This window comes from Diospyros lotus, chromosome 2, assembly GCF_014633365.1.
Source record: "Diospyros lotus cultivar Yz01 chromosome 2, ASM1463336v1, whole genome shotgun sequence".
Taxonomy (NCBI): Eukaryota; Viridiplantae; Streptophyta; class Magnoliopsida; order Ericales; family Ebenaceae; genus Diospyros; species Diospyros lotus.
Window position 1 is genome coordinate 27484442 of NC_068339.1, and position 72089 is coordinate 27556530.

Consider the following 72089-nt stretch of genomic DNA (forward strand, 5'->3'; position numbering starts at 1 on the left):
GTGATCAAATGTTAGCGTTCAATTCTAATTCTGAAATTAAAACTAAATCGCTATGGGGTAAGTAGTGTAATTTAAAAATTTTGAACATTACCCCGATCCCGACGATTTGATCAACATCAAAAGTAAATCATTTACATACAAATAAAATAAATCTAACATTTAGATTTTTGAGTCATTTACGGATCCAAACCACCCAAGTGTCCGACCTCTAACTTGTGATACGTGGCACACGTCCATTGGCGAGGAGAGCAAAATATGAATGTTACCTCCTTCTCCTTTTTTGCGACTTGTGTAAAGATGAAAAGAACCTCCCGTTTCAAATCGATGCAAAATAGAAACGGGAGAGTGTATAGTAATTTTTCAACTCTTGAAAAACCACTTAACCATTAATTAATTTTGTGTAACCCATAAAGAGATATTTATGGAGAATTTCTAGAGTTTCTTAAACCCTAATGGATATAGGCTGGCCCATTTATCCTAGTCCAATTAGGAACTTAATTAAAATAGATTTATTCTAGTCGAACTAGAAACTTAATTAAGTGGTCCAAATCCAATTATATATTTAAATAAAATATTTGGTCCAAATCTAATTCAAACCCAAATATAATATTTAATTTAATATTTGGCCCAAATCTAATTTAGCTCAAATATAATATTTAATATTTAGCCCAAATACTTTATTTAGTCTAAATATTAATTTAAGCCCAAATATATTTTATTTTCTATTTGTCACTCCAACAAATAAAAAATTATTAAATTAGAAACTATTTTCTAATTTAATCAATTGTCATTTTAGGAAATTCTTTCCTTTATGACGATTCCTCGTCATATCAACGTCATTACGTCTATTTGTTTTTTTTTCGTGAGAACCTACGACGACACAACTTTTTTGTCGAAGTGTCCCACTATAACATCTTAGATTTTCAAACTCAAATATGATGTAATACCTAAGGTTATTAAGTTCTAATACTTGAGGAAATAGGTCATTTCAAGGGATTATAGAAACCTTGAGGCAAAGGTTCAGTTTCTGAACTAGTGGCAAAATCGTAAATACTAAAGTTCGGGTAAAAGTGTAATTTACCTAAAATCTTGGGGTGCTAAGTGTAATTTATCTATTTTTCAAGGACTAAAAAGTGCAATTAAAAATGATCCGGGGACCAAATTGCAAGGGCCTAAATGCAAATTACCCAAAAAGTTTGGGCCAATGTGTAGTTCTTGAAACCTTAAAAATATCTCTTCAAGATATCATGGATTTCAAATTCAAATCAAATGGAATTTTGGATTCCAAACTCTATTAAATTTAATTAAAAAGACGAGTGGTGCATTTGAGTTGGATGCACATGGGAGAAATGATGAAGCCTTATCTTCAATGACACATGGCAATCAACCATTGGACACTTGGAAGATAAGATAAGGTCACATGATGGCTCATAATGACCCTTTGAGGTGGCATTGCATGATTGGCTAAGGAAAAAGCTTACTTAGCTTCCAAATTTACAAAAGTCTCCAAACCTTATCCCTAAGGACATGTGGCAAGCATTCATTGGCCACTTGGAGATATGATTTAAAGTGTAATGATGAGAAATGTGAAAATTGTAATTAACCGTGTGGGATGTAGTTGTAATGATGAAAAATGTAGAAAATGTAATTTACCATGTGGGATGTAATTATGGAGAATCTTGAAAATCTAATTAAACATGTGGAGGCACAAATCCCTAGGGACATATGGCATATTTTAATTGGATGCTCATGGATGGAATGATGATGCGACACGTGGTGCGATTTGATTCGTCGAAGTTTCGTATAAATAAGGGCTTTGGGGTTTTTCATTTTGAGCACCAAGTAAGGAAGAAAGGGAAGGGAGTTTGAGGGAGGAAATGCTGTTGAAAAGAAGGGAGAAAGTCGAGGGAGAATAAACCTTGATAGAATTTTCGGGTCTTTCTAGAAGTTTGTGCCAAGAAATAAGAAAATCTGCGAGAAAACCCATTCCGTTCGTTGTAAACCGTGCTTCCTAAGGTAACCGATCAAGGTAAGTGATTCTTGCATGTTTTGTGACACTTTGAGCATTTGTTGCTTTACTTGTGTGTGGATGATGGATTGCATATCATGCCTTCGTGGCTTACATGTCATATTTTCCCTTGGCTATGCATATTTCTTCTGCTTTGTTATATATCATATTTGTGTTGATGACTGTGACTAATTGTTGGGTCATCATGGAAGAAATCGTGCTCTTACGGTAAGCCAAGGGTGACTATGATGACCGCGGGAGTGATTGTAACATCTTGGCATTGCTACCACAGGGGTGGATTTCATAATGACATTATTGCATTTGCACTCATGTATTCTCATTTTCTGAGTCACTCACTTAGATGTTATTATCTAACTCGGGTTTTCATACCCTTGGGACATTCAACGTCCCGGGTTTCTCAGAAATGCCAGGTGTTCCAGGTTCTAGTTCGAGCAAGGGCAAAAGGGTGTTGCTCGGCTAGCTTTGGGCTTTGCAGCTAGCTTGGGGTTTTATTTCATTATGTAATTCAAGTGATGTATTGTAATAGCAGCTAGGATGATCGAGCTTGTATTAAATGTGTTGGTGTCCTACAGTTGTACTAAGGGTTGTGTGGGTGTAATATCTCAATTGGTGCACTTCAAATGTTGTATGGGAAAGTTGTCATGATGAGGGTTTATTCGCTAGCTTGGGCATGTGCTGTAATTATAAGTACAAGTAGTGAGTTGTGTCTTTTGGGTTTATTGAAAGCTGTATGCGTTTCCTGTTCATATAAAGGAATCTAGTGGAAACCTCTTTACTTAGCTTTGGTTAACCTTTCAGATTCGATCTAACGCTTCCATTGGTAAGGGTTTCCATAACGTCCATAGGTGATATCTGCTTATATTCCATGTTGTTGTGTATTTGAAAAAGTGGGGCGTTACACCCACTTAACCATACATCTGATTTTCTAGTTTAAGTTAAGGACCGTGCCTATTGCGTATGACTCATTAGACTTCCGAATATGTTGACAATGTGTCAGTATGAACACATAAGACAAGATTGATCTCTAGTAAGGCATTATGTTTACCCAATTGTTGGTCCCTTAGGGTATGGCCACTCAAAAGGGGGTGAATTGAGTGATTAAAATTTTTCTTAATTTTAATAAATATTCTTGATTAATGATTTTATTGAAAAATATATATTTGATAAATATAATAAATTATATTTGAGATTAATAATAAATGTAAGCAATAAGATATAATAAAAATAAATACAATGAAGCACAAGATAATTTATAGTGGTTCGGTGTCTTTATATACACCTAACTAGTCCACTCTTCCAATGTTTAACCACATTTGGGGTTCCACTAAAATAATTTCACCAAGGTTTCCACACTATCTCACATTGGAAATTAGATATACACTTAAATTACAATGGGTTCTAGGCAACTACTACACCAAGATTTTCTTCCTAACTTACCTTGGAAACCACATTCACCTAGATTTTAATGATTCTAGGAAACCTATACAATTCATGATGGTAATTTAAATGTTACAAATAATTTATCCACATTTGGACACAAATAGGCAATTAAGAACAAATTATACAAGGTAATAATATTTAAATAAATAAATAAATTTATAACCTCAAATGGAGAAGTTCGGATTTGTCACAAAAGACTTGAAAAACTTTTCTCCTCTTACCTTGTGACTCTTCGGTGGATGTGCAATAATGCTTTGAGAGCCTCAGATTGCTTGAATGTTTTGCTTGAGAGCGTTTGAGACCTTTTGGGTGCTTTGGATATGTAATGGAAGCACTTGAATGCTCAAAAAATGATTTTGGGGGGATATTTATAAGCATTTTAGCCACTAAAAAAATGGTTAATATAAAGTTTGAAATTCAAAAAATGTTTAGACTTTCTCAAACAATAATAAAACATGCCTCACTTTTAATTCAAAATAAATTTTCTTTTTGCATGAAAAATTAAGATTTGAAAATTCAAATATAAGCTTTTGAGACATAAATGATTAAAACAATAAAACATGTCTAAAAACAATCTCTTTTAATTTAAAATAAATTTATTTTTTGTATGAATAAAAGAAAACATGTCTAAAAATAATTCTCCTTTAATTCAAAATTTGAAAATTCAAATATAAACTTTTTGAGACATAAATGATTAAAATAAGAAAACATGTCTAAAAACAATTCTCTTTTAATTCAAAATAAATTTACTTTTTGCATGAAAAATCAAGATTTGAAAATTCAAATATAAGATTTTGAGATATAAATGATTAAAACAATAAAATATGTCAAAAACAATCTCCTTTAATTTAAAATAAATTTATTTTTTGTATAAGTAAAAGAAAACATGTTTAAAAATAATTCTCCTTTAATTCAAAATTTGAAAATTCAAATATAAGCCTTTTGAAACATAAATGATTAAAACAAAAAAATATGTCTAAAAATAATTCTCTTTTAATTCAAAATAAATTTACTTTTTGCATGAGTAAGAGAAAATATTTATATAATAAAAATATTTTTGTTAATCATCAAAACTTAATTAATATGAGCAAGTTGGCTCAACATCAATTATTCAGAAGGATTCATAATTCGTAAACAAGCTTTCACGAGCATGGTTACCGTGTAATTCGTTTCTCTCGTTAACGTATCTTATATGATCTCAAGTTTGATGATGTGTTGCTTGATTACGATCACATGATTTTTCTTCGGTCATTTGGATATATTCACTTAATAGAAAGTGAGTTAATAACTCCCTATTGATCTCTTTTACCATGACTATAGATTTAAAGTGAATATCCACCGAAGACACCTTGGATACATCATCCTCTATCAAGGGGTAGACGAGTCCCATCTTGGTTATCCATCCATCTCCATAAGTCTCACGATATGCCCAATGATCGCCCATGTGTAGCCTTTGTCTAAGCCCATCGAAACAATGTCAAAACATATCGGTCTTCTTATAAGATGACCGTGACAACCTTAAGTCTAAGGATTAGTTACACCCATCTCGTATGAGAATTTCATTAACATATAACTAAAATGGATTCTCATAGCTAGTCATGTCTAGTGACACGTTCTCCAACATTGATCACCTATGTACTTGTCTAGACATCCCTATGTCTATGGGTGTGAGACCCTCATTGGTATCACATAGCAAAAATATAGCACATACAAGTCTTATTGTAATTGTCAATGTCTATTCTTGACATTGCTACGACTTGGGACATTTAGAGCACCTTGTTAAAGCGTGTACATTAACAAGGTGTTAAAGAGGTTTAGCATGAAAGATTCTAAGAGGGAAATCTTCTCATGTCATATGGAATACATCTCTCCAAGGCTATGTGTCCAAATACACAAGATGAGAGAGATAGAGTGAGTTGAGCACCGTATGCCTCAGCTATTGGTTTGATCATGTATGTCATGCTATGTACAAGGCTTTATGTCGCATATGCTTTGAGCATATGTAGTAGATATCAGGCTACTTTAGGTGTGAAACATTGGATTACTGTGAAAAGCATCCTTAAGTACTTGACAATGACTATATGGAGAAAGAGAGCTTATCGTGAAGGGGTTCACAGATGCTAGTTTCCAGTCCAACCATGATGATTTTAAGTCACAATTGGGATTTATATTCTGCCTAAATGGCTGGGCCATGAGTTGGAAGAGTTCCAACAAGAGATAGTAGCAAATTCAACAACTGAAGTCGAATACATAGCAGCCTCCGAAGTAGCTAAGAAGATTGTATGGATCCGAAACTTCATTAATGAACTTGGAGTGGTGTCCAGTATTGTTGATCCAATAATAGTTATTGGGACAACAATGGAGCCATCGCAGAATCGAAGGAACCACAGTCTCATCAATTGACCAAAGTTGTATTGCAGCATCACCATCTGATAATGGAGATTGTCAATCGAGATGACATATATAGAGAAAGTGTTGTCAGATGACAATGTCGCAGATCCCTTGACTAAAGCTCTGTTCTAAAAGAAACATGAAAGTCATGTTTGATCATCAGGTATAAGATACATGAGTGATTGGCTTTAGTGCAAGCGGGAGATTATTAGTGTAGGTGCTCTAGATCTAATCAAATTGAACATGTTATACACTGACAATTGCAATCTCTTAAATCTATCTCTATAGATCCTTATTTCCAGAATATAAGCTGCTTCTCCCAAATCCTTTATGGAGAAAATTTTCTAAAAGCCATCTTTTAATTTCAACCTCCTAAATCTATCTCTATAGATCCTTATTCCCAAAATATAGGTTGCTTCTCCCAAATCCTTCATGGAGAAAATTTTCTAAAAGTTATCTTTTAATTGATTGCAAGATAGGGAACATCATTCCCTATGAGCAATACATCATTTATATATAGGATTAAAAAGACCACCATGCTCCCACTAATCTTTTTGTAAACACAAGGATCATATTTGTTTTGTGAAAAATCAAACTCTTTGATTGTTTTATCAAAACATTGATTCCAACTCTAGGATACTTGCTTTAGACCATAAATGGCTCTTTGTAACTTACAAATCTTATTTGTATGTTCTTGGATGACAAAACCATTCGTTTGTGTCATATACACATTCTCAACTAGGTTTCCATTAAGGAAAGTTGTTTTAACATCCATTTACCAAATCTTATAATCATGATATGCAGTTATTGTAAGTAAAATCCGAATGGATTTTATCATTACCATAGGCGAGAAGGTTTCGTCATAGCCAACTAATTATCTTTGACTAAAACCTTTGGCCACGAGCCTGGCTTTGTACATCTATACATTGCCTTCCATATCAGTCTTCTTTTTGAAGACCCACTTACACTCAATAGGTCTAATACCCTCGGGTGGATCCACCAAAGTTCATACTTGATTAGTGTACATGGAATCCATTTTCGATTTCATGGTATCAAGCCATTTCCTAGATTCAATGTCTGACATTACTTCTTCATAGGTATTTGGTTCGTCATTCTTAACCAAAAGCACATCTCCATGTGTCGAGATGAGAAATCCATATCTCTAAGGCTCATGATGAACTCTTATTGACCTATGAAGTCTTTGTGTGGAAGATTGGGGAATTGACACAGCATTTTGTGTGTGATCTTCCTTGGGTTCCTGGAGGGGAGTATTTGTTTGTGGTTTGCCTCGAATTTCGTCAAGCTTAACATTCCTCCCACTAGCCACAACATCTGATAATTCCTTCTCAAGGAATATCACATGCTTGGCAACAAAAAACATTTTGTTCATGTGGGTGATAAAAGTAATATCCATTTGTTTCTTTTGAATATCCCACAAACAGACATCTCGTCGATTTGAGTTCTAGCTTATTATTGTCAACACGTTTGACATAAGTTTCACAACCTCAAATCTTAAGGAAAGATAAATTTGGCTTCTTTCTTTTCTATATCTCATATAGAGTCTGAGTAACTAACTTACTTGGAATCGTGTTCAAAACAAAGATTGCGATGAGGAGTGCGAAATCCTTAAAATGAAGTGGGGAGTTCAGTATGATTCATCATGGATCGGACCATATCCAACAAGGTCCTATTCATCTTTTTCAGGCACACCATTCATCTTCGGTGTTCCAGGTGGAGTCCATTGTGAAAGAATTTCATTCTGTTTCAGGTGATCTAGAAACTTACTGTTTAAGTATTCACCACCTTGATCCGATTGAAGTACTTTGATATTTTTCCCAGTTTGTTTCTCTATTTCAAATCTGAATTCCTTGAACTTTTCAAAAGTCTCAGATTTGTGTCTCATGAGATACACATAATCAAATTGTGATCTATCATCAGTAGACATATCCACCTTTAGCTTGTGTGGACATGGGCCCACACACGTTAGTGCGCACAAGGCCTAACACTTTTGTGACCCTATCTCATTTTCCTTTAAAATGAGACTTAATCATCTTATCAAGTAAACAAGATTCACAAGTATCATATGATTCATAATCAAACGTGTTAACATATCCATTGGATATGCGAGTCTCATTTATATGGCCAATGCGAGAATGCCATAAATAAGTGCTATTTAAATCACCTGATTTAAGTCACTTAATATTTATGCTATTGACAAAAGTATCAACATTAAGGACATACAAACCGTTACTTACTGTTGCTTTACCATAAAACAATTCATTTTATAAAATGAACAACTATTATTATTAAATAAAAGAATATCCATCCTTGTCTAAACGAGAAATATAAATTATATACCTAGTCAAACTAGGATTGTAATAACAGTTACGTAAATCCAATACAAGCCCTGTTGGTAATGTCAATAAATAGGTCTTTACATCTAATGGAACAACTCTTGATCCATTTCCCAAGTGTAGGTACACTACTCCTATTATTAATCTCTTCGTACTCCTAAGCCTCTGAACAGAAGTGAAAATATGAATATTAGATCCAATATTTAATACCCATGTGGATTGATTAGAAGTAGATAGATTAACTCTAATAACATAAATACCTGAAGTGCCCTGAGTAGAACTCTTCTTACTCTACACCTCTATAAGGTATTCCTTACAATTTTGTTTCTAATGACCCAACTTATTACAGTGGAAACAAATTACATCCTCCTGGCCCTTTCAAGGTTTGGTCTTTTAGACTCTTTCAGATGGCGCTGTAGAAGAACTTTTCTTCCTTTTAGCTTTCTTACTCTTGGGCTTGCCCCTATGCACCTTGGGCTCTTCAACTAAGAGAACACTTCTCTTGGCCTTTTGTCAATTTCGGGCTTGACCTCCCTTAGCATGGACAACAACTCTCCAAGAGTCTCTTCCATAACCGTCAAGGAGGGACTGTAGCACTAAATCTAGGGTAAGTTTTTGCATCCATACCCAAGTTCAGCTCTACCAACCTGTTGATAAAACTTATCATCCACATGACATGCTTCTCAACAGAGAATCCTTGAGCCTAGCTATGATCTCATAGGCGCCATAACTCTTATGCTGCCACCTATGCTCCAGGATCATGGCAGCCAAGGTGATACACCAAGTGATGATCATATCACCCTTGTGCATTGTCCAAACCTCATGTGCTACTATTTTCTCAATTGGTGGCTTCGCAAGAAGAGATCTCTTTATCGCATAGAGAATCTTATCATACGTGAGGACTATCCTCAAGATGATCTTGATATTTTACTCTTGGATAATAAAATAGTGGTTTTGATAATGACTATATGAAAATCAATCTCTAAATCTTTATGAGTAAATCTTTATGGATAAGTTTATTTTTAATCAATTTACATGAATGTGAAAAACAATCTTTAAATCTCCTTGAAGCAAAGTTAAGAAAATTTATATAAAAGAAATGTTGAAGTGTGGTTGAGTGTGTTTAGATTCAAAATAAATATGTTTTTGATAATCTCAACTTACTTTCAAAAGAATCAAAATGAGGATTTGTTAAGTTTTCATTTTTTTCAAAATGGATAGTCGACTATGTGGTTCATTCTGTTGACTATGCCTGAAAATAGTCAACTATGTTGTTAAGGATAATCGATTATGCATAAGAATAGTCGACTATGCTGATTTGATCTGTCGACTATTTAAGTCTTCTGTCGACTATTTTTCACCCTATCGACTATCATGTAAGGATAGTCGACTATGACTTTTCATCTGTCGACTATTTTTGTTCATAAAATTCAAAATCCTCTTCATATTTTTGCATCTGTCGACTATGTTTACGTGTCTGTCGACTATAAAAAATTTGTGTTATAAGATAGTCAATTATGCATTTTTGTCTGTCGACTATGTTTTGTTTTATTTATAAAAATAGTCAACTATGCATTTTCTTCTGTCGACTATATCTTTTGTAGAAAGCGTCCAATGGCTAGTTTTTCAATCTCTAACGGTCACAAACAGCTAGTTTCCTCTTCAATCTTTATGGATGCCTATATATACAACTCATGGATGATCAAGAAGAGACTAATGGATGGGAACGAGTTGATCTAAAAAGTTCAAATCATTTTTACTCTAGCTTATAATATTTGCGTTTTCACTGTTGTATTTTCTCTCCAAGGCTTCGTTGTTCTATCATTATAAATTTTTTATTAAGCCTTGTTTTCATTGTGAGAGAACTTGTAACTAAGAGTGTTAAGCTCTTAGTTTCTTTCTTTCATTTGTATCTTTGTTATTTTCCTAGCTTGTGTAGCTAGAGGGCTCATTTGAGTGGGAGGTTGTAATTCCTAGTCTTGGACTAGAGGATCTACTCGGGTTGAGTAGGGGGTTGATAGTGGATGGTTTGAAAAATCCTCAGTAAGGAGCTAAGGTAGTGGATTAGGCTTGAGTTAAGCCGAACCACTATAAATCTTTGTGTTCTGTCTTGCTTATGTTTTTGATTTGTTTATCATTGCTAGCATTTCATTATCCTCAGTTGCATTGAATTTTTATTTTCAATCAAAAGGATTTCAAAGTTCTAAATCAAGTTTTTAAAATAACCAATTCACCCCCCTTTTGGTGTGTGCCATTTCTAATAGATCTCCCAGTCATAGAAATTAGTCCAATTGAAGATATTATTGCCCTCGAGTATTGATCTTATTGATGTGTTTCCAGACATTCCGGATCAACAACCGAATATAGAGATATTATTATAATCATATTGAATCACGAAATCATATATTGCAAGAAGTAACATTTTATAATTGCTCCCACTATTTTTTACAAGTTTGTTATCCTCAAGACATAACTCGAGAAATCCCATTGGAAGATTTCCTAGTGGGTTAGGATCCCATCTCCCCTCACATAACCTTGAGTGACTCAACAAATTATGCTAGGTTCGATTAGGTAGGTACTTGCTACCAATTGCATCTCCATGCAACTCCTAGATACATTGAGTTGACAACTCCTTGTCATGCACATCTTATGTGACTCCCAACCTTTGCCTCTATACTCAGTAAACCTTGAGTGACTCAACAAACCCACATTTCTAGTTAAGTCGGACCCATCATTCAAAGACATTTCATGGCCCATGAAACACAAGTATCATAGGTGACACATGACCTTGAGTGACTCAACAAATTATGCTAGGTTCGATTAGGTAGGTACTTGCTACCAATTGCATCTCCATGCAACTCCTAGATACATTGAGTTGACAACTCCTTGTCATGCACATCTTATGTGACTCCCAACCTTTGCCTCTATACTCAGTAAACCTTGAGTGACTCAACAAACCCACATTTCTAGTTAAGTCGGACCCATCATTCAAAGACATTTCATGGCCCATGAAACACAAGTATCATAGGTGACACATGACCTTGAGTGACTCAACAAATTAAGTGCCAGCTAGAAACCTAATGCCTCATAATGATGGAAGGCAAGTTGGTTTAATATTCATGAGGGATTTATTATTTATTTATTTATTAAGGTCTCATTACATGCAATTAATCAAATTAATCATGCATAATAAATGATTCAAACCGGTGTATGGTATGGATAACCACGGCTAGCCCCTTTGAGACATAGAAGGGAAGCTAGTGGGTCACACCTAGGTGAAGAATCATAATCTGCTTCTCAAGCACATTCTTAAAGCCTTCGTTGGTCTTCGAATCTTGTCTTGAATTTGGATTCATCTCTTGCTCTTCATACAAACTACAACTATTACTATTCTATTCTATTCTACATACATTACATAGAATCAGAAATCTCGAGTTACATTCGGGGGGAGAAAGATGAGAAGAGAATGTACATTAGAATATAAGAGTGGCAAGACACGCAGGGTCTATTTCAAAAATCAAATTTACAAGCATTTATTCCCAACATAAAATAAATGATCAACTTGATCCATACCATACACTAATGCAATCAATTTCATTGATTCATTCATATTATGTTAATTAATTGTTGCATCAATCTTATTGAAACATTTTCAATAATTTGAAATTTGTATAATTTTTTAAAAAACAAAACTGTTTCAATTGTATTTGGGCTTGGGCTTTATCCATTACTCCAATTAACAAAGCTCAACAGGCCTTGGATCAACCAATGCATGTCAAACATGCACTAGAAGCACAATAATAAATAAAACACCCAATTGACGGCCCCAACTTGTTCAAATCACGACCCATAGGTGTCATACACTAATGGGTCAAATTGAAAAAGCCCAAAAATTGACAAATAATTTGGTTAGTCCTCACCCGAGGACACAAAACGCACTGGGCCATCGAAGGGTCAGCTCAGGTCCTCGACTTGGGCCCCTGAGAAGGGCCAAAACACAGCTCGAGGCAGCGGGAGGGGCTACAAGTGTAACGCCTCACTTTTTCAAATACATAACAACGTGAAATAGAAGCAAACATCACCTAGGGCGTTATGGAAACCCTTACCAACGGAAGCATTTGGATCGAATCTGAAAGCTTAACGAAAGCTAAATGAAGGGGTTTCCACTAGATTCCTTTATATGAACAGGAAACGCATATAGCTTTCAATAAACCCAAAAGGCACAACTCATTACTTGTAGTTATAACTACAACACATGCCCAACCTAGCGAATAAACCCTCATCATGGCAACTTCCCTATACAACATTTGAAGTGCACCAATTGAGATATTACACCCACACAACCCTTAGTACAACTGTAGGACACCCACACATTTACAAGCTCGATCATCCTAGCTGCTATTACAATACATCACTTGAATTACATAATGAAATAAAACCCTAAGCTAGCTGCAAAGCCCAAATCTAGCCGAGCATCACCCTCTTGCTCTTGCTCGAACTAGAACCTGGAACACCTGGCACTTCTGAGAAACCTGGGACGTTGAATGTCCTAGGGGTATGAAACACTCAAGTTAGATAATAACATCTAAGTGAGTGACTTAGAAAATGAGAGTACATGCGTGCAAATGCAATAATGCTATTATGAAATCCACCCCTATGGTAGCAATGCCAAGGTGTTGCAATCACCCCCGCAGTCATCATAGTCAACCCTGGCTCATCTTAAGAGCACGAGTTCTTCCAGATAGCCCAACAACTAGCCACAGTCACCAACACAAACACGATATATGACAAAGCAGAAGGAATATGCATAGCCAAGTGAAAACATGACATGTAAGCCATGAAGGCATGATATGCAATCCATCATCCACACACAAGTAAAGCTACAAATGCTCAAAGTGTCACAAAACATAAAGGAATCACTCACCTTGATCGGTTACCTTAGGAAGCACGGTTTACAACGAGCAGAATGGGTTTTTTCGCATATTTACTTACTGCTTGGCATGAACTTCGGGAAAGACCTGAAAATTCTGTCAAGTCTTATTCTCCCTCGACTTTCTCCCTTCTTTTCGACAGCATTTCCTCCTTCAAACTCCATTCCTTTTCCTCCTTACTTGGTGCCCAAAATGAATAACCCTAAAGCCCTTATTTATAGGAAACTTCAACGAACCAAATCACGCCACGTGTCGAATCATCATTCCATCCATGAGCTTCCAATTAAAATATGCCATGTGTCCCTAGGGATTTGTGCCTCCACATGTTTAATTAGATTTTCAAGATTCCCCATCATTACATCCCACATGGTAAATTACATTTTCTACATTTTTCATCATTACAACTACATCCCACACGGTTAATTGCATTTTCCACATTTCTCATCATTACACTTCAAATCCTATCTCCAAGTAGCCAATGAATGCTTGCCACATGTCCTTAGGGATAAGGTTTGGAGACTTTTGCAAACTTGGAAGCTAAGTAAGCTTTTCCTTAGCCAATCATGCAATGCCACCTCAAAGGGTCATTATGAGCCATCATGTGACCTTATCTTATCTTCCAAGTGGCCAATGGTTGATTGACATGTGTCATTGAAGATAAGACTTCATCATTTCTCCCATGTGCATCCAACCCAAATGCACCACTCGTCTTTAATTGAATTTAATAGAGTTTGGAATGCAAAGCTCCATTGGATTTGAATTTGAAATCCATGATACCTTGAAAAGATATTTTTAAGGTTTCAAGAACTACATCTTGGCCCAAATTTTTCGGATAATTTGCACTTAGATCCTTGCAACTTGGTCCCCGGGCCATTTTTAATTGCACTTTTTGGTCCCTAAAAAATGGATAAATTACACTTAGCACCCCAAGATTTTAGATAAATTACACTTTTACCCGAACTTCAGTATTTACGATTTTGCCACTAGTTCAGAAAATGAACCTTTGCCTCAAGGCTTCTATAATCCCATGAAAAAATCTATTTCCTCAAGTATTTGAACCTAATAACCTCAGATATTACATCATATTTGAGTTTGAAAAATCTGGGATGTTACAGCAAGGTTGTTGGCCGCAAGGCCCATGGGGGCGCACATGGCGCACTTGGGCTGGGCCTAGGGCGCAGACGGCGAGTTACATGAGCGACATGGGGCATGTAGGCCGTTGGGGCACACTAGCAGGTCGCAGGTCACTGCCTGGGCCCCGCCGCGCCATGGGCATGGGTGGGCTTGCCTGTGCACGCACTATTGCGCCAGGCCAGGCCCTGCACATGCGTGAGTCGCCCCTGGTTGTGCACTGCTCTTGCAGGCCCCACGTGGCTGCGAATTTTGACCTTCTGGTGCATCCGTATGCACCCTGAATCCCAGTTTCGTGTCACATGACCTTTTTTCCCTTCAATAAGAAACATTTTTCAATACAAAAATACAAACGCAACAATATTTATTAATTTCACAAATATTAACATAATCGAATTCGCACGTAAGGAATTGAAAAAATTTGACAATGGCTCTGATACCACTAAAAGTAAAGCTAGATTGTTACGGGGCAAGCAACGTAATTCAAAAATTTTGAACATTACTCTGATACCGGCGAAAGTAAATCATTCACATACAAATAAAATAAATCTAACTTTTAGATTTTCGACTCATTTGTGGATCCAAGCCATCCAAGTGTCTGACCTCTAACTCGTGATACACGACACGTGTCCATTGGTGAGGAGAGCAGAATAGGAGTGCTAGCTCTTTCTCCTTTTTCGCAGCTTGTGTATGTATGTAAAGAACCTCCTGTTTCAAATCGATGCGGAATAGAAACATGAGAGAGTGTATAGCAATTTTTCAACTCTTGAAAAACTACATAACTATTAATTAATTTTGGCCAACCCATAAAGGGATATTTATAGGGACATTATTAAGACACTTGAAGTTTAATAGATAAAGTGACACTCTATATTGATATTGTATATATTTATATTAATATGATATATAATATAAAATATCATCACAAACGTTAAATTTATGTTTCTAAATAATAATTTTGTAAAAAAAATAGTACACGACTAAGTCTCAATACCATTTTTTACATTTTTTAAAAAATTTTGTAAACTATTTAAGTCTCGATATTGCATGATTAAGGTTGACTCCAACAAGGTCATTTTCTAGTCACCAAGCCAAAAATTAGAGAGCCAAGGTGAGAAAATCAACTTTAAGAAGGCTTGTCATACCTATTTTCTCTTATCAAAATTTTGATAAAATTGAAAAGGCTCGCCAATGTTGGCTAGCAAAATCCACTCATCCCTCCTCTTCATCTCTCTCCTTCCCCCCTTCCCACCAATGGCCATTAACACTAGATGAGTAGCAACAATAGTGGTGTAGGCAAAATTGGAGTTGACGGAGTTGCAGGCATGGTGGATGAGCTGTAGACACTAGATCTAGAGACGACAGTGACAAACAACAACAATAGAGGTGGCAACAAGTAGAACCAGCAATGATGACTGTGAGCAATAACGGTGGCGGCATCGTCATATTCTTTAGTGTCTTCATAGTTTAATGGCTTTGTGATTTTGTATTTATTTTTGTATTGGGGGATTGATATTGTGTATTGGTTTATTTGATTATTGATTTGTGTATTTGATTATTAATTTTGTAAATGCGTGTATTTGATTATTTTGCGTATTTAATTATTGATTATATGTACGTGTGTATCTGATTATTTTGTATATTTGATTATTGATTATGTATATATGTGTATTTGATTATTTTGTGTATTTTAAATAATTTTATTAAATAATTATTTTTAAAAATTATTAGTAAATTAAATTTAAAATATATTAAATATTATTAATATTTAATATGGTAATATTTATTATTAAATTGTAAAATAAATAATAAATTTTTATAGTAGTAAAATTTATATGTAAGGTAAAATAAATAGAATTAAAATTTATTAATAAATAAATAAAATATGGAGTCCAATAGAAAAGAGAATATGGAGTGTTCTTGAAGCATACATAATTTTTAAGATAAAATTAAAATAAGAAATAAATTATTTATAATATAATAAGTGATATGATTGTGATCCTTATTAAAGTTAGTCTAAAGATGAAATTAAACCTCAGAGCCAGAGAGCTCATTGGTGTAAAATTGAAGTTTCAGAACTTATTATATTTTACAGTGACATTATTTGCATTAAGTTCTTTTATTTGGTTTGAAATTTTAATTTTATTATATGTAGATTTTTTTTCCAAATTTTCATTGAGAAATCATTTTGCCGGGTGGGTTAAAATGGATGAAACAGGGAAAGGACAAGAGGTGGAAGACACAGGAAGAAATGGAAAAACGGGTCGGGCCTAACCCAGCCCATTTGATTGAAGTTTGAACACTTCTAAATTCCCGATGGCCCGAATAGGGAATATACGATTGGATATGACTCAAACCGATTGGGCAATCCGCCGGCAACCCGAACTGTTTTCCACGTCACCATCGCCGTAGATATTTTGGACCTGCACAAGGAGGGAAGGACATCCGGTACAAAAGCTCCACCAAACTCATTCATGGACATGGTGAAGACTGAACTGAAGAGAACTCACCAACAAAGGGAGAGCTTTGAATAGATCGAAATCATTGATGGGGTCGATTGCGAAGAAGGGATTGCAACACTACTTGTTCCAGCTCCAGCGCCATCCCCTCAGAACTAAGGTTTCTTCTTTATTTCATCAACTGGGTGCCGTTCCATTTACATTGTCTTGTTTGATTGGTTTGCTTGTTTGCCAATTGGGGTTTTTATTTGTACTTGGGCCAGGCGATTACAGCTGGGGTGTTGTCGGCGATCAGTGATATTATTGCTCAGAAGCTCTCCGGCATACAGAAACTTCAGATCCGACGCCTTCTTCTCAAAGTGGTAAACAAGCAAAAGGACATACAATATTTGTTTGATATTGTCTGCTTGTTCAAATTGTAATATGATCTTTGCTAAGAGCCCTATTCTGTTAGGGTTTGGAAAATTTGAAGTCTTATCATTTTCCTTCTCAGGTTTCTTTGTCTAGATTCATGGAAAGCATACAAGATATATGCATGTTAATAGTGTCTATCATATGTGATGGGATTTTCTTGTCACTTGCACTTAGGGCACATTATAAGAACCATTTAATATCTCCTATTAAATTGCTTTTTGTTCGTGAGATGACGTGGCAACCGGTGATTTGCTCACGGGGGCAGATGTATATGGGATGTTTTAGGCAAATTAAGGGGTTCTTTAGTTGTATAGAATGATTTCCAGTTTTCATTTTCTATAGAAAATTTGGAAAAAGGGGTTCAAATGTTAGAAATATAGAAACTGATTTTCAATTTCAAAAATTAGAATATTCAAAAAAAGCGAGTTGTTTAATTTATTTTTTATGTAACTTGTGTTAAAGAATGAGATGAAGATGATTTGTGGAAAATTTTTGAAAGACTGAATTTTCCAAATCTGCAAATTAATAAGAAAAACTTAGAAAATTCATTTTAGTAGTTTTCCAAGTTTAGTTCAATTTTGAATACTGTGTTTTTACAAATCTCCACTTTTCATTTGGAAAATTTTTAAATTTAAATACGTTTTCTAGTTTTCCATTTTTCGTGGAGTAATTTTCTGGAAAAATTGGGCAATTTTCCGCAACTGAAAAACCCCTAATGTTCCCAGCTACATTTGCCTCCGATGAGCCATTCACCACTTGCCATGTCATTACACGAGCAAAAAAGCAATTTAATAGGAGATATTAAGATGCACCAGGGGAGGGCCGTGGAAGAAAATTTAGATTTTTATGTTCAAGGCGATGGCAATGCCGAGGCTGATGAAATGGCAGTTACAATTATTTATCAGATTTTTAAAGTTTTGATAACTTTGTTGTTTATCAAAATTGTGAACATTGAGATTGGCAAACAAACTGCAACTATGTGATCAGCCCATGCCTTGTAGGAAGGGTCTTAAATTTTTCTGATCCTTACTTCTACAATTAATGGTAACCTTGCTTTGAGTGGCACTACAATATTAATCTTTGAAATTACCAATCCCTCCATGCTAAATTAGTTTAAAATCACTTACTTTTTAGGTGATGTGATGATGCTTTTTTTCTCAAAGTGTTGCCTCTTTTAACTTCTAGTACTGCTAATCTTTATTACAGTGCTTGAAAATGCAATTTATTGGAAATGGATCTTTTGTTTTAAAATTTTTTGCTATCTTTGAGGTGATTACCGTTTCTACAAATCGTATAAAATGTTCAAATGACTTTCAATATGGAAATTCCTCTTTCAATGATGTGAAACAAAATTCAATATGCAATTTTGAAGGAAATTTGTATAGTATACTGATATCTTCGTCATTATTTTATGATAAATCCTAGTTTTGATTGCCTCCATGCACTTAATTAGGTGTGTTTTACTGGTTTCCTCTTTTTAGTACTGATATGGCATTCTATCATCAAGCGAATCTGAGTCAATGTAGGCTTACAAATGGTCATTTGTTGAATCTGAGGTTGCATAAGTTTGTCTCCATGATTCATCAATACTAACAAGGATGAATGCAGGTTTTTGGATTTGCATATCTTGGACCATTTGGGCATTTTCTACACATATTGCTGGATAAACTCTTCAAAGGAAAGAAGGATTCCAAAACAGTAGCTAAGAAGGTATACCTTGCTCTTGGCTTGCATGCTGAAGGCAGCTGTTATTAAGTTTGGGATTTAAAAATTGCTGGGTGTCCCTAGTGCACAAGGCTCTCTACTGGCGTCTTATCCTTACTTCGCAAAGAGGCTGTTTCCACAACTCAAACCTTAACCTTAATATTGTTACTGGGGCTCCCCCTCTAGTTTTTCTTGAATTTTAGTACACTAGGATAAATCAACCTTGCTGGTGTCACTTGAGCTGTTATATTTCAGGTGGTGCTGGAACAATTGACTTCTTCTCCATGGAACAACTTGCTTTTCATGATTTACTATGGATTGGTTGTCGAGGGTACGTTTTACATCAGAACTTGAAATGCTTAGGTTTATGTTTAGTTATTCTTTTCTAAAAGATAAGTATGAGAGTGATTGAAAGTTCATTACTTCCCTTGGGAACACTGCCTGGCTATCTCTGATCAAGGATGAACTTTTTATACACAATTTGCAACTGATTTTCAGCATTCGAAGGCCAAACTATGTGCAAGGAAATAAGAATACTAAATTGTTCCTTATGAACCCTTAGCCTTGTCTTTGGATATGTTATGCATCCAACATTCTGCAAAGAATATTTGATAGTTCATAGTTCAACATTCTCCACTTCAGGGAGGTAGCCAGCTTGAAAGAAAAAGAAAAGAAAGAAATTAAATTAATTTCAAGTCAAATCTCATCTGAATATAACTTTGTAAAATGCACAGAAAGGCCATGGATCCATGTGAAGTCTAAGGTCAAAGTGGATTATCCGAAAGTGCAGTATACGGCTTGGACGGTATTTCATTTTTCTCATCTGTTATGAAATAGCCATCTTATACTGATATGTGAATGCTATCTATAATCAACTTAATTACCATCTTCTGCTACAAAATAATATATGCATTTCATGAACTATCACTATGACAAACATACAGTTCTGGCCGGTCGTGGGATGGGTGAACCACCAATACATACCGCTGCAGTTCCGCGTCATCTTCCACAGCATTGTTGCATGTTGTTGGTATGTACTTTTATCTCCCATTTTTTGGGTTCCCCTTTAAACATTGATGTGTTTCTCTTTTTTAGTTCCATTGCTATCATTTTCAAGTGAAATGGCGCTTCAATCTCTTTTATCCTTCTATCTTCTAGGGGAATATTTTTGAATCTAAGAGCAAGGTCCATCACCAAAAGTTAAGCGATCTAAAGGATTTTATCAATTAGACTCTGCCTCATATCGGAGATTAGTGTTTTATGGTTATCAGCCTATTCTATGTAACTCTCATCTGGTTGAAAACTGTTGCCTTCCCTTTCTCTTGGATTTATTAGCAATTTTTTGCTTATCTGGATTGTTAACTCCATGTATGTTGTATCTACCATGTACAACCAAAAAAAAAATGAAAGTACACAAGTTTCTGTTATATTATTTTAGTCGTTCCATTTGTCACGACTCAATCTCTCATCAATTTTGTATTAGGGAAGTTTTTTGTACATTAATTGGTCTTATTGAACTCAAAAATCAACTTCAACTTACAGTTCCGGATCAAGTTCATTATCTTTCAAGTTCTTTAAGATTGGATCATACGCCACACACACAAATCAAGAGAAAGAGGACACAAAATTTAACGTGATTCAGTCTCAAAAACTTCCCGTTCAATCAATGATAACGTAGATTTTGAGTGGAAAAATTATGAACTATCTCAATCTTCACAATTCTAAATAACTAGTTGGTTAATCACTACTAGATGACTTGGGTTATTGAGTTGTGGCGCACACACTCTCAATATGTTGATCTCTACTAGAGGTTGCACCTATTATTTATAGGCATCTACCTTGGTCAGATTGGATGTTCTACCTCTATAATCTCTATTCAACGTTGAATTGGACTTTATGAGATGAGTTCACCCCTATTTCTATATGGTTTAAATTTGAAGGGTTGCCAAATACATGTGATATCAAAGTTGATGTAGAGTCGCTAAGTCATGAGAATGCACTTTGAGAATTCGGTTGACTTAGAACAGAAATTTGATTAGAGCAAGATGGCTGGGAAGGTAGTTTAGGATCTAGTTTTGTTATAGAATGCAAGAATTCAGAAGTCAATACATTGCCGGCAGAACTAATGTGATAACATGTGCAAGTATATAATAATATGCCATCTTTGTTCTCCGATCCATGAGAGGGCACACAACTCACCAAGCATCTACCCCTTCCAGTAGAGTTTGGTTGTATAAATTGTGGCTTGTCAACGAAGACTTCTTGCCCAAAACTGCTTTGGTGGCCTGTCGATTTCTAGTTGATTCTGAGCAGTGGACAAGGCAAAAGAACACTGTCAAGCAGAAGAGACAATGACCCAGTTTGGTTATATAGCTCAGTAGCATGCCATAAAGGTCAGCTGGGACTTGAATATTATTTAGTGGGGTGCATCTTCTCAACGATAACAATGATAACAATTATAATCGAAAAAGTTAAGGTTTGAGTCGCAAAAATAATCTCTTTGTAGAAGAAGGAAGAGACGATTGTGTAGTCATTAAATGGGGGGGGGGGGGGGGGGGGGGGGGGGGGTTGTGAATTATGCTTCACTCAACAAATTGTAAATTTAAAAACTTGCTGAAAACAAATTGTAAATTTAGAAACTTGCTGAAAATAGGAACTCACAATTTACAGAGGGTTTGGCCCCACTACTTATCTCCACTACCTTAATTGTTCACTAAGAATTTTAACCAACTTACTAAATAATTTTTGAATGCGATCAGCTAAAACCCCTTAATTATACAGTTTTTTAAGGATCAATCGAAATTACTATCTTTTCTTGGATCAAGCAAAACCAACAACACCGTACTATAAGCTAAGGTTTGTAACAAGAAGAGAAGGTATCAATAAGGCTCAAAAGAATGGGGCATCTCTCAATTTACAGAGGGTCAAGAATAGGAACTCAACATAGTCTCTCTGCCTTTTACAATACAAATGATGTATATTATGATGACTCTTTGAACTCTTTTGAGGATGGCTTGGAGAATGATCAAGTTGTAGCTTATATGAATGTCTATATAATTCTTGTTCACTTCTTCCCCTTTTATAGCTTCCTGTCTTGAATGTTCTTCTGTGCTTGTCCAATGGTCAAAAAAATAAACTTATTTTCTACAGAGACATTCTTATTCCAATGATTACAAATTCATCATAAATTCAATCTTCATTCTATTTTTATCAAATAATCTTCGGACTGCATTTAATGCACCAATCATTATCCAAAAAAGGAATTCTGCGAGCATTAAATAAATGCTCAAACAACGGCTAGTAACGACTATAATTTCAAATTGTAGCATATAGATTCTCAAATGAAAAAATAAGGATAGTCGGTTCGATTAGCACATACTCGAGTTAATATTTGATATAATTGATTAAATATAAACTTTACTTGATTGCAAGAATCACATAGTTAATTATTATTTGGAATATAGAGAATCACTGTTTAATTGAATTCACTCTATTAAGTTATACTACATACTTGATTGCATAAATAACACTATTCGAATACCAAATAACTTACGATTAATTAGCAAATATGCTTTAGAAAGACCATACTTGATTGCATAAATAACACTATTCGAATACCAAATAACTTACGATTAATTAGCAAATATGCTTTAGAAAGACCACTTGATTGAGTATTTTTGGTATTCAATTGGTGATGTTATCATTTTAGTTTTACATACCTGATAGTTGATTTGAATGATAAGATATAAATACTTGCTCTTTTTTTTTCAAAGTATTCGACTATGATATATTAAGTTTATTCAACTAAGGATAATTATATTCGATTGATAATAAATTCTAGTCTATTGTTGTTAAGGTACTAAGACTTACATGATGCAACTTATTTATTACTAGATTGGAAGAATATTTTAATTGATTTAAGATGTAAGCACAAATGCTTGATATTTTAGCACATTATCTCTACTCCATTTGTTAAACAACTCACTCAATTGATGTCTTAGATACTTGAAAACAATATAAACACTCGATTTGATATATACATTTGATATTAACAAGTTAATGCTCGATTGAGTCTTACCAAATTTGTTTAGATACTCGATTACAGTAAATTCAAATATTTGACTACTCGATTGTGAGCCATAGGTACTTGATTATTAATTAAAATTTTGCATAAGTATTATATCATCAGCATCATAATCAAAACATCGTTAATATATTAATCCAACAAGTTCTTCTAAAGAAACCCATTATCGATGATGGGAGTCTACAAGTTCTGGTCTAGAGATTGAGTCACCGCAGTCTAGTTGGAAGATGCATAATTTTAGTTTCTGATCTAGTCCTGGCAGCAAACCAGAAATCAAAATTTTAATAGAAAAAAACTTCCCTTTAGCTCCTTATGCACACAACTAGCAACTCAATTCTTTAATTATTTTCTTCTGTTTTTTGTCTCTCTTTTTTCTCTTCCGCAAATTACTACTGTTGGCCTACCTCGTGTGTGCTCACCGTCGACCTGTGCTAGCATCAGCAGCAAGTTCCTCATGCCACTATTGTCATCCATCGAACCATCATCGCTGTCGGTTGTGCCCTACACAACCGTGTCGTTCACGGCTTACTTGCTCTACTATACTCTTATCTTCGTTGCCTACCAACCATCTCGCCGGGCTTGTGTTGCTATAGGCCATCGTTATTGTGGGGCTTGCGCCTTAACTAAGCTTTGGACGAAAACTACAAGGTTGGACTGATTTGGACCAAGCTAGTCTAGTCTTCAGTCCGTGTTTTTGTAGATTTTTAAGTCCCAGTTTAGTCCCATCAAAACTAGTTGTACATCCCTAGTCGATGAGGCACAATGGGTTCTCTAGAAGTGGAATAACCCATTGACCAGTTAGAAGAACTCATTGGTGGTGATGGGCTCTCTAGATCTGTTGACCATAAATTTTTTAATTATTTTATTTTTTTGTATATTAAACGGAGAGATCTATAGAGAGGTATTTTGAGAATTTCAATAAATATTAGTCATTGTTTAACAGTAGCTATACAATTTAAAAAGTCAAGAAAGGGACGTATCGTTTTAAAAACTACAAGGATAATTTGTGCATTTTTATTAAATTTTTGGGAAGACGTGAAATTTATCCTAAATATTTAGATGGAAATGGGCTTAATGTCCGTAAGTCAACTTCGTGCTATTGAGCTGCCAGTGCCGGGCTAGCGTACAGCAGCGTCGTCGAGCATATGAAGCTTCATGCTAGTGTTTGTCTCGCCGTACCACCACCATTAGATCCACAAAAGCCGGCAGCAGGCAGCAGGCAGCCGGCGGGCTGGACACTTGTCGGGTTACTTAATAACTTAATTGTTATCTGTGGCATACCTCCTTCTCCTTCTCCTCCTCCTCCACATTATATATTATCACATCTCCTTCTAATTTTTTCGCATTTTAAGGTACCAAATACTTCTATATACGGTAACAGTTTTTAACATTAATTTTGTAAACATAATGAATGGCATTAGTTGGTTTGAGTTAGTATCGCCAAAAGAGGAGGGAAGAAAGAATGATGGCTTCTCCCACCCACCACAATCATTCCATGTAATGTAATCATATTGTACTGCCTCACTCTTCCTTTTCAGTCATTTTAAGAATTTTCTTCTTATTTTTATTAGTCTTCAAAAATATAATATTTCATCCCAATTGACATTTTACCTTCTTTAGTATTAGTTTACGCGTGATTTGTGAGAAATTAATCAATTAATTAATTATGGGTGTCAGTCCACCCTCCACTCTCCACTGTTCCTCTGTACTTGCAATCAAGGCCCGGCCTTGTAAGTAATAATTGAACAAACCTAACTAACTACCCCAACTAACAGTCTATCTGCTTCCAACGCCTTGCTGCCCCACTGCACTGCCTCCAATTCAAACACTCAAATGAGAGAGAAAAAGATAAAAAGGCTTGGGGTTTTATTTTATGTTATTGGCTAAGGATAAATTTGTCTGAAATAAATTATATTACATTCTCATGATCACTTACTAAAGTAACTTTTTCAAGTCTTATGGTGGGAAATTGATTCCCGCAGAAATACTAAACGTCCAATTCACTTTTTCTTAATTAAATTTTAAAGAATTTTCGAGTCATACTCTTAACTGCCAAACACAACCTTATAATAATATGTAACATATTATCGTTTGTATTTAATTTAAATTATCACGGCAATTGACGGTTTTGACGGGGGACGGCCAGAAGTGTTATGGACTTCTATGAAATTTCAGAAAGTACAGGGACTCAAGCGGAGTTAAAACACAGTTGAAGGACCTTGCTATGAAAATGTACAAAATGTCGTCTTTCGAAGTATAGAGGGGCAGCGGGCAGGCAACCTCGTTCCTCCTCTTCATTCCTCAATCTCAGCTCTCTCTCTCTCTCTCTCCCTCCCCCTTCAACACGGCAAATCAGTGCTGTCCAAATCCACAGTCAAAGCAAAGCCATTGATCTGAGTCGCCCACCGGTTCACCGCCATGATTCAACTTCTCTTTACACTGATATTCGCCGAGATGGCGTTGATCGTGATCTTCGTGTTCAAGACTCCACTGAGGAAGCTGGTGATCATGGGCCTGGATCGGGTGAAGCGCGGTCGTGGCCCAATCATCGTCAAGACCGTGTCCGGGACGTTGTTCGTCGTTATGATGTCGAGCGTGTACTCTATAGTGAAGATCCAGAAGCGGTGGATCGAGGATGGAGATCTTAATCCCACGGATCAGGTTCTCATGTCCAGGCTCCTCCTCGAGGCCTCCCTTATGGGTATTCGAATACAAACTCTTCAACTTTTCTCGCATTTATATTCAGTGTCTTGTTTGAGGCTAATTCTCTGAGTGTATTTTGTTTTCATAATTGGAATGTTGATTCGTTAACTTTTTTATTACTCAATGTTGTTTTCGTTTTCTTACTTGCTCTGGATGCTGTTGCAGATGGATTCATAAATTTTTGTAAAATTTTTCATCAGTTTGGGTGCAGATTTTAGATTTCAGTAATGTAAACCCTAGATGAAGTGAATACGTTTTAGCAGCCTGAGAATCCTTAATTGATTAGGAGTAACTTTTTTTTACTTATTAAATCTCATCCAGGAAGGATATTATTGATTGGGAGAAGGTCTGATTTGAATTGAGTTGGGTTATTTTAAGTAAATTGCTAGTTGAAAACATATTTTCTGGGCTAACTAGTTAAAATTAAGGTGTCAACTGAAGAGGTTGTGTTGCAGTCATAACTTCTATCTATGTGGCTGTAGTTGTAATGCCAAGAAATTGCTTTCTAGTTACAGACATTTTTGTTCAGGAGGCGCAAATGTGAAGGATTTTGGAATGGAGAAAAAGAGAGAGAACCTTGATGAATATTGTTGAAGCCATGAATGCCAAAACATTTGCTCCAATTTCTAGTGCTTTAGTAACTGCTGAGAGAGAAAGATGCTTAATTGATGTGTCAAATATCTGTTTATGATGCCACTGTTTGGGCATTTAATCTAGTTTTCATCATGTCTGCAATTCTACTTCAATGTTTGCAATATTTCAGTTTTCATTAATGTACAAGGTTGTATCTTTCTTTGAACAGCTTTTTATCTTAGAATTGGAAATTCTGAATTGCATTACTTTGAGCAACTTCTTGGTGAAACCTCTTAATTCCATTTCTGGATTCAGATAGGCATAACTAGGTGGGCTCTTTATTTTCAACCAATGTCATTGTGAGTGAATCCCTTATGTACATTACTTTCTCATAAGGATAGAGATGTTGTCTCTAACAGTAAAGTGTCATTGGGAGTGTGATGTTGGTCTGCTAGCTTGTTGAAGTCCTTATATCAATATGCATTCAGTGATATGCAAGCATTGAACTAATTCTTAAAATGGCCTCACAAAAAAGTCCGAGTTTAAGAATCTATCTATATAGCATGAAGCTTTAATTTTTACTGAGGACAACTGGAAAAGAATAATGTGAGTTATAAACCAGTCCATGGTTTGCAATTTTCCCAAATGGTGTTTATTTGAGTATCAGATCATGTAGAATACATGCAAAGGAGCCTATGATCTTTGAGGGATAGTCTATTTCCTAGGGATGTGGGACTAAACTAAGCTAGCAGACATGGTTCGGCCCATCAAGCACAACAGTTACTACTGCTGTTGTAATATACATTCCACCACTGATCTTCCTTCTTTTGAAGTTGCCATATCCAGGTTGGTTTTGGCATAATTTTATGATATCAATCAACTTAAAATTAATTTCTTTATTTATCTCCAGTTATCATTCCTTCCCTCCTCCTTTCTCTAATTATAGGATTTAACTAGCCAGTCATAATTTTAATTGTTTGTGAAAAGGTAAAGTTCTATTAGTAAATGTGAATTCTCTTCTATCTAATATCCAGATAGAATTACCATCACAGTAGCAATTTGTTCTAGCTTGTTCTACCACACTGATAGTTGGATAACTGAGTGCAGGATTCTCCCTGTTTCTTGCACTAATGATCGACAGACTTCATCACTACATCAGAGAACTGCGTATACGGAGGAAGAGCATGGAGGCCGTAAAGAAACAAAACCACCTCTTTGAAGATGGAAAAATTGGAAATGCAAACGAAATAAAAGGCTTGGAGGATGAGATGGCTGCATTAAGGGCAAAGGTTACCCAGCTGGAATCAGAACTTGAGGCAAAGACAAAAGAGGCAAACAATGGTGAAGCCAATGCACTCGCCCTGAAAAAGCAATCTGAAGGGTTTCTCCTTGAATATGATCGCTTGCTTGAGGAAAACCAAAACCTTCGAAGCCAGTTGCAGTCACTAGATCGCAGAGTATCACATTCAGAAAGCAAGAAGTCCATGTAAGGGACCATCACCTTGCACAGACATATACAGAATTTTCTTCTTTATTAGTAACTTTAATTTGAGTATGGTGTTGATTATGGCTCGTTTAACAATGCACCATTTTGAGTTTGTGGAGAAAGAATACATTAGGATGGAAAAATGAGGTAAAGTTTGTTGCCATGTGTTGACTGTTTTGAGAGACAAGTGATGGAAGTAACAGAGAAGAATCCTTTACCAGCATTAGCATTGGCTCCTCACTTAATGATGGCTCCTCTCTTACTGATTAATGATGTGTTGAGAGCAGCAAGGGAACGTCAGTAGTGGTAATTTTGAAAATGACTTGCTTTGAGATTATGTTCACTATCTCGTTAATGTTTCCTTGTTTCTTTTGAGATTATGTTTGCATATTTGTTTCTTTTAGGTGATTTCTTGTTCTGTGTTTGATGTATGTATACATTGTGCTTTCGGTCCCTACTGTGGACTGAGAGCCCAGAGGCTAAATGTGATGAGCGACTCCAACAGAAAACTGTTCCAATTTGAACGAGCAGACTCTTTTTTGTAGGGGTGCGTTTGATAGGGGTGAAAAATAAGAATAAAATTCATTTTCTATCTAAATTTTAGGAAATTTCATCAAATAATTTTTTTTTCATGAAATTCGAATTTCATCTTAATCAAAAAGTGAAGATTTTTTTTGAAATCAAGGAATTGAAATTCTTTGGTGGGGTGAGAATTGAAATTTCATGGAATTGAAATTTTCCTTCACTTTCTACCCTCTAATTAAATACACTCTAATAGTTTTATGCTAATTATTGGTTATCTAATAACGCAAACTTCGAACCCTATGGTCAGCATGTATCCGCGGTTAAGAGTTGAAAGAACAGAGTATAAGAAAAAGGAACCCAAAAAGCCCTCTAAAGAGTACCTCAAGTGATGCTAAAGTGAATAAAACTTGAGTCGAATTAAGGTTCAAACTATGAGAGCACCAAGTGAGGCTATTTTTAAGAGTTACGACAGTCATTTTTTAAGGTGAAGTCTTCTCCGGTCTATATGCGCAGATTAGTGTTGTGCACAAATCTGAAAAAAACAACTCAGGTAAGGTCTAGAATTCGCCTGCACTATCAAAAAAAATAAAGCATGGATAAATACCAAGTGTCAAAAGAGGAAAAATTAGCCTGTTCCAAAAGTGAAAAAATATAATGGATGTAAATGCAAGATAAGTTGTACGGGAAAGCTCGTCTTTTAAGCTGTGCAATGAACTTGTATTTGTTGCAACAAACACATATATCTCTTACAATAATAGATATTTTCACAAAGAGAGAGCCACCTCACAACCAGAGAGTAACATTCACTACGTCTCAAATAGAAAACAACTCAATTTGCTCATAATAGAGCAAGCAAGCACTAAGAAGATTCACTTTGATTGCCATATGAGTTGTAAAGGAGCAAACTGGAATATTTACACAAACAAGCACTGTGAAAGGCCAATTCACATTTCACCACCATTTGAACACACCACTATGTCTGTAGACGTAACTCAAAGCCCAGTAACACTTGGAAAGGCGGGAAAGAAGGAGCAACACGGATGAGCTCCGCCTATGCCGCATCAGCAAATCCAACTCTCAGATTCCCATAATCAAATACTGTGTGGTAGCGACCCATGAAGATATCTCCCAGGATCCTGCATGATACAATTGGGAGATATTTTGTAATGGAATGGAAGTGAGTGGACTGAAAAAAAGAGGAACGGAATGTGAAATATTTTTTCTTCTCGATTGAGAGAGCAGGAGATGAAAAGTACTGGAAAATGTTTCTCCTTATTTGGGAGCATAATGGAAATGGATTGAGTGGAAGGATATTAAACAGCAAACGACCATTATACCCTTTTAGTGAAAAGATGGAGTGTTATGCAGTCAATCGTGAATTTGAACTTTTTTAAAAGCAACTAAGCTTAATGTTGTCAAAAATATAGTTAAGTTTCCATCCATTTTCTCCCAACTCAAGGGAGATAAAAAGGTAAGTCTTTGAATAAAAATCAATGAAACGCGTTTCAATTAATTCCTATTTCATTCCATTATTATCTTCTCTCTCAAACGAGGAGAACTCTCTTTTTATCTATTTCCATTCTATCCCCTACTCGATGCACATTTTGAAGAGAGAAGGGGAAACACAGTAAGGCACTCGTGAAGTTGGAACAGATTGGAAATGAAAATACCAGAGGGGGCCACGAGGAGGAGGAACATCCAAAGCAGTAAAGCCACTAATGCATTGTGCTGCAGCACCTTCGCCCTCCTTGAGTATGTACTGATCAAACCCCCACGGGAGGGAAAATCATTTATCAACTTTTACTTCCCCAAGGTAATACAAGTGAAATATGGGAATACCAGCTGCAGGTGAAGTTGCAAACTTCCCACTTACCTCATTTGGTGACAGATGGAAAACTTTCCCGCCAATAGTGAAGGAAACACAAGGCATGGAAGAAATGCTTCCACAATCAACAGCTGATTCTCCCATGGGACTAGGAAGTCGATCGCAAAGCTACAAGGATATCGGACAGAGTCAATAACAGAAGGAACCTAATCAACACAAATGGAGTATACTAGTTATTGCACCTCATTAACATATTGCAATATTCGTTCTTCTGTCTGGTTCTGCTTAAGCTGGTTTCCCATCCATACAACTGCCATTTCACAAGCAGAGCACATGGCATCATGTAGACCAGCTGGCCCACCACCATTCTTCTCATCCACTACAGTTTCAATGCCCATGCTGTATATAAAGTATTGGTGGATTAGGGAGTTCGAAACGAGGGCAAAAACCAATGCACTGACCACAGCAGTTGCATAACAATAACACTTCTCCCGGGTAAAGTGATTGTTAGAATACCAAATGCATAAAGATCTTTCAAAAATCAGCCTAGAGCAGTTAATAAATTTACAGTTAAGATATAGCAGCTTCAGCCTTAAGCCTTACCTGACACTGCGAGTTCCATCGAAGCTGCACAACCCAATTTGAGAGCATATCTTTTTTGGTTGTGCCTGTTAAAAGTGGTTCAGTGACAGAAGTCAGGTTCATTGTTAACCATTACTGAACTCATTTTTAGGATGGAAGAACAGATAACGCGTAAAATAACAACATGCATCTCCACTAATAGATAAACATGATAGCAACTAGCAATACCTCTGCCAAAAGCAAGTCCATGATTGATTGTCCATACTGCTTAACTACCGCCTTGCATTCCTGGCTAACAACTCCAGAGGCTCCAATGGCATGATTTATCATGGTGATCAAAGGCTGTAAATGAGAGAAAGAGATAGATCAAAGCAGGCTGTTAGAGAAGCATATTGACAGCAGTCTTCAACCCATGCAGTCAAGCTTGTCATCTTTCATTATAAGAGTATGCCAGCTAAAATAGTATGTGAAACTATTACGGTCCTTAAGCATGTCAGTTCCATGGGGTTCTGGGTCATCCGCCGAAAACCCCATAATGGAACTAGAGAAGCACGAAAAGGATGTTCCAGCTCCAGCAGGCTTTTACATATACCATACCTGATTGAAGATGATTTAGATGTTTAACTCCTTAGAAACCAAAGAAATCTCCTATACAATTAAACAGTGTCCTAATTTTCACATAACTGATATAAGTGGATAGCAAACAAAGTAAAACAGCACACCAGGCACCTCAAAATATATGAGATAAATCTATAAATAATATCAAACAAAGTAAGGAGGTAGCAAAAACTACCAAAAATATGGAATGTTGAAAATGCACCATCTGAAGGAAAGCAAAAACCTATCTTACAAGAATCTTTGAAGGGAAAAAGACACTCCAAATATTAAGATTTGAGGAACCTATACCGTTGGACCAGCTATTAGAGAAGTTCCAGAATCAGCAATGGCAGAACAACCAGCACTGCAGTAACCTGTTTTTGTGAGGAAGGCAGGGAGAAGAAAATGTTCAACCACATGTCAGCACCAAGCACATAATCACCACAAAATTATACGTGAGATTCCTTGTCATTTGGCCCATTTTGGGTCAAGAAGACTAGTATTAAGCACCAAGACTGAGCATACCAGTTGGTTCACCCCCAATGAGAACGTCACCCATATTGAACTATCAACAAGATAAACAACAGAATAAAGAGATGAAGTAAGGAAACTGAATATGATAAAGCCTAAAAACAAGGTGGACATGCGTAAAAAGTATAAAGATATAAATGACCAACCTCCCAATAACCTTTCTGTGTCACGGGGACATATGTGTGCTTGCCCTTGTAGTGATTTGGATCAAACCCGCCAAAAACAATTTCACCCCCTTCATCTTCTTCTGCATTCCGATTAAGCCAAAATGAAAAGACTGGATTCTTGACAACACCTTGTTTGACCATGTTGTACCTGTAAAATAAGGAACAGCCAATCTCAAATGGAAATTGAAAACTTCTAGCAATTGCCAGAAGCAGATTAGTGACTGGAGCGAAATGTAATTCCATGCTTATATCACATAGAGTAGAAATAAAGACATAAGAGAAAGAGGTAGCATTGTGAAAGACAATTTTCTTTGTTTAGTTCAACAGGTTTGACCAATACAAAACACACACCATACTGGGACAGCATTTTCAACTGAGATTTCACGGAATCCGAGTCCAAGAATACCATCAAACTTTGCAACCAAAAATGAGATACTGGGCTCCTTGGTTGCCTCGATGAATTCCTGCCAACAAGAAATATTGAGTACAAACTACAAAGGGATCCAAATAAATTAACATGCCAGATAGTAGGGGTGCTAAAAGTTACCTGATTCTTGACAATTAGGTCACCAACTTTGACATTGTCTTCACTGAAGAATCCAGATATTGCCCCAGAGCCATATTGAATTTCAGCAGATTTCCCTGCATGGAAGATGAATATAGAAATTTCTCAAAAAGTCTTCATATATGATTGATCATTTGCAAGGTATGCAGGTATTAGAAGGCCACTAGCCTTATTGAAAATAACCACCCAATGAGACATGTAATGAACTACATCCAGGGTACATGATTAATCTTCTTTATGATAAGTAAACTAAAGCCTAAGAATTTCTAACAAGCCACTTACTTCAACCCCAAGAGGATGTCAACTATCCAGTAATAATTCCACATTCAACTCTCTCTTCATATTCCCTAAATATTCAACAAACTGTGACTGTCATATCTAACAAAAGATGTGCACAAAACCAAGCTTCACAAACACGTTAAAGGCTGCCTAAGTTCTATGTTTTGGTATCTACAATATATGGTGGACAAGGATGCAGAAAGATAATTCTAGCCGGAGAGAACCATAACACTACAGGACTACCTGTTGATTCTCTAAGAACGGGCTTGAAGACCTTGAGGGATAATAAACCTATTGGGGCTTAATGGATTTTGCTTGCAGATATTTCTTAAGTATAGGGGAAATTCTTTCAAGAAAACATTTCTGGCAGTCTCTAAAAATTGGCTGAAAGGCTAGAGGAACACTTAATATTGAGGTTTGGCGGATATCACTTGCACATATATTATGGTGGAAATTCTTTAAAATAATATTTTAGTGGATAATAGTAAACCAAAACAAAAAAGATGATTAAACTTAATTATAACACTAGCAAAAAAGATGTTTAAACTTAATTATAAAACTAGCTTTTCAGAGTTCAGTATGCACCTATGGGATTAGGAGGAACATTAGGTTACAGCTTACAAATGACAAACCACTCTAGGTAAGCACTTAATAAGACTTCAAAAATTTAGAAAAAGAAACATAACCAGTACTAACAATCTGAACTACTGAATTGAATGGGGCAAAAGAACAAAAACAAAGCAGAAACATAAGCATACAGGTTGACATAACTTTCCATAAATAGGGAGATTACACACCATTCTCCCTGTAGGTACTCGACTGGCTTGACTTGTATTTTGCATGGAAAAAGCATGGAACCTGCAAAATTGCATGTCATGCTAATTAATGGCTCCAAAATGTTCCATCTATAAGGCTACATAAAATATATATAAAGAAAGATATGTAGTACAATACCGAGAAATAACATTTTGATGATGGCACCCACAAATTAGAGCTTCCAGTGTCGAAAATCACCGTGAATATTTGTGGGGGAGTACCAATACCAATCTCACCAAAGTACTGAGCATCCATGTAATTCTTCAGTGCTACAATATCTGTATCCGCAGCTCCTAGACTGCCGCGGAGATTATACTTCTTAATTGAAGCTTTCAAGGTCTCCTCCTCCCTTGACTCATGCTGAGCAGCAAGCCGGCTGTTCTTATTGAACTTAATCTTTTTCAATCCAATTCTAACCAATCCATCACTGGATGCACAAAATGCCACAGGGAAAAGCAGGGACCATACAAACAGGAATGCCAAAACAGCTCTGAATTTGGTTCCCATATTGACCTGAAAAGTCAAATTCAATTTCAAATATAATGGAACAACTGAATGTATCATACTCATCCAACCAACCAAACATTAAAAGGAAAACGGGACATCGAACCCCAGGTTACCCAAACCAATGGTTATGCATCAGAAACTGAGTGATATAAAAGCAAATAAGCCAAGTAAAGTGCATAACAATAAAGGCAAACAACCAGACCATTAATACTCAGAAGCCTGTGAGCTTTTTGCTCAGTTTACCAGAAATCTTACTTTCGCTTTCTGATGTCAATATCTTATAGTCACTGTTGGTTTAATCATAAACTTCAATTAACTTCCGATGTTCCCAGGGGGAAGTTAGCAAACTAAGACAAGAAAAAAAGGAAAAGGAAATAGATGAAAGTATTAGTCCAAAAAATTCAAGAAGCAAAATCCAAACTCAAATTTGAGCCAGGATCCTCCGATGCATGTCGAGAATAAGTAAACAACAACATAAATATACTGCTACCAGAATCAGAAACGAAATCCATAGCGGCGGAGCCTCGAAATAAATAAATAACAGACGAATAAATAAACATGAACACAACACCGAATTCGAAAAAGTCTTGCAGATAAATTGACATATGCATTTCTAAGAAGAACCGAGCAATGTAACAGCGATTAGTGCGTGAATGAAGAGAAAATAGTTTGGTTTGAACACACAAGATGCATAAATCGAAAGGAAACAGAAAGCAGTGCAATTGTGACGCATTGCTCAAACGCATTGATTTCTCACCATCGCGAGCATGAGTTCAGAGAACAAACGAGAAGAAAATTCAATGAACAAAAACAAACAAGAATACGAACGTAAACATACACATTTGATTTGAAGTTGAAGTCATGAGAGAGAATACCTTCTTCATTCATTCAAGGCCCACCATCACATTAGCAGGCTCAGCTACCGTTCCTCAGGTTGAAACCTACTCGACTCTATTTAAGGAAACCAGCCTTTGATTCTCACCGTCCGATCCTCTGCCAACTCTGTGTTCGACAGCCGATTTCACATAAACGAAACGGAGGTCTCTGAGTTAACGCCGTGTTTAGAAACGGACCAAAAAAAAAAAAGAAAAAAGAAATAGGAAGTGGTTAGTTGTGAAGACCTTTCGGTGTTTAGTCGTGAAGATCTTAATACAAATAACTTTATTTTTGTCACTTTTTTGTTGTTGTTTTTGGCAACAAGGGTGCTTAAAGCTTTCAGCCTCTTCCTCTCCCAAGTTAGAAGATCTTGTGGATATTTTTGTCGTATTTTTATATTTTTTTGTGTGGACATTTGAACTGTTTATATTTTTGTCATTATTTTCATTATTTGAAGTTTTATTTTTATATAAACTCACATTATTTTTTTTTTCTATATCAAAATATAAAAGTTAAATTGAGTAAAAAATATAGATATATAGGTATAATCAAAATAATGAAAAATTTAAATTGTCATATAAAAAAAAGATCAAAGTACAAAATTTAAATTGAATAAAAAATATAAGTCAAGAAATATAATTAAAATAATAAAAAATTCAAATGATCACATAAAATAAAACTAAAAATATAAGAGCAAAAATATGAGTTTGTCCCTTTTGGTGGCCCATTGTCCTACCAAGCAAAGATAAACCTATTTGTGAAGGGTTTGTTGGGTGTGACTTCAGAAAGAATTTACACTTAAATTTTTTAAGAAGCAAACCTATGAAAAATTTGCAAATAATTTGGTACAAAACATGAAAAGGTGCTTATTAATCAACTTCGGCTTCTTGACAACTCAAAAACTCTTTTTAAAGTGTTATTAGAAACCTAAAGAATAATTTGAGCTTTTCACTCAAGAAGCTACATATAATTTTATAACCAAACACTAAAACTTTTTTTTTTTTTTTTTTTTGGGGGGGGGGGGGGGGGGTGTGTGTGCTTGGCTTATCCTTTTTTCATTTTTCTTTTTTTTTTTATAGCTTTTAAGTTATTTAGATTGTGTTCTCTTTGCATTTTTTATTTTTAATTTTGATTAATTTTTTATTTTGATAGTCTAATTTCAGAAAATTGAAAACGTATTCTTTTTGTCATTTTAATTTTTTTTTAAACAAAAAATTAGAAAATGCATTTATTTTAGAATTTTGAAAAAAAATATTTTATGATATTTTATTCAATGAATTTAATTATTAAATGATAAAATTAACTATTTTTAATAAAATTTTACTATTAAAATAAAATAATAAATTTGATTAATAAATTACTGAGAGTGATAATTTATATTAAATATTATTATATATAATATGTGTAATATACTTAATAATATACTATATGTTATCCTATATTGTTAATTATAATATAGATATACTATATTTTTAATTTTAAATAAATATATAATTTTATTTTTAAAATTTAAGAATAATTTTTTCTTCTTTTTTTCCTTCTTTTCCTTTTTCCTTTTTCTTTTTTAGAGCCAAAACATGAAAAATGGATTGTGTTTTTTATGTTTTATATTTAGAGATTGTTTTGGTTGAAAATAATCAAAACAACATTTTATTATTTTGAGTTTTTTTTACAATTCTTTTCTTGTTTTTGAAAATGTATTTTTGAAAATGACAAAATAAATGCATTTTTATTGTTTTAGAAAACTAAAAATGATCTGAAAATAACAAAGAGAACGTAGTCTTAGTTTTTAAATTAAAAGTAGCGTTCTTGATAATGTGTTTTTAAACATCAATTAATAGTTATGTGTTTGGTTTTAAAAATCTGATAAGTTATCAAAACATAACAAAAAGACAAAAATAGACACGGTATTGAATGATGTAAAATTTTATTATTAGATATTGATAAATTACGCATAATTATTAAAAATATATTAATACAGTATTACTATATGTATTATATATGTTATATGTATATAAATATTATGTTTATTGTTATATATATATATATATACACATATACATAGCGGGGAGAATCACAGAGATCAATGGGGGTGATGGTCGATGGAAAATGACTGGTTTGGGTGACTGTGGTAGCCGAAAGAGTTAGGGTGATAGGTGACGGGAGGCAGATGTTGAAATGGAACTTGATGATGGCTTGCGGTGATTGCACGACCCACCAACCTGACAATAACTTGCGGCAACCTAGTTGGACAACAGCGATAGTCGATCTAGAGAAGAGGTGATGGCAATAGCGACAATAATGGAAAAAGTGAAGGGAAGATGGGAGAAGAGAGTAATGGAGAAGAAAAAATAGCATAGACAAGGAGGTAAATATTGAAAATGTTTGACGGTAAAATAATAAATTAGTCGGTCAACGCAATAAGTTGGTGATAGTATTTTTGCAAAAACTAGGGGGCACAAACTTTTTTCAAACACAATTGTAATAGCGGTTAAGTTACATAATTTTTAAACTAATTAGTATTACCAAACTATTAAAAGAAAAAGTTACAGTTACAATTACAGTTACAGTTACATAAGAAGTTTATAAGCAGTCAAACCGCTTAACCAAACACCCTCTTAGTGAACTTCCAACAACAAAAGTTAGGTAAAAAATAAATATCAAACAAGTTTGAAGTAATGGTTATCTATTAAAAGAGATGAAAAAATTTGACCCCAATCATATTTAGCATCACCATACGAATTAGCCTTGGTGGTTAATTTTTATGTTCTACAGTCATATTAACATTAAAACCATCATATCTATTACAAAATTGATGGTATACTTGTGTTTCTTATCACTCAAGAGGTTCCTCATTGTCAATTTCTCTAGTCGTTCTTCCTATTTTTTCTTGCGGCTTAATTTCTTTAATCCAAACAAAGCCTTAGACGTGGTAGGTCGGTGAAAGCGACTGGAGAACCCAACCGACGGTTGCCGTAACGGAACGCTCACGTGTCAGCAAAACGTAGGCTGTTTGTTGCCACCTCGGCACGCGACGCCGACTTTGCTTCTTCTTTGTGATTTGGCCCACTTAACATTGTGGCAACGGTAGCAAAACGGAAATACCATTTAAATATTTTAATTGATATTTTGTATTAATATCTTATAAATTTATATTAATATAATATATAAAATATAAAAAATATAATATAAAATATCGTCCAAAATGGATGATTTAAACTAATATAATTGGGTCGATTTAGTTCGAATACTTTTTCAACTTGATTTGATTTTTGTTCTATTTCTTTTACTCTATTAATATTGAATTGGATTTAAATTAGACTATCCATACTCAATTTGACTCCAATTATTATAGAAATAACATCAAATCCTCAAATATGTATTTGTGCTCCATAGTTTTGATTGTGCTTAACTATATATAGACATTTGGACGCTTATATTTATGAATTCAAACGTTCGAATGTTGACAAATATTTGAGGAATATTCGATCTCAGACATGAGAATACATCCAAAATACCCTTTTATGTTGTAGACTTTATTCAGGCATCCAAATCATTTCAGAGAGTTAAAATTACCCTTAAGAAGAATAAGGAGAAACCAAACATGAATTCACAAATAAATGGGTTAAAGTGTAATCTATTAATAAAAATTGTAAAATATGTCAATTTTGCTAGGTTAAGTAGTTGGCTTTGAGTTCTAAATTTGATCAAATTGGGTTGAGATAGTTTCGATGAATTCATGGGACTCAAGTTTGTTAAAAATTAGCAAGTGGATTATAGAAGTTATCTGAATCTAAAGTTGGTTAAAATGTACGACGAGTTAGTCTAATTGCCTATTTTAAGACTGAATAAAATTTGAATTGACTCAGATTGAAATGAATTGAAAAATGGGTGTCAAAGTAGGCATAACTAAGAACAAAAAGTACATCCAGATTTCACAATCAACTATTGAATTATAAATAATTGAACTCGTAAGATTTCAAAAAAAGTTGTCTAAAACACGATGAACAACTTGGATAAACCACTTTGAACTAAAATTTTGAGCAAACGGTTATGAATCGAATCTAACCATCTCATGACAAGAGAAGACGCCATGGTAGAGAAAACATTAGAGCTTTTGATATCAATTTTCGACCAAACCACCACTGTCTCCTCTCTTGTGAAGCGCCATGACCACCGAAGCTCCACCTTCTTTGCAGTTTCCACACAGTCTTTTCATCTTCTCTACACTTTTTGTCCAAATATGCTCTTTTTTTGTTCACATACATATATATATGTATGCATGTATGTATGTTAAAAAACTTAAATTTGATCATACATAGTGAAATAAAAATTAGTTTTTAGGTATCATGTTTTTCAGAATTTACGATTTACAAAACCAAATAGTAAATTAAAGTATACTTGTTGACAAAATTTGATTTTTGTTTTGGGTCACCCGCCGTTAAATTCTCCACTTGTAGAATGTTGAGTCGGTTCACTCGAAATTATTTTTGATCCAAGAGCATCTCAAAAGAAGAAGCAGAAATTTTCTGAAATTTTATTACTAAATCTAGATTCACACATTAATTGATTCAGGGTTTATGGTCCTATTTATAGGGAACTATATGAAAACCCTAAGCGCTTATTGGATCGAGTTTAATGTGCTAGCATAAAACCTGATCCAATTATTAATAATTAAATAATTCTATTCATAATATAATTATTTAATTATTCTTATTTATTTTATAAATAAATGCATCAAAATTAGTAAATTTTTAAAATTACTAATTTATCCTTTTTCTCTTTAAAAGTGACTTCTTATTGGGTGGGATTTTCTAGATTTACAAATAAATTGGCAACAAGAATAATCAATTATTAATTCTCTTAGATCATGAGTGACATCTAACAATATATCATGATTACCCAATTTATTGTGAATCAAGAATAACGAACATTTTACTATGACACTTTGCAATACGATCCTTCTATCATTCTATACCCCGACAAGATACGAAATCATTATCGACAGGTCAAATCTCTCAATCTCGTCATATGACCAAATCCAGAATCAATTTTGACTAATATGACACAACATATAGAACACATATTCCATTGTCATATTACCTTGGTCAAAGATTTATCTTCAAGTGATTATTGAATTGCATAAGATATCCTCATCACAAACCTCGAGATGATAGATTCCATGTCTGATGCACATATACCTCATGCACCACTGAATTAAACACATAGATATGTATAATTGTTCCTAATTAGAACAACTATGTAATATCGTTGATATCCTAATCCACTAATTCACAAATATCTATGTCATCTCAGGTTTAAGGACTAGTTACAAATTCACAAGTAACATTGAATCATTGACCTTTGAGAAAGAACTCATATGATTCAATGTTAACAGTCCTGTTCAATGAACTCGTTCCTATAATAAACACCCACCCATCTTCCTTCTATATCTCATATAAAATGGCATGAGACTCACTAATCTTATCTTTCAGTATCTCATACTAAACAAGGAGGAAGATGATGTACTAGCCTTTACAAGTTGCTACTATCTAGGTCAGGAACTCTACAGCTAGAAACTTGTTTATAGCATAACAAATCGTGGATTAACTGTTACTCATATTCTTAACACTTAAACATGGCATCCACTCATTATTATACCAATGGATGCGTGTTTAATTTAAATCATATTACAATTTAAATAAAAATATAAACTTGCCATTTAAATAATATTTAAAGAATTACAAGATCGAGTCCCTTTTGTGTCACTAAAATTGGTTTTAAGGACTCATATCCAACATGCATGCATGTATGTATATTAGTAAATGTGTGTTGGTAAAAAATTAAAAGTTAGATCTTTAAAGATTTAACCATCGAATCTAACTAATTTTTGGGTATATTAGTCACCATGGTGAGGTGATGCCAATGGTTGCTCCCATTGTTGAATTTATCTGCCTACGATGGTCGACAATTATCTTTTGTTGCATGTATGCAAGCTCCATAGTTTAGTAGAAGCAGATAATGCAAAGAAGAAAACATAGATAATGAAAAACTTTCTTATATTATCACCTCATAAATACTAAGGTAGCATTTGTTAAAATGAGTAAAATAAGACTATATCAAGATAAGATTGAAATACTCTTCAAACCAAAATATAGAATGGTCAAGATAAGGCAGCATTCTAAGATTTCTATCAAACTGTTTGTTAAATTTTTTGGAATCCACTGAGAATTGTACTTTTTCTTTCCATATGTTTGTTAAATGCATATAATAAGTATCAAGATGAGAGTTTCTCACCAAAATATCCCTATTACCAAATTCATTCAAAATTGTTTGTTAATATCAACAAAACAAGTTTATGATTAAAATTAACTACACAACTATTTGTGACCCAATTGGCAAACTAATTTTTTTTTTCAAGAATAAATATCATACTCTATTATAATAATGTAACAAATTCAGAAATAAGCAAATAAAATTGAAATATAAAATAAATTTTTGTATTCAAAATTCAATGTTTAACATTAAACCAAACTTGCCATTACGTGCTTTTACCAAATAGTTGATATCCCAATCCTATCGCAAATAACTAAGAACATAGTTAATCATATCAATTCTTGCAATAGGAGTAATAATGCAAAAATGATCAAGTGACTCTAGTTTTCTTCCAATTTCACTAGCAACCATGAACCTTTCATTTATGTTTGCAAATGGGATATCATCCAAAAATTTAGCTAATTCTTCCCTCTGTTGTGATTTTTTTCCTAATTTGTCACTAATTGAGCACAAACTTTTCTCCATTCTCTCTAACAGCTTGTTAATAGAATCATTGACAATTGAAAGCTCATTTGAAGAGCTATCTACTCCCATCCTCCTCTTCTTTTTACTCATTCTTGCTAGAATTAGGGGTAGTCTCAGTTGATGTAACTTCCTCTCCTTGCTCCTCTAGATTGTTAACCTCCTACTCTAGTTATTGTTCATGATGATTGTTCAAATCTTAAAGTATTTTAGAAGATGACTGGGCATACTCCCCGGTAGGGGTGTGCAATCGGTTATAACCGAACCGAACCGCCCGAAAATAAAAAATCGAATCGGGAACACAAACCAAACCGAACCGAACCGATCGCCAACAAAGATATAACTGAACTAACCGAAACTGAAATAACCGAATCCTAAAATATCCTAACCGAACCGAACCGATAATCGACATTTGGCCTAAAATAAAAAAACCAAACCGATAACCGACCACTATGTAACCGAATAAAACCGAACCGACCACTATATAACCGATCACTATATAACAGTAGAGTTTAAACAATTTAGACACTAAGAGCCGAAATATGCAAGTTTCATAAGCAATCAAACACACCTAAAGCATGTGCCACAAATTCTAGCATCTCAATGTTGAACTTTATTAAAGTTATACCATTAGAAAATGAAAGCATGGCATTTACAAACTCGCGCACACACACATATATCTCCATGAGCCCATAAAATAAAACAATAGCAGTTCAACTTCCTTGAACATAGCCAGCTCACTAGTATTAAAATACCATAATATATTATATCTAATACCCTGCTACAGAGGGCAAAGGAAGACCAACTCACTTGTGGGTAAAGATCACAGCCACAGGTCCCCAATTCCTTCACTGCCAAAGGTAATCTCTCTCCATCAGTAACCTGAGATGAAAAAGGAATAATGAATCAAACCTCATAATTTGCTCCAACACTCTTAATGTTAACAGTCTGTATTTCATTATGCTTAGCCCATATGATTTTCCACTATTGTCCATACTAGCTACAGGTATGTGTATCATATTAAAGCAGCAATAACTCATTAAAAAGGCCAATGTGATGCAAGCATTTGTATATACTCTTAGCTAGAATCAATCCAAAAAAGAGTAACAAGTCCTACAACAAAATAACCACACAAAAAAAAGGATGAATGTGATCTCAATTAAGTATGTTTCTAATTATTTCACAAGTTCCATATGCAATCAATTGAAGATTTTACACTCAATCCCATAATACACTCAAACCAAGAAATGCCAATTTTATCATCTTTTCATCTTGAGAGACTTCGATGCAAGTCACTTCACTACCTTCTTTAGGTTCTTGCTTTGTCACAAGACAAACTTCCCATAAAAACATGTATTTAGCTATCACAATACCCTTTACAGGAAACGACTGTTAAAAGATAACCCATTGTGCTATCGCATGCTGATGGCCAGCACCCATTCAAATTGGGATAGGAGAAGGAAGCACATAAAAGCTGGTCTGGTGATACCTAAGGATAGGGAGGTATTGCTAATGCAAAGTTTAATGTTTCATCTTCACTAACCCAGGAGAAATCAATAACAATAAAATACACATTAGTTGGAGAACATATCTTTAACAATAACCCATCACCCAGTACCATATTAAGATACATGTTCTTAAAACACAGGCAGGCAAAGCACAGGGGATGCTAATGCAAAGTGTCATGTTTCATCTCCCCTAATCTGCAACTCCAGTTTAAAGGAAACAATTAAGAAAGACATTAATGTAACTCCATTAACATTCAAAGCTATTCACAGCCCTTTTAAGGCTCATTGCCTTACCAAGATGGATTGGGTGTATGCAAAATTGCATTTGAATGACCCTTATGTAGCAAAGCAGCCATCTAACAAGACAGGAAACTTACTGTAAAAGGCTAATAAAATTTTCTGTAAAGCACAGACCTTAAGGAAAAAGGCCAATAAAATTTGTTGTGATCCATCATTATGGATCCTTGAGTGGCTGCTCCAACTAGTTTGAAAAGGATAGAACAATATAAGGAGATTTCAGGATACTTCACTTACCTATTAAGGCTCTTTGGTTTGCCAAGATGAACTTGATACAACCCAATAAGCTAGATGTTATCAACCTTTTGCAGTGCCAGTCAATAGAAAAAAGATGTCCATTTCTTACAAGACAAATATCAATGATCGCAGCATTGTGTCAGTCAAACTATGTTAGGCAACACCTTAACTTGCATTAGATCAATCATTCCCAAAACGAAAACACAAGAGGAAACTTCTGAACACTTGGTAAAGAACAAAGAAGCCAAGGCAAAAATAAAGAGCACACTATTTCATCTATTGTAGTCTTAATAGTATGGGTATATAGTAGAGTAAATTACATCAGCAACCACCTTGGGTTTCTAGCAGTTACATGGAACTTCCTATGGTTTATGAAATAATTAATCACAAGTTCCAATTTCACTAGGTGGGATCTCATCGTACTAAATCTTCTATATGCAATCAATTCCTTCGATTAATATACCTGAAATTTGGCATGAATTTCCTTTTCACCATGCCTACTAATAGTGATAATTCAGAGTGTTCTCAAGGCTGCAAATCAATAAAACATTTTAGAAACATTAGAAACAGCAGCAAACATTCCAAATACTCATAGAGTGATAGAAATTAAAAACAAATTTTTAGAACAGGTTATGGTATAGAATGCTGGCAATTTAAAAAAAAACCTCAAACATAGTCAACCAAAGCAAAACAAATAACCAATAGATATTGAAATACTAAGAGGTTCAAATTCTCTTACTTACAAATGCATGAGTCTTCAAAATCCAAATTTCCATAGGTGTGGGGCTGTCCACAATAACCTTTGCCAATTCTAAAACAATACAAAAAATTAATTAAATAATTTAAAAGTAACAAGTATTGAACTAAAATTAAAAAAAAAAAAGAAGAGTAACAATGAGTTTACCTTCTTCAAGTTGTTCAACATGATCCAAATCTTTTTCAACACTCATTGGGGTGGTAGATGATCGAAGCCAATCTTGCGTACAAATCAAACTTTCAACCACTTTAGGAGAAAGAGAACTCCTAAATGGATCAAGTACTCGACCCCTTGTGCTAAAAGAAAACTCGGATGCAACAGTAGAAACTGGAATTGCTAACACATCCCGAGCCATGGAAGATAGAATAGGAAATCGATGACAATTAACTTTCCACCAATTCAAAATGTCAAAGTCATCAGTTTTCTCCTCACACACTTCACTTAAATACTTATCCCATTCTGAAGGCACAGTTGTAGACCCACAACCACTGGCATACTTATACTTCTTGAAACGAGAACTAAGCAAGTTTGGTCTGCCATATTTTCCCTTCTCAACATTCTCCACAACAAGTGGAGTAAACACTTGAGACTGCTCTCCTACTTCACCTTGAGGTGCCAATTTTTTCTTATATTCTTCATACAAAGCATATACGGCATTTTTCAAAGACAAAATTGCAACATCCCCTTTCTCACCTGGATACACCTCCTGAAGTGCATACTCCATAAACTCTAACTTGTGCCTAGGATCCAGCACCACCGTAATGTAAAGTAGGTGATTTATTTTTTCTGGATCCCCTCAATATTTATCAAACTTTTCTTTCATTTTTCTAGCCATCTCACTCAACTCAAGATCGTCACCCTCCTGCCACTCATGTAAGAGACAATGAACAGTACTAATCTCATGGAAAAAAATGTTGGAGGTGACGTATGAAGTACTTGAAACCCACAAAGTAAGCTCATAAAATTGTTGCAACACTCTAACAAACATTCTGACCTTTGTCCAATTCTCTGGCTTGGGTCTCCCATCAATAGTAATAACCTGTTGCAGGTCATTATTCCAACTACTTGTACCAAGATCAAGCATAAAACATGGCTCTTCCTCATCAAATCTCTCAAAAGCCCTCTCAAACTTTTGAGCAGTCTCTAACATCAAGTATGTGGAGTTCCATCTACTTGCAACATCCAACGACAATAGGCCCTTAGATTCTATTTTTTCCACTTCCACACATTCTTTGAATTTTCTTAATCTTTCTGGAGATTGTCTAATATATCTGACTGCATCCCTAACTCTTGTTATTGATTCATCTAGCTGTTTTAACCCATGTTGCACAACCAAATTTATTATATGAGCCACACACCTGATATGTAAATAATTTCCACTCATAATGCTAGCATCCCATTTTGCCATTTTTTTCCTGAAGTTACCCACAACAACATCATTTGAACTAGCATTATCTATTGTCAAAGTCAAAACTCTATCAAGTTTCCACCCCATTAGACACTTCTCAATTGCCATAGCAATAACATCACTCTTGTGACTATATATTGGACAAAAATTTAATTTTTTTTTCTTCAATGTCCAATTATTATCAATATAGTGCGCTGTCAAGCACATATAATTAATCCTTTGAATGGAGGTCCATGTGTCAGTGGTTAAGCAAACTCTTTGACATGCATTTTTTACCTCATTCATCAATTTCAACCTCTCTTCCTTAAATAATTCAAAACAATCACGAGAAATTGTCCAACGTGAAGGAATTCAAAATTTTGGACAAATCACATTAATGAAGTGCCTAAACCCCTCATGCTCAATAAATTTGAAAGGCATCTCATCTATCATCACCATGCGAGCTAAAGCCTTTTTAGCAAGCACTTGATCAAATTTCCAATTTACCAATCCCATACTCTCCCCTTCTCTCCCAGCCCCCATTGTCGTTGAAGTTGGTTGCAAGTTTAATTGCATTTGGTGGGTTTCCAAAGCATGAGGGCATTTTTTACATGTTCCTATATGATTCCTTAGAGCCTTAGTCCCATTTTTTTTGGGATCACAGTGGAACTCCCTAGAACAATAGTTGCATCTCCCTTTAATTTGACCCTCTGCATTTGTAAACTTAGTAAAGTGATCCCACACATCTGACCTAGCTCTTATTGTTTTTCTCTTTTCCTTTCCTAGTGATGCTGCACCTCTATCAGCTTGAGATTGACTACCTTGACTTGGTACTATTGGTGTAGGTCTTGAACTATCATCCATACTACTAGAGATGTTTGTGGCGTGACTGGTGTCTTCTTCTCTAGCCATCTAAAATTAATACAATTGTAATAAATATGTATTAAAATAGTGAGTTAAAATGTCTTCTTGTGATTAACTTACAATCTTATAATTTAAAAGAAAAATTAAGGGGCTGCAATTAAAATTCTATTATCCTCCTAATTCTGTCCACTTCTACAGTTCTATTAACTATATGAAAATGAATACTGAAAAATGGAATTCACTTCTAATGGGCTGTAATTTAAAATGAAAAATTAAGGGACAGAATGGGACAGGGTATCCCATTTTGTCTACTTCTACTAATTATTTGAAAATGAAAATGTGTTTGGTTTATAATTTTTCCCTTTTATTATAAAGCAGCTGATTCAACATGTAATTCATTTCTACCACATTACACAACTAAATAATGTTGGAATAAAAAATACATGCCTAGAAATTTGCGAAAAGAAGTAAAGAACAACAAGTTCAATAGCCTCCTTTCCTTTCCTTATACAACCTAAGATGTTTCAAAAAGAACAGGTAATGAATCCCAATATGACAAAGAATGGAAATAACATAACGAAGAATGGCAATAAGAAGAAACAAGAAATGAGAAAAATAATGGTACCAACAACAAACAAAAAGCCCCAAACCAGTAACTAAAAGTCCAAAAAAATTAGCCGATTGCACACCCCAGCCAAACCAGTAACTAAAAGTCCAAAAAAATTAAAAAATCCAAAACCCTAACCTAACGAAAATTTGAAACTAACCTAACCTCTGTGTTGGTTGTAGGTGTGGCCGTGTGGGTCGATCGTCGGTGACTAGGTGTGGTTTGGGACCTGGGTCTAATCGATTATGATTTAGGTTTAGGTTTAGGGTTTCGGTTAGGGCTAGGAGTAGAACGAAAATTAAAAAATAGGGTTTCGATTAGGGCTAGGGCTTAGGTTTAGGTTTAGGGTTTCGGTTATGAGTCAAGGACCTAATCGACGACGATGAATCGACAAACAGTAGGGCTTCTCTTTCTCTTAGTTTTGGTTAGGATGGATTAGGGCTCAAACGCTCAAGGAATCGAATATACAAAGCAATACGATGACGAATAGGAACTCACCTCAACTCTGTGACTCCGTCGACGTTTGACGGCCAAGGAAAAGACGATGTTGCGACGGAAGGAATCGACGACGACGGTTGGAAGCAACGACGACGCTAGGGTTTCGGTTTCCCCTCCCTCTCTTTCTTGTATAATGGATTGGTTCGAATGGATGAGTGCGTACCCCCCCGTTCTCCACGTGACATCTTCTCTGTGTAGACTTGATTTTTTGCATCCAACGACGTCATTTTTATCATATACTAAATGACATCATTTTGATTATTGGTCGGTTCGATTAACCGAGTAAACCGAACCAGTAAAACCGAATCGATAATTTATAAACTGAAATTTAACCGGTCTTAACCGAACCAATAACCAGATATAAATTAACCGAACTGAACCAGTCAGTTCAGTAGGTTTGGTTCGGTTAGTTCAGTCTAACCGAACCGCTGCATACCCCTACTCCCCGGTGGCTCTATCTTTTCCCCAAATTTTCACCCACTTATCATAGTATGGCATGGATTTATCTCTCACGTACTTTACATATTTGTCTTTCTATAAATTTAAAATTAAATATTTTAACAAAATATGATTTTTTTTTCTAAATCAAATAAATAATAACAAAATTAGTAAAATAAAATTCAATAAATTAATTATTACCTTCTCAAACTCCACCCATACCTCTTCACTATCACACTCAATTATCTTAAGCCTGTCATTCCAGCCAAATCTATTGTTATTCTTCAAAGTTAGAAGACAATTGTAGAACTTGTTCCAAGTATCCATCTTTGAAGTGATATGCGACACAACTTTCAGGTCTGTATCAAGGAAAATGGACTTCAACCTAACCTATAGTTCAACCAAGTTGTAATGATCCGTTGTTGAGGTCAGGATTTAATTAGCTTATAAGGTATTCATTTGCTAGAGTATGTGAGTGGTTGTGTTTTGGGTTTAAGGGTTAAATCATGGTATCCGAATGCATGCTTGGTTTTAGGCATGAAGTATTTGAATATGGAACATGGATATTCGAATAAGGGTGTGATATATTCGAATGGGGGGCTTTGTATTTGAATAGGGGAAGAGATATCCGAATATGGTGTTGGTTTTAAGCTATGGCATCTGAATAGGGTAAGGTGTATTTGGATATGCTAGATTTAGAGGGATATACGGATAGCTTGAGGCTTATTCGGATGTCCTCCTTGATTTCTTAAGTGTGGTATTTGAATAAGGGGGCTAGGTATTCGGATACCCCCATTGGAAATGACATGATATTTGAATACAACCATGTATTCGGATACCCTATGCTTTCATGTATTCGATTACCCCCTTTGCAGCCCGATTTTGACCGTGATGCAGCAAGAATCTCTCAAAACTCAAAATATGAAAGTTGTAGATCTTTTTCTTTTTGTTCCATATCATCTTGAATCATCTCAATCGTTGCTCAGATGAGAGAGTTATCCCCATATTATAAAGCGATGTCGAAAATGTTTAGAATTGCTTAATTAGCTTAATTTTTCATTTACGCTCAAACACGCCCCCCGTGCCATTAGGTAGGGCTCAAGTCTTTCCAGTAGGAATTATCTCTCATTTGGGCCATCGAGCAACACAAGTGAGACAGTTCAATTTGTCTTTGGATGCAAAGGCGAGGGTGACGCCCCCTCCAAATTATTAATCTCTACCCTTCATATATATGCATATTGGTGGAAGGAATGAGGTGGAAACATTTATTTTATACAGGTCCACTAGTACTCACCCCATCTACTACACTAGGATGCTAATGTCGTGTTTATGTTCCTTGTCAACCAGACATTTCTACAAGGGGACTCTATAGGCTTTGGCATCCTTTTTCCTAGTTCTGCAAAGAGTATCAAATAGATTGGGGAACAATGCAAAGGTGTATAGGTGCACCCTTGGTAGAGCAACGGTGCCAGTCCATAATCCCAAACCTTATGCAATGCATGACCAATAATATCATCATGAATATATGCACATTTCATCATAGCATGTAAATGCAATCTTACATGATATATTCACATCCAGACATGATAACATGATAAAATCATTTACATAAAATCGAGTTTTGGGTTGAATCACTTATCTTGAACGCATCTCACAACATCTTGATTCTCATAACAGGCTTCTAACGTACTCAATTTGGATCCTCAATCATACCCTAGCCATCATATTTATTCAAGGATATCAATATCCTATTTTTCCTAAATTTCTCATAATTTCCCTCTATTTCTTCCTATTTTTCCTCACTAAATTGAAACTAAATATTTCTCCAATATTTTCTCAAATATTTCTCGATAACAATTCATAAAATAAATTTCCTGATTTTCTAAAATTTTTTAAGGAATTTTATTTACCTTAACTTAGCCTCTCAGGCTTCCTCGATATGCATGCACAGTCTCGATTTTTGTGCCAACCTCAAAATTTGCACAAGTTGCTTCACCTCAAGCCTCAAAGTACACTAATCATCACATTATTCTAATAAACATTAAAGCCTATTTTTTCATAATTTATTTGCATTTTTCTCTATTTTTCTCCCATTTTCCTAACTAATATTCTAACATAAATATTGACTTAAATATTTCACCAAATAATTTTTCATAGAAATTCATAAAATATTTTTCTAAGAATATTAAAAATTCCAAACTCACCTAGGCTTAGCTCTTAAAGCCTCCTTAATGCACATGCCTTGACCTCGAAAAGCATGCCTAATAAATTTCCTGGCTCCGAGCATACTCCTCAAGCCTCAAATTAAATCCTAGAATTTCCTGGCATTTTCTAGAATTTTTCTCCATCCTTTCCTATTTTCCTTTTTTATCTTTTTTTTTTCTTTTTCTTTCTTTTTCTTCGTCCTTTCTCCCCTGCACCTGCGCACAGCCACCATGCCCAACCTGCGCATGACACCTTACGGCCATTGCCGCCTGCCAGCCTCGCCGCCGCCCTTACTAGCCACCTTCGGTCACCATCACTCGCCCCAGCAGCCATCGCAATGCTCTGCCTACTCCGCCGTGGCCATGGTCGCGCCTCTGGCCTCTTCAACCGCCGCATAGGCCTCTACCAGCCTCCTCCACAACACATTATGCCAAGGTGCGCTTGCCATCGCTGCCTTGTAGCTGCTTGCTCCGCGTCGGCCATAGCTGAGGCCTCGGCCTGCTGCCGCTGCTGCTGGTTGCTAGTCCAGCGCTTCACCGATCGACCAATCTTTCTTCCTCTCGACATCTCTTCATCTCTCTCAATCTCTCTTCTCTTTGATGCTCTCGGCCAATGCAACAACAACTTGAAGTTGCTACAGCCATGGTCGAATTTGACCATCTCTTTCTCTGCAACTCACCATTGCTTCCATTTCTTCTTCATTTCCCATCCCTCTTCCTCTTTTTATAGCCCAAGCAGCTTGGGCGCCACTCTTTCCTCTCAACAACTCCCTCAATTTCTCTGCAATTTCCTCAACCCAATTCCAACATGCTGCAAATCTGCCCCTCAAGCCTTACGCACATGCACATATACATATATATATATATTATACTAATATAATTATGGAAAAATACACATTTAATCCCCATATTTCATCCTTATTACACTTGGGAATTTCTTTAATTGCAAATACACCCTCTAACATCCAATTAATTTGCATTACGATGCTTGAAATCCACATTTAATAACTTCAAATTTACTCGATAAGGATGATTTCGCCCCAGTGTCCTCACCGGGCTATTAACTCATCCTGAAAACACTTCAGGGTTGATCCTTATGAAAAATCAGAGCCCTTCAGGGTTCCAATGACTTCCTAAAAGTCCCTTACAATCATTCAATTTTTTAGTCTAAATTATAGCTTCATTTTAGCTATACCAAAAACCATTTCAGATCCAATTTCTTTTAATACCATAAATCATGTCTCGAAATTCTCATCAATACCATATCATTTTGCTTAGGCATCTCGGCTCTAGGGCACTCCTTATAGTTAATTCAGCGATCTATTTTGCTATCAAGCCAATTTTTCGATATTCTAAACTTACTTAATTTACGTGGCAAGCTCAGGAAAATATGGGATCTTACAGTTATCCATACCATACACCAGTTTAATATATTTATTATGCATTATTAATTTGATTAATTACATGTGATGAGACCTAAATAAATAAATAAATAATAAATCCCTTGTTAATATTAAGCCAACTTGCCTTCCATCATTATGAGGTATTAGGTTTCTAGCTGGCACTTGATTTGTTGAGTCACTTAAGGTAAAGTGTCAACTATGATACCTATGTCTCATGGGGTATGAAATGTCCCTGAATGATGTGTCTAACTTAACTAGAAAGATGGGTTTGTTGAGTTACTCGAGGCTCATTGAGTATAGAGGAAAAGGTTGGGAGTCACATGTGATGTGCATGACAGGGAGTTGTCAACCCAATGCATCTAGGAGTTTAATGGAGATGCAATTAGTAGCAAGTACCTACCTAATTGAACCTAACACAATTTGTTAAGTCACTCAGGGTTGTGCGAGGGGAGATGAGATCCCAACCCACTAGGAAATCTTCCAATGGTATTTCACGAGTTACATCTTGAGAGTGGCAAACTCGTAGAAAATAGTGGGAGCAATCATAAAATGTTACTTATTGTAATTTATGATTTCATAATTCAATATGATTATAATAATATCTCTATTCGGTTGTTGATCTAGAATGCTTGGAAATGTGTCAATAAGATCGATACTCGAGGGTAATAATACCTTCAACGAGACTAATTTCTATGACTGAGAGATCATCTTGAGGATAATACTCACATATGATAAGCTTCTTTATGCGATAGAGAGATCTCTTATTGCGAAGCCACCAGTTGAGGAAATAATAGCACATGAGGCCTGGAGGATGCAAGAGGGTGATATGATCATCGCTTGGTGTATCATCTTGGTTGCCATGACCCCAAAACATAGGTGATAGCATAAGGGTTATAACGCCTATGAGATCATGGCTAGGCTCAATGATCCTCTATTAAGAAGCATGTCATGGAGATGATACATTTTATCGACAGCTTGTCAGAGCTAAACTTGGGTATGGATGCGAAACTTACCTTGGATTTGGTGCTACAGTCCTTTCTTAACAATTATGGAAGAGACTCTTAGAGAGTCTCTGTCCATGCTAAGGGAGGCCGAGCCCGAAATTGATAAAAGGTTAAGGGAAGTGTTCTCTTAGTTGAAGAGCCCAAGACGCAAGGGCAAGCCCCAGAGTACGAAAGCTAAGAAGAAAAGTTCTTCTACAACGCCATCTGGAAGAGTCCAGAAGACCAAAGCCCAAAAGGGCGAGGAAGATGAGGTCTATTTCCACTGTAATAAGTCGGACCATTCGAAACGGAATTGTAAGGAATACCTTGCATAGGTGTAGAGTAAGAAGAGTTCTACTTTGGGCAGTTCAGGTATTTATGTTATTAGAGTTAATCTGGCTACTTTTGATTAGTCCACATAGGTATTAGATACTGGATCTAGTGCTCATATTTGCACTTATGTGTAGAGGCTTAGGAGTACTAGGAGATTAATAGTGGGACAAGTGTACCCACACATGGGAAATGGATCAAAAGTTGTTCCATTAATTGTAGGGACCTATTTATTGACATTGCCCACAAGGCTTGTATTGGAGTTACATAACTGTTATTAAAATCCTAGTTTGACTAGGAATATAAAATCCATTTCTTATTTAGACAAGGATGAATATTCTTTTTATTTAAGAACAATAGTTGTTCGTTTTATAAAAATGAGTTATTTTATGGTAAAGCAACAGTACGTAACAATTTGTATGTCCTTGATGTTTATACTATTGTCAATAACATAAATATTAAGCAACTTAAATCAGGTGATTTAAATAGAACTTATTTATGGCATTGTTGCCATGGCCATATAAATGAGACTCGCATATCCAATGGATATGTTAGCACATTTGATTATGAATCATATGATGCTTGCGAATCTTGTTTGCTTGGCAAGATGACTAAGTCTCTTTTTAAAGGAAAGGGAGAAAAGGCCAGAGAAGTGCTAGGGCTTGTGCACATTGATGTGTGTGGGCCTACATCCACCTAGGCTAGAGGTGGATATGTCTACTTCATAACCTTTACTGATGTTAGATCACATTTTGGTTATGTGTATCTCATGAGACACAAATTTGAGGCTTTTGAAAAGTTCAAGAAATTCATATTTGAAGTAGAGAAATAAACTAAAAAAAATATCAAAGTACTTCGATCGGATCGAGGTGGTGAATATTTGAACAATGAGTTTCTAGATCACCTAAAACAAAATGGGATTCTCTCACAATGGACTCCACCTGGAACACCAGAGATGAATGATGTGTTTGAAAGGAGAAATAGGACATTGTTCGGTCCATGATAAGTTACACTAAACTCCCCATTTCATTTTTGGGGATTCATACTCCTCACCACAATATTTGTTTTGAACAGGGTTCCAAGTAAGTTAGTTACTCAAACTCCATATGAGATATGAAAAGGAAAGAAGCCAAATCTATCTTTCCTTAAGATTTGGGGTTGTGAAACTTATGTCAAGCATGTTGACAGTAATAAGCTAGAACCCAAATCGACGAGATTTTGTTTGTGGGATCTCCAAAAAAAACAAATGAATATTACTTTTACCATCCATAGGAACAAAAGGTGTTTGTTACCAAGCATTCGGTATTCCTTGAGAAGGAATTCTTAGATGTTGTAGCTAGTGGGAGGAATGTTGAGCTCGAAGAGATTTGAGGCTAACCACAAACAAATACTCCCTTCCAGGAACCCGAGGAAGATGAGACACAAGATGTTGTGTCAATTCCCCAATCTTCCACACAAGGAGTTCGTAGGTTAATGAGAGTTCGTCATGAGACTGAGAGATATGGATTTCTCATCTCGGCACATGGAGATGTGTCTCTGGTTGAGAATGACAAACCAAACACCTATGAAAAAGCAATGTCAAACATTGACTCTAGGAAATGGATTGATGCCATGAAATCCAAAATGGATTCCATGTACACTAACCAAGTATAGACTTTTGTGGATCCACTTGAGGCTATTAGACCCATTGGGTGTAAGTGGGTCTTCAAAAGGAAGACTGACATGGAAGGTAATGTACAAACGTATAAAGCTAAGCTCGTGGCCAAAGGTTTTAGCCAAAAACAAGGAGTTGATTATGACAAAACCTTCTCGCCTGTGGTAATGATAAAATCCATTCGAATTATGCTTGCAATAGATGCCTATCATGGCTATGAGATTTGACAGATGGATGTCAAAACAACTTTCCTTAATGGAAATCTGGTTGAGGATGTGTATATGACACGACCTGATGGTTTTGTCATCCAAGAACATGGAAATAAGATTTGTAAGTTACAAAGGGCCATTTATGGTCTAAAGTAATCATCCCGGAGTTGGAATCAACGTTTTGATAAAATAATCAAAGAGTTTGATTTTTCACAAAACAAAGATGATCCTTGTGTTTACAAGAAAATTAGTGGGAGCGCGGTGGTCTTTTTAGTCCTATATGTGGATGATATATTGCTCATAGGGAATGATGTTCCCGTGTTACAATTAGTTAAAAGATGGCTTTCGGATTATTTCTCCATGAAGGATTTGGGAAAAATAGCCTGTATTCTGGGAATAAGGATCTATAGAGATAGATCCAAGAGGTTGCTAGGACTCTCCCAAAGCGTATACAATGACAAGGTGCTAAAGAGGTTTAGCATAGAAGATTTTAAGAGGGGAATCTTCCCATGTCACATGGAATATATCTCTCCAAGGCTATGTGTCCGAAAACACAAGATGAGAGAGATAGACTAAGTCAAGCACCGTATGCCTCAGCTATTGGCTCGATCATGTATGTCATGTTATGTACTAGGCCTGATGTCACATATGCTTTGAGCATATGTAGTAGATATCAGGCTAATTTAGGTGAGAAACACTGGATTACAGTAAAGAACATCCTTAAGTACTTGAGAAAGACCAAAGAGATGTTCTTAGTATATGGAGAATGAGAGCTTACCGTGAAGGGATTCACGGATGCCAGTTTCTAGTCCTATCATGATGATGTCATAGTCGGGATTCATATTCTTCCTAAATGGCGAGGCCATGAATTGAAAAAGTTCAAACAAAAGATAGTGGCAAATTCAACAACTGAAGCCGAATACACAATAGCCTTCGAAGTAGCTAAGGAGGTTGTATGGATTCGTAAGTTCATTAATGAACTTGGAGTGGTGTCCAACATTATTGATCTAATAACAATTATTGTGACAACAATGGAGCCATCGCACAAGCGAAGGAACCATGGTCTCATCAACGGACCAAATTTGTATTACACATCACCATCTAATAATGGAGATTATCAGTCGAAGTGACATATATAGAGAAAGTGTGTATGGATGACAACGTCGCAGATCTCTTGACTAAAGCTATGTCCCAAGAGAAACGTGAAAGTAATGTTCAATCATCAAGTATGAGATACATGAGCGATTGACTCTAGTGTAAGTGGGAGATTGTTAGTGTAAGTGCTCTGGACCCAATCAAATTAGACATGTTATACACTGATAATTACAATCATATTTACTATTGAATAAAGAGTTATTCAATTTGACAATAACTCATTCTATTAGTTTCTTGTTATTATTGTAATAACCAGATGAAACTAGATAGAAGTCCATATGATGTATACTGTAATTAATTTATAAAGATGTGAGAAGATGCATCACAGTTTCTAGACATCATTAAATGTCCCAAGTCGTAGCAATGTCAAGAATGAACATTTACAATTGTAGTAAGACTTATATGTGGTATGTTTTTGCTATGTGATAGCAATGGGGGTCTCACACCCATAGGCATAGGGATGCCTAGACAAGTACATAGGTGACCAATATTGGAAAACGTGTCACTAGACATGACTTTCCATTAGAATCCATTATGGTTATATGTTGATGGAATTCTCATATGAGATGGGTGTAACTAATCCTTGGACTGAGATTGTTGCGGTCATCTCATAAGAAGATCAGTATGCTTTGACATCATTTCGATGGGCTACACAAAGGTTACACGTGGGCGATCGTTGGGCATATCGTGAGGCTTATGGAGATGGGTGTAAAACCAAGATGGGACTCGTATATCCCTTGATAGAGGATGATGTATCTAAGGCGCCTTCAATGAATATTCACTTTAAATCAATGACCATGGTAAAAGAGATCGATAAGAAATTATTTATTCACTTTCTATTGAGTGAGGATATCTGGAGGACCGAAGAAAACTCATGTGATCGTAATCAAGCAACACATCGCCAGACTTGAGATCACAGAAGATACGTTCACGAGATGATCGAATTATATGGTAACCATGCTCCTGAAAGGTTGTTTGTGGATTATGAATTCTTCTGAATAATTGGGTAGGCATGACACTTTGCTGGAGGCTAATTTTTTCTTATGTGTTCATACCAACATATTCGGAAACCTAATGAGTCAGACGCAATAGGTATGGTCCCTAGCTTAAACCAGGAGAGCGGACGTATGATTAAATGGGACACTTAGACAAAAAGTTATGTCGTCGTAGGTTTTCACGGATAAAGAACAAATAGACGTAATGACATCGATATGACGAGGGTCATCATAAAGGAAATAGTTTCCTAAAATGGCAATTGATTAAATTAGAAAGGAGTTTCTAATTTAATAATTTTCTATTTATTGGAGTGACAAATAGGAAATAATATATATTTGAACTTAAATTAATATTTGGGCTAAATAAAGTATTTGGGTCAAATATTAAATTAAATATTATATTTGGATTAAATTAGATTTGGACCAAATATTTTATTTGAACTTTTAATTAGATTTGAGCCACTTAATTAATTGCTAGTTGGACTAGGATAAATGGGCCGGCCCATATCCACTAGGGTTTTGGAAACCCTAGGAGGCCATGCTCCTTTATAAATACCCCTTTATGGGTTACCCAAATTGATGAATAGTTTTGTGATTTTTCAAGGGTTAAAAAAAAAATTGCCATTCACCCTCTCTCGTTTCTTTTCGCATCGATATGAAACAGGACGTTCTTTCTGTCCATACACAAGGCATGAAAAAGGAGAGGGAGCTAGCACTCTCATTCTGCTCTCCTCGCCAACGGATGCATGTCGTGTATCACGAGTTAGAGGTCTGACACTTGGATGGCTCGAATCCGCGAACGACTCAAAAATTTAAAGGTTAGATTAATTTTATTATACATGTGATATTTTGATTTCGACGTTGATACAATCCCCAAGATTGGGGTAAGGTTCAAAAAATTTTGAACTACGTTGTTTGCCCCATAACGATCTTGCTTAACTTTCAAAAATACCTCTGTAGATTCCATAAAACATGTGGACACAACACAAATAAATCTCAAGATTTGATGAATCAAATTGAATCTCTCACCAGGAATGGAAGATTGCAAAGATATCTAAGAATCGAAGATAGAGACCGAATAATGTGTGAAAAAGAAATAGAGAAAAATGATTGACGAGTGGACAAAAGGCAAGATGGTGACTGGGGAAGAGAAGAAAGATGAAATCCTCTAGTAGATAACCAACTAACTAATCAAGCTATCTACGTGTTATCAGGGGGAGAAACTATGGCAGGTCATACTTCATCATCAAAGAAAGCCTACATTGAACAGGCTTACCAAGTCAATTCTGTGATGCTAATACATGCTAATAAAGAAGCCATCACCTTTACACCCGCAGATCAGGGGGAAGTTATAGTGCCCCATGATAATCCTCTAGTTATTTCAGCAATGATTGCTAAATACCACATCAGGAGAATACTAATAGATAGTAGTAGTTCAATAAACTTGATATACTAGAATTGTTTAAAAAAATGAATATTTCCATGGATCGTCTAAGACCTGTTCACTCCCTTTTATTTAGTTTCACAGGAGAATCAGTCCCTATAGCTAGAGTAATACAACTAGCTGTCATCTTGGGCACTGAACCTCATAGTATTACAAGACAAGCCAACTTCATGGTAGTGAAAACGCCCTCATTAGCATACAATGCCCCACTTTTAAATGATATGAGAGATACTATATCCCCAGGGTACCTACTTATGAAATTCTCGACTACCAATAGAGTAGGGAAAGTTCAAGTAAATCAGAGAAAAGAAGAAATTCTTACATCTCCTCCACGAAAAAAAGGAACACAAAAGAAACCCTTACTATTGCAGAGCAATCTGTAAACAAGCACTAACTAGTGAAAAAGTTGGAACCATTACCTTTTTACAAAGGTGATGTAGAAAAACTCGTATATGTGGAGGACCATAATCAAGAAAGTGATTGAGCATGTGTATCCTACAAACCTGGAAAAGAGGTAGCATTGATAAAACTTGGAACACCAAACATTTTAGACTATATTGTCTTAGCTTTCAAAAGTTTCTAGAACTATTATCGTAGCTGTAAAAAAAAATTGTCATTACTTTTAAAAGTTTAAAAAGGTGTCAGTGATATTTCCAGAACCATGACCAATTGCCTTGTGGATGTTCCTTTTTGTGTATGATCTACTTTACAGGAAGAAATAATCAAAGTCTTGTCAAAACACGCAAAAGATCAATAAAAATGACACAAAGAATCCACCACAAACCACAACCATAAAGTCAAGATCGTTAAGATGTTCGGGGGTCAACAATCTCGACAGATAAGAGACTCCCCCCAAACACACGATTAAACTACTAATGAATACCCCATTCAGGGGTTAATAACATTGACAAACAAAAGACTCAACCTGAACACACGTACTAAACTACTAAGGAATAGATTGTTAAGATGTTCGGGGGTCAATAGAATCGATGGACGAAAGACTGGCCTCAAACACATGCAACTCCCAGATAAACCGTCAAGGCATTCAGAGGTCACTAGCATTAAGAGACAAGGGATTCGCTCCAAACAAACATGAACAGTAAGAATACCATCACGTAGAACTTTGTGAAAATAGAAAAAGACTAGGGAACCACGATGCAACCTTCCCCCAAAAAATCATAAGAGATTTACAATTGTATTAGGCCCCTAGCGGATTAGGAAGTAGCAAGATGCCACACTAAGAATATGACAAACGCCCAATGAGTCCTCTAGTAGGACTAGTTCTACCAAAGCACTGGGGGTCAATAGTCATCAAATATAATGCAAACAATGCTAACAAAGTAATAAACATCAGCGAGATACATCATCCATTCTCAAGAAATGAAAAACAAAATAATAACCATCACTTCAATAAAAAAAAATGGAAAGAGTTCAATACAACTAATACAAAATTCATACAATTAAGAAAGTCTATACAAAAATAGAAAGCAACCTTAAGTCAGCCATTAGTAGGGCCTGATGGGGATGGGACTGTAGATGGAATTGGATCATGGGTAGCATCCAAATCTGAGAGGGCATCAATAGGCTTTGGTGCTCCCAGACCACTCTAGTACAGCTCCCATAAACCTATCATTTTCTCTAAGTTATCCATTGAGGACGTGTTGAGATACCAATTTGGCCTCTAGGCACCCAACTTGTATTGGTGCCACTCAACGAAGTCTGCTCCATCAGTAGCCTCAAAAGAGAAAATCAAGTCATCAAAGGACTCGTCGAGCCTCTTCGACTCGAGGAAGGAGCGCACAAAATAAAAGACAAACTTAACAAAATCACCTACATATTCCTCATTTCTTTAAAAGTAATCCCACAATAGACAATACTCCCGAATAGCCTCATCCTTAACTTGATTGTAATCCTACGAATGGAGTTGATGAAAGGCCTCAAACTCGTTCCGAGTGGTATCCTCTCTTAAACAGTTGTCATCGACCTTCAAGCGAAGAGAAGAACAAACCTGGCCAAAATGCTCAACCTCGTTCCTAAGGCACTAATCTAGTTAGCATGAGCAGCCTTACTTTGCGCTAGCTGCTCCTGAAATCCCTAGCACGATTGACGTAGGGCCTTGCACTCTCTCTAGGCCTTATCTGTGTCAAGGTATGAACATTAGGCCCGCATGCCCCATCTTACCCACTATGGGTGCTAATAAGCTACTCATTCCACCATAAAGCGACACTAAGCCCAAACGTGAGCATTCACCACTGCAACACGCTGGACTCCCTGAGTAAAGGAAAGAAAACAAAAAATGTGAGAAAAAAAGATAAGAAACAATAAGGTGAGAGTCAAATAAAGATACATACACAAATGAGCTCGCTCTCCAAACTGTCTAGGAAATTGGGGAAACTCCTAGCAAATGCATCCCTCTCGTATTTAGGGAGAATAATAGAATAAATGAGACGAGCGCCTATTCTAGGCTCTGTCATTGAATCAGAATCAACCACTCCAGGACAAACCTAAAAGTTATCACCTTGTAGACAACGACCATTCTCCAACTAAATAGGTGGTCTCAACGGTCGAACTTTGGGGAGAACAGGAGGATGAGAACTACTTTCCAGCCTGAGCTTTATGAGTTCCTGGCGACAAGGAGAGGGAAGCCTGTTACTTCAAGCACGAGCCTCACAAGGGTGGTCGGGAGAAGAGCTGGGAGGAACGCCACCAATAACAATAACTTCTGGGGAGTGTTAAGAATCTCACAAGTGTCAAGGCTTAACAACGGGAGGCACTAAGGAGCCCGAGATACTCGTCGGCGAAGCTATAGACGTCAGGAGCAGGGAAAATGCAAGGGAAATCAAGGATGGAGCCTCTAAGGGAAGAGCCTTCGAAACTAGTGGCGTGGGAACAATTTCTTGAGAAGGTTGGGGGTGCTTATTTGAACCTCCATGGTCAAATAACAAAGTTATCTTTGAACTCCCTGTCAATGCTTTCTTCCTTTTGATCACATCAGCAAAATGCCTGATCCCTACAAAATAAACATACACCAAAAGACAAACAATAAACAAAAACAAAGAAACTGCAATGCGAGCAAAAAAAGACTAAAAAATACCCTCAGGAGAAACCTCATCCTTGTGAAGAGGGATACGTGAAGAGGGATACAAGCGACTGAGACCCCTCACTCAACCCATCCTCTAAAGCATGGGTTTCATTAATGCCATCAATACCATTATGAGAACCGACTACAGATATAACATGAGAAATCCCAAAGAGGCTGACCAAGTTGCTCGGCGAGACACCCAAACTTGCTGTGGCAACGTTCTGCTCTGACATGATATCTCAAAGATGAACAAGGCTTGAGGCTATAAGACTCTGAATATCAAACTCCAAGTAAGATTAAAGAGCCACAGAGCAAGGATACTTGGTAGTGTGTCTCTTCACGATCCATGTCCCAACACCATTGACGAGGGGACATAAAGCCATGAGGAGGCATCAACACAAACCACTTGTCGTCAAAGTCATGAACCTTTCTAGGAGAGTCAAAGAATAATCTTTCCATACCAGGAACTTGTTGAAAAGTGAAAAGAGTGACACATTCCTTCACTCCTTGAATCCTATAAAAGCAATTAAAAAGCTCCGAGAATGCCAATACTTCTCTTTGCTTACATAGGATCGAAAAGGCAATCAAAAATAGCCATTTTCGGCCTGTCGCCGCCCTCGCCGCACATCGCGACTGCCACCACCGGCGGTCTTCCTCGCGTCCACCTGCGGCCCCGCGTCCAACTGCTGCTCGCAGCCCAGCTCACTGTGCGTCGGCCATGGCTGCCGCAGTTGTGCGGCCATCTTCGACTGCCCTCGGCCTCGCTTTGCCGGCCTCCTCTGCTGCCTCAAACTGCTGCTACTGCTCCGCTCGTTGCTGGAAGCTTGCCAGCCACCCCTGCTCCTCTTGAGCTCGCGGCCATGGTCGCTTGAAGCTTGCGGCTATGGCCGCTTGGTGCCACCGAACGCCTCTGCCTCTCGCAATCTCCTTCTCTCTCTCTTCTTCTCGGCTCTTCTCTTGATGCTTCTCAATCGGCCAAACCATCCAATTTATAGATCCCCTGCCTTAGCCACCAACCCACCCATATACATATATATCACTGTTGAATGCTTGCCCACCACGCACTTAATCAAAAAATTTCCACAAATCTCGTTGTTTTTCCCTCAAATCTCGCTGCCTTTTCCTTAATTCTAATTGCCATATCTCTCCCTAAATCCTGCTAAAATCTCTTCAGTCTTGCGCAAATCTCGGCCATAAAATTCTTGCAGAGGCGACCAGCTACGTACATATATATCAATATATATGATGTTATATATTATACTACATTAACAACAATTTTATACATTTAAACCTCAAATTATATCATAAATTTATTAGAATAATTCTCTAATTGTAATAATATCCTCAAATTCTAAATTAATTGACATTATAATACCGAAAACGCAAATTTAATAACTTTAAAGTTACTCGATTTGGACGATTTCACCCCAGTGTCCTTATCGGGCTATCGTTTCATCTTGAAACCACTGAAAGGTTGCTCATAATGAAAAATCGGAGCCCCCCTAGGATTTCGTTGATTTTCAAGGAGTCTCCTATAACAATTCGGTCTTACAGCCTAAATGGCAGTTGTATTTTAGCTATACCAAAAATCGTTCCCAATTCAATTTCTTTCGATACCATAAATTCTATCTCGAAACGCTCATCGAGACCATATCATTTTCCTTCGACAATTTCACTCCGAGGCATTCCCTACAGTTGATTCCGGTACTTATAACTGCTATTAAGCTAATTTTTCGGTGTTCTAAACTCATCGAAACTACGTGGCATCCTTATACGAACATGGGGTATTACAAAAATAGCATTTAGATCAATGCAAAAAATAAATGAAAGTTACCTCCAGCCATTGCCGTTTTCTTTTGTTCTGGTATTGGCTCTTCCAGGGTCTCAAATACCCTAAGTGATTGTGTATGATAAAGAAAATGGATGATAAGCTTAGGGACCAAAACCATGGATTTATACAACGTTCTTCCATCAAGAACGTGCACCCATTACCACCTTTAATCAATGAGGAAACATAATCATGAGAGCATACGGGTCAAAAGTAATCAAGAGATTACTTTACAGCCTATAACCATTATATACGTTTGGGCCACAACTAAGGAACTTTTCATTCTCCCACTTGGTCCAAACGTATAACCTAATGCCTTAACTTAATCTCATTTATTGTCGTTTCTCAAGAAATAAATACATGAATCATGGCGGTAAGTCCTCTAACAATGAGTATTACCTTCCATGTATTACAATGCATTTAGTTTCTTAAGAATTATACTTCATGTGACAACATTACTTAATGAATAAACCTTATGTTCATTCTTGGTCCTATATAGATGTGTTTTCTCAAATAAATTAAGGTGCACATGAATGTGAGAAAACATCACAATAAATAAGAGTTTCATTCATATACCAAATGTATACAATTACATAGTGGAACCAAGTCCCATTATGTTTACATGATCCTTGAATTTCAATGGTGGCACGCCTTTAGTCAAAGGATCAGCGATCATCAACTCAGTACTAACGTGCTTAATAACCACTTTCTTTTCTTTAACATGTTCCCTTATGACTAAGTACTTAATGTCAATGTGTTTAGTTCGACTTCCACTTTTGTTATTCTTAGCCATAAAAATAGTAGTTGAATTGTCACAGAAAATTCTTAATGGCTTAGAAATGGAATCCATAACTTTAAGCCTAGATATGAAACTCTTGATCCATACACTGTGTAAAGTAGCCTAAAAACAAGAGACGAACTCGGCTTCCATAATGAAAGTGGCAGTCAAGGTCTTCTTGGCACTCTTCCATGATACAGCTCCACTGGTCATCATGAAAATGTACCCTGATGTTGATTTACGTGAATCAACGCAGCCAGCAAAGTCAGAATCTGAGTAGCCAATCACTTCCAGATTATCCATGTGTCTATACCTAAGCATATAGTCCTTGGTTCCTTGAAGGTACCTCAATCTTTCTTTGCAGGTCTCCAATGGTCCATACCTGGATTACTCTGATATCGTCCTAACATTCCTATAGAAAATGCAATGTTAGGCCTTGTGCAAACCTGAACATACATCAGGCTTCCAACAATAGAAGCATATGGAATGTTCTTCATTTGTTCCTTTTTAAAATCGTTCTTCAGACATTGGTTCAAATTAAACTTATCACCCTTCAGAATGGGAGCTACACTTGGTGAACAATCCTTCATCCAAAATCTCTCTAAAACTTTATTGATGTAGGTTTCCTAAGACAGACCTAAGATGCCTTGAAATCTATCTCTATGGATCTTGATACAGATGACATAAGATGCCTCACCCATATCCTTCATATCCAAATTTTTAGAGAGGAATTGCTTTACCTCATGTAAAAAACCCTTATCATTGGTTGCAAGTAAAATGTCATCCACATATAAAACAAGAAAACAAATCTTACTCCCACTAAACTTTTGGTATATACATTGATCCATGGGGTTCTCAACAAATTTAAATGAAGAAATTACTCCATGAAATCTAAAATACGGAATGCTTGTTTTAGACCATATATGGATTTCTTTAGCTTGAAAACCAAATGCTCACCATCACTAGAAGGGAATCCTTTAGGTTGTTCCATATAAACCTCCTCCTCTAGGTCTCCATTAAGAAAAGTCATTTTCACATCCATTTGTTGCAACTCAAGGTTAAAATGGGCTACTAATGCCAAAATAATGCGCAAGGAATCTTTCTTAGATACCGGAGAAAAGGTCTTCATATAATCGATTTATTCCTTCTGAGTGAATCCCTTAGCAACGAGTCTTACCTTGTATTTCTCAATGTTGCCTACTGAGTCATTTTTAGTCTTAAAGACCCATTTACAGCAAATGATTTTTGCATGAGGCAACTCAACAAGATTCCAAACTCTGTTACTCTTCATAGAACTCATCTCTTCCTGCATGGCATTATACCATAATTCTGACTCTTTGCAACTCATGCCCTGAGAAAATGACTTGGGATCATTTTCGGCTTCAATGTCAGATTCTTGTAGGTACACTATATAATCACTAGGAATTGCTGACCTCCTAGTTCTGGTGGATCTCCTTAATGTTGTATCAACATCTTCCTAAGAAGCTTGTGATTCAACTGATTGTTCAGGAGGTGCTGGTAATTCCTGAACCACTAGATCCACAGGAATGTTATCAGCAGCTTGTGAAACTTCATTGATTGGTTGTTCAACACCGGTTGGAACTTGAGGGGTGTTGTGAACTATAACCAATCTATCACCTAAGGTGGAAGGTTGAGGTTCTGAATGATCATGTTCGGGAACATTGTTCCTGATTTGATCCCTCCCATTGATCAAGTCATTCTCAAGAAACTTAGCATTTCTTGATTCCACAATCCTAGTGATGTGAGATGGACAATAAAACTCACGAAAAATCCCATGGATCAGACATTGTAACCTCGAGTTTCTTAAGTTCAGCAACAATGTCCCTCATCTGCATGATGTGCTCACACACACCTTTCACACTGGTGAGCCTTAAAGATGAGAGCTTCATAATTAGGGTGCTTGCCAGTGCCTTATCTGAAGTGATGAATTGATCATCAATGGCTTTCAGCAAGTCTCGGACCTTTTCATGCTAATCGACAGAACCACGTATACCAGTCGAAATTTTAGTCTTAATGAACATCACACTGAGGTGATTAGATTGCTCCCATCATTCATAAAGTGCGATGTCCGCTGCAGTGCCGGTATGAATGATTGCTGGTGGCTCGTCTTTCCTAATAGCATAATCAATGTCCATCCACCATAAATGGAGAAGAATTCTCCTCTTTCATATCTTAAAGTTATCACCCGTTAATTTAAGAATATTACAATGAATATCAGAGAAATTAGCAAGTTGTGAAGCTGCATAAATATCATAAATGCTTATATCAAAATTTGAGATCTAATTAAATAAATTGTATGTTTTACCAATGAAAATCATACATGAATGAATCTAATGACATAAAAATTTTCTGTGGGCTAAATTTTTAATTCAAGCATATTCATGTGTTTCTTATGATAAAATTATCAAATTATGTACTCAATTCAAGATTTATGGATACATTAATTCTATTAAAATAAACTTTATGATAAAACTATCAAATTATATACTAACTCATAATTCCTGTGAGAATATTATGAGAATAATTTGATATTTTATTCTAATTAATTATACAAATATAATAAAAGTTCCCGTGGGATAAAATTTATTATATTAAGTATAATTAATTATAATTAATGTCTATAAATCTTCATGTAATCCCAAATAGACATAATATATCATTTTATTTAATTAAGGATGTTGTGGCTAATCCTTAATTAATTAAAATTATATGGATCACTAGACATTTAAATATTATACATAAAACTAAATTTTATGCGAACAATCTAAATTGCATGATTTAACCATGCACAATATGTTATCTCATGCATAAAAACAATGTTGCATAATTAAATCACAATATTATCCACATATTATTTTAATAAATTTATTCAACATATTGTATAAATTAATATAGACTGAATAAATTTAACTCATGCAAATAAGTTGAAGCAAATAATCATAAAATTCCTACAAATTTTTTTTTTATAACATAAATGGTCCAACAGTTATTCTTAATTTTGTAGGCCTAATAATGGGTTAAACATGCAATTCAATATTTAAAATATTAAATGGGTCATGAATGAAATAGGCCCAATAATAGAGCAAGCCCAATAGTTAATTAAAACAGCCCACTCAATTGTTAAATTAAAACATGAGCCCATGAAAAAAAACAAACCTACTAAAATAAAACACCACCCCAAGAAATGTAGGTCCACTGAATTAAAACACCAACAGTGTATAGTGTCGTCTTCAACCTCCATTCGGGTCATTTTGACTCGTTTTGAAGACCCAGTTAAATCTCACTATTTCAGCCATAAAAATTGATGATTTAAATTGAAAAATGTTCACAAAACAACTTCCCAAAGATTTCTAAACTTAAATCATTAAAATATGTTACAACCGTGTAGATCTAATCAAAACTTCAACATATATTTTTGTTGAAAAAATTTTTAGAATACAAAAAATGTCAAGGTAGAGGCAAACAATGACTCTGATACCAACTCTTAGAAATATATAGATGATTTAACATATTATAAACACCAAAATAGCATTTAGATTAATGCGAAAAATAAATGAAAGTTATCTCCCGTTATTATCGTTTTCTTCAGTTTTGATATTGGCTTTTTCAATCTCTCAAATACCCCAAGTGATAGTGTATAATAAAGAAAAGAAGTGATAAATTTAAGAACCAAAATTATAGATTTATACGACGTTCACTAAGAACGTGCACCTATTACCACCTTTAATTAATAAAAAAATATTATCACGAGAGCATATGAGTCAGAAAGTAATCAAGAGATCACTTTACAGCTCATAACCTTATATATATTTGGGCCACAGAACTTTACACAGAGAATACTCGAGACAGCAGAATTCTTTATAAACTACTTAACTTAAAATCAAAGACATACTTTTTTGGGTTCCAGATCTTTTTTTACAGTCTTCTTGAATTTAAAATGGAAGAAGAAAAAATTTCTAAAGGAAGAAGAAAATTTTGAAATGGGGAAGGGAAATTTTTATCGGGAAGAGAAAAGAAAATGGGGTTGGACTGTGGTGGTCTAAAATGGGGAATTGGGAAAAGAAAATGGGGTTGGGGTAGTAGTTGGGGCCGGGGGGGGGGGGGGGGGGGGGGGGGCGAAAGACCAAGAACGAAGAAGAAGACGCAGGCGAGAGACGCTTCAAGAAGTCCGGAGAAGAAACACAAATCCCAAGGAAGGGTGGGGGGAAGACCAAGAATGAAGAAGAAGAAGAAGAAGAAGAAGAAGAAGTAGGGCCGAAAGACCAATAATGGAGAAGAAAAAAGAAGCAGGTGAGAGACCAAAAATTGCTTCAAGAAGTCTGGAGAAGAAACACAAATCCCAAGGAAGCAGAAAAGTAGAAAGGACAAAATGAGAGGCTGCTTGCTGCTTCCTTTTTATACAAACAGTTCACACAGCTCAACCGACAAATAGAAAATAATTGTCAATAATAATAATAAGCTCCATAAAAAATAAAAAATGCAAAAACAAACACACACACAAAAAAATAATAATCTACCCTTCCTATCAAAAATATCCAAAAAAAAATAATAGGGAGCAATTGATATTTCATCATTTAAAAGTAAAATTAATGATGATAAAAAATTAAATAAATTAGGTCAAGACAAAAGTCTATAATAAGAGATTATTTCTGGTCCAAATAATTTTTTCTGTACACGGAAGATCTCACGTAACGCACAAACAGAATAATTTTGACATTTACACAATTGTATAGGTCTCACAGAAAAGATAGATATTACCCTTGTTACAAAATAAATAAATATTATCTATTAAAAATTATAATTCTGATATGATATTTAGAATAAATATCTTCTACTAAAAATCCCAAAGTAAAGAGGTTTAGGATTGTCCTACTCTTCTCTATAAATATGTAATCTCTCATTTTAAAAGATGTACGTATCTGATATTTGTAAAAAATTCTATTCTACTGTATTCAACATTTTCAGTATTTGAGTTAATCATCGAAATATTTACGCAAGGATCTTCTCACGCCCTCTAACCATGTTCTTTCTTACAAACCCAAGAGACGACACTCTTTGATGATGATGTTTTTCACTTTATAAATAAAACACATTTAATACACTTTATTTTTAAATAAAATGTAATAATTGTTCTTTTTTGTCAGCACTCAAATATTCTTATTAGTTAATAAAATATTTTAAAATATGATATTTTTATTATTAATCAATATAAATATTTAAGTATTGAAAATAATGTGCATGCAATTAATAAACTTTGTCTTAAAACAAAGTATGCTAAATGCACCTTTGAGTATTGCTCTAAAACACTCAATAATGTAGTTTTTGCATGGGAAAACTATAAGCCTTCAAAGTAGACGCTGCGTGGAGAAACTGTAAACCCCCCCAATCATCACAATTCTTGGGGTGTAGTCAGTCATAATCTAAAGACTTTGGTTTCAGAGTGATGGTACACTCTGGACACAACCTGATAATGCCATCTCATAAATTAACAAAAGTGTTGCCAATTAACAACTAAATAACGTACGTACGAGCGACAATGACTCTAATAAGATTATTTCTACTTTACCTATCCATATATATATCTCCTCATACTCCATTGGGTTTTATGTTTAATTACATGAATTCTCTCCCTCTTAATAAATATTCATCCACGGTTGTATTCTATGTTCCTATGTTGTATGGAAACACTTTATAGGTGACGTTTTTCTATTTTCGAAACATTTTGAAAACGTTTCTTATTCCCGTTTCGAACTCTATTTATGCCTATTTTTTTAGAAAAACGTCCGTTTCCACGTTTTCGTTTCCTATCAAAAACGTTTCTCGTTTCTATTTTCGTGTAACATAGCCATGTTGCACATTATTTTCCCATTTTTAAAATATTTTTGAAATATTTTTCGTTCCCCTTTTAAACCCTATTTATGTTTATTTGTTTAGAAAAATGTTCATTTCTACATTTTCGTTTCATATAAAAAAATCGTTTCTTATTTTTATTTTTGTGCAACATAAATTATATTTTCTAAACTAAAATCCATTAATCCCCCTTAAAATTTATAATTGGGGGCAGTTAACCCTCCTTTATGGTTTTAATTTTGACAGATACCTCCCTTGACATCATTTTTTGAACACTTGAAGTTATTGTATGTTTGAACTCTTAAAATGCTTTTCCTAAAATGACCCTTGATTCTAAACCAAGCACAGTTTATACAATTTTAAGCTCAAAATAAATCTAAATATTCAATAGTATTTACACAAATAATTAACCCTACACAAAAATTAAAACTATCTTACAACCAATAAACCCAAAAAAAAAAAAGAAATGCCACAATCACAAGCACTCAAAATAAAGAATTGTTTCGGTCAAAAGTAACCCCAAAACATAAAAGCTAGACCATCTATAAAGCAAACCTTTTGAATTTGTGAAAGTAGGACAAAAGAGGAACAAAAAACATCCTAGGGCTAAGAAGAAAATGATGAAATATAAATAAACTAGAACGTTAACCATCCAATTCATATCCAAGCAACAACAATAAGCCAAAATAGACTCCAAAAAAGAATCCACCAGCAAAAAAAAAAGAAAATGAAGAGTACAAACTTAAATTTAAGTGGTTTGGGAGCATTAATTGATGACTTTTGTATTTCTTTGGAGATAGGAGCTGATTGGGTTAGTAGTTATATTTTTTTTTCTCAAATCAATAATTGGCACCACTTTCTTTCATTTAAGCGTAAGTTTGGTATACTAATTTTAGTTGATTTGTAAAAATAAAATTATGTGTAAATTGTTTGGGAATTAAATGGCATATAAATTTAGTTTTTATGGCTGAAAAATAATGTCAAAGTGAGTTTTTTTGGTCAAAAATAAAATTAGGAGAAATTAAGTGGCTAAATTATACACTTTAAAAGAGTTTAATGAATTTTAACCTATTTATTTTAGGATTGTGCTACATGTACCGACAGAATGATAGGTCCATATTGGATCCTTAATTTAACGTTGGGCTTATATGTAAATAATTATATATTGCAGGCGGTCAAATAATCTTAAACTCAATTAAAAGTGATATGCTAAGTTTTGGGTCATTTGGGCTTTAATGTATCTGATAGGGCGTGGGCTTTTAATGTGTAGAGACCTAAAGAATAATTTTTGTTTTCTTGATGGGTTGAAATAGAATTATCAATAGGGTAACGGGCAGTTACCTCTATAAACACAGCGGTTATGGTCCCCAGATCATACAAATCAGTTTTTGTTTTTGTATCCCATCATCAGAGACAAGTTGCAAAGAGAAACTTAAAGAGTTATCTCAGAAATCGTGTTGATCTGGAAGGCTAATTGCATGACTCTATAAAGAAGAAATTCTATGGATTCAGGTACGCTTTTGCTTATTATTTTATTCATTATTGATGATTTGACATGAATATTCTTGAGATTTAGATGATAGTTTTTACAAAAGTTTAAAGTATTCAATAGTCTGATGATTGAATCGGACTTTATGGTCAGGACTTCATCCCAGACGATCGGGCTTCATCCAAAAGTAGTAGCGGCGAAGCGACGAGATGGTCAGCGGCGGTTAACGTAAGGTGTAATGACTAGTCGATGACAGGATGCAACAGTGATCGCGCGAGGAGTAATACCTCGTGTTGCATGGTAT

The 72089-nt window shown here is 35.5% G+C and overlaps 3 protein-coding genes across 8 annotated transcripts; 2 read left to right on the forward strand and 1 right to left on the reverse strand.

Annotated features, from left to right (window-relative positions):
- The first annotated feature begins 16637 nt into the window (after positions 1–16637).
- LOC127793982 (peroxisomal membrane protein PMP22-like) lies at positions 16638–20306 on the forward strand. Its single transcript, XM_052324822.1, has 7 exons — positions 16638–16895; positions 16999–17097; positions 18758–18859; positions 19109–19184; positions 19588–19658; positions 19798–19883; positions 20012–20306. The coding sequence occupies exons 1-7, from the start codon at positions 16824–16826 to the stop codon at positions 20055–20057; spliced, it is 552 nt and encodes a 183-aa protein (XP_052180782.1). The 5' UTR covers positions 16638–16823; the 3' UTR covers positions 20058–20306.
- A 4889-nt stretch (positions 20307–25195) lies between these two features.
- LOC127795952 (uncharacterized) lies at positions 25196–27922 on the forward strand. Its single transcript, XM_052327941.1, has 2 exons — positions 25196–25638; positions 27321–27922. The coding sequence occupies exons 1-2, from the start codon at positions 25356–25358 to the stop codon at positions 27701–27703; spliced, it is 666 nt and encodes a 221-aa protein (XP_052183901.1). The 5' UTR covers positions 25196–25355; the 3' UTR covers positions 27704–27922.
- A 978-nt stretch (positions 27923–28900) lies between these two features.
- LOC127796008 (aspartic proteinase-like) lies at positions 28901–35125 on the reverse strand. 6 transcript variants are annotated; one of them, XM_052328036.1, is made up of 15 exons: positions 34969–35089; positions 34337–34440; positions 33725–34099; positions 33568–33628; positions 32474–32568; positions 32278–32390; positions 31906–32074; positions 31754–31793; positions 31538–31602; positions 30860–30973; positions 30653–30717; positions 30292–30448; positions 30098–30217; positions 29895–29983; positions 28901–29360 (listed from the first exon to the last, which is right to left on the reverse strand). In XM_052328036.1, the coding sequence occupies exons 3-15, from the start codon at positions 34091–34093 to the stop codon at positions 29276–29278; spliced, it is 1542 nt and encodes a 513-aa protein (XP_052183996.1). In that variant the 5' UTR covers positions 34094–34099; positions 34337–34440; positions 34969–35089; the 3' UTR covers positions 28901–29275. The 6 variants fall into 6 exon arrangements, with proteins under 6 accessions (XP_052183996.1, XP_052183994.1, XP_052183995.1 ...); XM_052328034.1 differs by having other exon boundaries at positions 34349–34440; positions 34969–35088; XM_052328035.1 differs by lacking the exon at positions 34969–35089 and adding an exon at positions 34851–34914 and having other exon boundaries at positions 34349–34440.
- Between the last annotated feature and the right edge of the window lie 36964 nt (positions 35126–72089).

What these genes read in the sequence shown, in the direction of transcription:
- LOC127793982 (XM_052324822.1), top strand. Translation starts at nt 16,824, where the DNA reads ATGGGGTCGATTGCGAAGAAGGGATTGCAACACTACTTGTTCCAGCTC. An exon ending in GACGCCTTCTTCTCAAAGTG is followed by an intron (nt 17,098 to 18,757) that starts GTAAACAAGCAA and finishes GGATGAATGCAG; the next exon opens with GTTTTTGGATTTGCATATCT. An exon ending in CTATGGATTGGTTGTCGAGG is followed by an intron (nt 19,185 to 19,587) that starts GTACGTTTTACA and finishes TAAAATGCACAG; the next exon opens with AAAGGCCATGGATCCATGTG.
- LOC127795952 (XM_052327941.1), top strand. Translation starts at nt 25,356, where the DNA reads ATGATTCAACTTCTCTTTACACTGATATTCGCCGAGATGGCGTTGATC. An exon ending in CCTCGAGGCCTCCCTTATGG is followed by an intron (nt 25,639 to 27,320) that starts GTATTCGAATAC and finishes AACTGAGTGCAG; the next exon opens with GATTCTCCCTGTTTCTTGCA.
- LOC127796008 (XM_052328032.1), bottom strand. An exon ending in CATCAAAATGTTATTTCTCG is followed by an intron (nt 33,629 to 33,724) that starts GTATTGTACTAC and finishes GCAATTTTGCAG; the next exon opens with GTTCCATGCTTTTTCCATGC. An exon ending in CATTGGGGGTGAACCAACTG is followed by an intron (nt 31,603 to 31,753) that starts GTATGCTCAGTC and finishes TCACAAAAACAG; the next exon opens with GTTACTGCAGTGCTGGTTGT.